At 44.2% G+C, this 70,640-nt stretch overlaps 2 protein-coding genes across 2 annotated transcripts; both read left to right on the top strand.

Annotated features, from left to right (window-relative positions):
- The first annotated feature begins 54,715 nt into the window (after positions 1–54,715).
- LOC139530801 (delta-like protein 4) lies at positions 54,716–63,959 on the top strand. The gene is made up of 11 exons (XM_071327504.1): positions 54,716–55,350; positions 55,521–55,784; positions 56,104–56,161; positions 58,394–58,657; positions 59,318–59,378; positions 59,509–59,639; positions 60,429–60,598; positions 60,929–61,145; positions 61,335–62,085; positions 62,316–62,424; positions 62,578–63,959. Exons 1-11 carry the CDS (start codon positions 55,297–55,299, stop codon positions 62,581–62,583), a joined length of 2,085 nt encoding a protein of 694 aa, XP_071183605.1. The 5' UTR covers positions 54,716–55,296; the 3' UTR covers positions 62,584–63,959.
- Positions 63,960–66,913: 2,954 nt separating this feature from the next.
- LOC139530800 (glutathione-specific gamma-glutamylcyclotransferase 1-like) lies at positions 66,914–68,667 on the top strand. Its single transcript, XM_071327503.1, has 3 exons — positions 66,914–67,499; positions 67,740–67,775; positions 67,962–68,667. Exons 1-3 carry the CDS (start codon positions 67,326–67,328, stop codon positions 68,325–68,327), a joined length of 576 nt encoding a protein of 191 aa, XP_071183604.1. The 5' UTR covers positions 66,914–67,325; the 3' UTR covers positions 68,328–68,667.
- Positions 68,668–70,640: the final 1,973 nt, after the last annotated feature.

Raw genomic sequence — 70,640 nt, 5'->3', positions numbered from 1 at the left:
GTTACTGTGTACAGTAGTAACACAAGTGTCTTCCTGTGTCCGCTGACTGGCCCCTAGAGGTGTCTGATTGAGTCTTTGACCCTCTGCGTGTAAAAGGTGTCAGCCGTGGGGTTTGAGTGGGCCTGGCAGACAGGCAGGCTGGCTTGCTGTACTGTTGGCCCAGATGCAGGAGCTCCTGTCCAGGGATGGCACTGAGATATCAGCAGGGCACAAACGCACCAGCTGCTATCTCCCTGTCACAGACAGCTGTGTCTGAATATTCATAAAAAGCGCAGATTAATGTGTGTTTGTTTGGCCCCACCTGGTGTGCCTTCAAACATGCCTGCGGACGCTGTGTGTTGCTGCCCAGTACCAGAGCAGACAGCCATAGTACACCACATATTGCACAGGCACCGCACCCGTGGATGTCTTCAGATCCACCCATAACACTAGTAAGACAGAGGGACAGCTACTGTGGTGGAGGAAGAACCAGGATGAAACCTCGAACAAACAAGTATCAGTGTCCAACTGTCCATAAGAAGCACTGGCACAGTTAGAGTGGTAGTTCATCAGCTGAAAGCTACAGTTGAAGTCGGAAGTTAACCTACACTTAGGTTGGAGTCATTAAAACTCGTTTTTCAACCACTCCACAAATTTCTTGTTAACAAACTATAGTTTTGGCAAGTCGGTTAGGACATCTACTTTGTGCATGATACAAGTCATTTTTCCAACAATTGTTTACAGACAGATTATTTCACTGTATCACAATTCCAGTGTGTCAGAAGTTTACATACACTAAGTTGACTGTGCCTTTAAACAGCTTGGAAAATTCCAGAAAATTATGTTGTGGCTTTAGAAGCTTCTGATAGGCTAATTGACATCATTTGAGTCAATTGGAGGTGTACCTGTGGATGTATTTCCAGGCCCACCTTCAAACTCAGTGCCTCTTTGCATGACATGAGAAAATCAAAAGAAATCAGCCAAGAACTCCACAAGTCTGGTTCATCCTTGGGAGCAATTTCCAAATGCCTGAAGGTACCACGTTCATATGTACAAGTAATAGTACGCAAGTATAAACACCATGGGACCACACAACCGTCATACCGCTCAGGAAGGAGACGCCTTCTGTCTCCTAGAGATGAATGTACTTTGGTGGAAATCAATCCCAGAACAGCAAAGGACCTTGTGTAGATGCTGGAGGAAACAGGTACAAAGTATCTATATCCACAGTAAAATGAGTCCTATATCGACATAACCTGAAAGGCCGCTCAGCAAGGAAGAAGCCACTGCTCCAAAACCGCATAAAAAAGCCAGACTATGGTTTGCAATTGCACTTGGGGACAAAGATCGTACTTTTTGGAGAAATGTCCTCTGGTCTGATGAAACAAAAATAGAACTGTTTGGCCATAATGACCATCGTTATGTTTGGAGGGAAAGGGGGGAGGCTTGCAAGCTGAAGAACACCATCCCAACCGTGAAGCACGGGGGTGGCAGCATCATGGTGTGGGGGTGCTTTGCTGCAGGAGGGACTGGTGCACTTCACAAAATAGATGGCATCATGAGGTAGGAAAATTATGTGGATATATTGAAGCAACATCTCAAGACATCAGTCAGGAAGTTAAAGCTTGGTCACAAATGGGTCTTCCAAATGGACAATGACCCCAAGCATAATCCCAAAGTTGTGGCAAAATGGCTTAAAGACAACAAAGTCAAGGTATTGGAGTGGCCATCACAAAGCCCTGACCTCAATCCCATCGAAAATTTGTGGGCAGAACTGAAAAAGTGTGTGCGAGCATGGAGGCCTACAAACCTGACTCAGTTACACCAGCTCTGTCAGGAGGAATGGGTCAAAATTCACCCAACTTATTGTGGGAAGCTTGTGGAAGGCTAACCGAAACTTTTGACCCAAGTAAAAAAATGTAAAGGCTTTGCTACCAAATACTAATTGAGTGTATGTAAACTTTTGACCCACTGGGAATGTGATGAAAGAAATAAAAGTTGAAATAAATCTTTCTCTCTACTATTATTCTGACATTTCACATTCTTAAAATATGGTGGTGATCCTAACTGACCCAAGACAGGGAATTTTTACTAGGATTAAATATCAGGAATTGTGGAAAACTGAATTTAAGTGTATTTGGCTAAGGTGTATGTAAACTTATTTTGCCTGTCATGGCTGGTCCAGTGACACTGATGGCTGTGACCATGTGCTGTCCAACTCTCTCTGCTGATGCCATTCAATCTGTGTGAGTAGTAGATGAGCCATTGAGAGACTCCCTGGCTCTCACAGTCACACATACAATCCCCCCTAGCAGTCGCTTTACCAACCTTGGCTCCCATTCGGATAAAGAGCTCCTGTGATGGAGGGAGAGAAGGGGTATTTGGTAAAGCAATCTACTTGCCAATGGTTATGAATGTGGTGAATGTGACTTGGGCTAGGGAGGATTTTGAGGTGGGGTTTTTGTCTGAAAAGAGCAGATGGTCTTTATTTTCCTGCCTCAACAAGTTGAATGAACCAGCGAGCACAACAAGGCAAATTTGTGGGTAAACTGTTTTACCTACACTCTGTTTTTCCATGGGGATGGCAAAATGGCTTTTAACTGCTTGGGGACACAATAGCTGAGGATAATGAGAGCAAAGTGTTTTGGTACTGCTGGTATAATGAGGATGAAGTGGCCAGGCTAATTATTGCAGCCATCTGATGTCGCTAGGGCCCAACTGCATCTGCAGTCGACAACATACAGTCCATGCTGCTTGTTAAAACCACTTCTGGATAGGACCCTTCATCTCAATTTTTGCCTAAAATGACATACCCAAATCTAACTGCCTGTAGCTCAGGACCTGAAGTAAGGATATACATATTCTTGAAAGTATTTGAAAGGAAACACTTTGAAATGTGTGGAGATGTGAAATGAATGTAGGAGAATATAACACAATAGATCTGGTCAAAGATAAAAAATAAAACTAACTATTTTTATTATCTTTGAAATGCAAAGAATGGCCATACATTGAGATAGGAAGCTGTCCACAACAGGGCAACAGTGTGTGTGTGGAAAGTTTCAGACTGATACATTCAAGAATGAAAGAGCTACATCATAGTTCATATGAAGTCTCCCAAGTGTCCCTCACTAGTTTGCCCAAATGTACCCAAGTGGCAACCAAGTGGCCGAATTGGTCAATTGATCAATTTTCAAGTATATAACTATAGAAAACATCAAAAATGCTATGGTAAAAAATATTAAAGTTTACACACAAAGATGAAGAGGGTTATACTTTCCAGTCATGTCCAGCTGAGGTCCTGGCTGCCTTTTAGGTCAAAATGTTGGTGGAAGTGGCTCCACATCATCTTCTCTAGCACAATGTGCCAACTGTCCTCTCCCTCGGTGGTAGTTGCCGCTAGTGCACTGGCCCTCCTCCGCTTCTGGGCTGGCCTCTTCACACTTCTAGATGGCCGGGCGGAGGTGGGTGTGGAGCCAGATACCGCAGCAGGGGTCAGACTGGAGGAACCAGTTCCTACGTTTCAATGAGTGGGGTATGGAGGACTTGAATATGGTCTCTTTTGAGTTGGCTCCCAGAGGTCATCTCTATCACTATTGAGATTTTTTTATTTTTTATTTTTTTTAATCAGTTAGAACTCAAGCTTACTTATTTTATTTAACGTTTATTTTAGCAGGGGGTGAGCCCTGCATCAATACTTTTACGGATGAGCCCTGCATCAATACATATCTATAAACATATATATTATATACAGTATGGGGAACACAATCACTATAATGAAATATGTGGACCAATAGGCAATAAGAAACTCAAAAACCACAGCATGTCATAGCCAACATAACATGCACATAGGCTATGCTAATACGTTGTATGCCTCAGGTATATACAGTGGGGAGAACAAGTATTTGATACACTGCCGATTTTGCAGATTTTCCTACTTAAAAAGCATGTAGAGGTCTGTAATTTTTATCATAGGTACACTTCAACTGTGAGAGACGGAATCTAAAACAAAAATCCTGAAAATCACATTGTATGATTTTTAAGTAATTAATTAGCATTTTATTGCATGACATAAGTATTTGATACATCAGAAAAGCAGAACTTAATATTTGGTACAGAATCCTTTGTTTGCAATTACAGAGATCATACGTTTCCTGTAGTTCTTGACCAGGTTTGCACACACTGCAGCAGGGATTTTGGCCCACTCCTCCATACAGACCTTCTCCAGATCCTTCAGGTTTCGGGGCTGTCGCTGGGCAATACGGACTTTCAGCTCCCTCCAAAGATTTTCTATTGGGTTTAGGTCTGGAGACTGGCTAGGCCACTCCAGGACCTTGAGATACTTCTTACGGAGCCACTCCTTAGTTGCCCTGGCTGTGTGTTTCGGGTCGTTGTCATGCTGGAAGACCCAGCCACGACCCATCATCAATGCTCTTACTGAGGGAAGGAGGTTGTTGGCTAAGATCTCGCAATACATGGCCCCATCCATCCTCCCCTCAATACGGTGCAGTCGTCCTGTCCCCTTTGCAGAAAAGCATCCGTAAAGAATGATGTTTCCACCTCCATGCTTCACGGTTGGGATGGTGTTCTTGGGGTTGTACTCATCCTTCTTCTTCCTCCAAACACGGCGAGTGGAGTTTAGACCAAAAAGCTCTATTTTTGAATCATCAGAGCACATGACCTTCTCCCATTCCTCCTCTGGATCATCCAGATGGTCATTGGCAAACTTCAGACGGGCCTGGACATGCGCCTGCTTGAGCAGGGGGACCTTGTGTGCGCTGCAGGATTTTAATCCATGACGGCGTAGTGTGTTACTAATGGTTTTCTTTGAGACTGTGGTCCCAGCTCTCTTCAGGTCATTGACCAGGTCCTGCCGTGTAGTTCTGGGCTGATCCCTCACCTTCCTCATGATCATTGATGCCCCACGAGGTGAGATCTTGCATGGAGCCCCAGACCGAGGGTGATTGACCATCATCTTGAACTTCTTCTATTTTCTTCTATCTTCTAATAATTGCGCCAACAGTTGTTGCCTTCTCACCAAGCTGCTTGCCTATTGTCCTGTAGCCCATCCCAGCCTTGTGCAGGTCTACAATTTTATCCCTGATGTCCTTACACAGCTCTCTGGTCTTGGCCATTGTGGAGAGGTTGGAGTCTGTTTGATTGAGTGTGTGGACAGGTGTCTTTTATACAGGTAACGAGTTCAAACAGGTGCAGTTAATACAGGTAATGAGTGGAGAACAGGAGGGCTTCTTAAAGAAAAACTAACAGGTCTGTGAGAGCTGGAATTCTTACTGGTTGGTAGGTGATCAAATACTTATGTCATGCAATAAAATGCAAATTAATTACTTAAAAATCATACAATGTGATTTTCTGGATTTTTGTTTTAGATTCCGTCTCTCACAGTTGAAGTGTACCTATGATAAAAATTACAGACCTCTACATGCTTTGTAAGTAGGAAAACCTGCAAAATCGGCAGTGTATCAAATACTTGTTCTCCCCACTGTATATATATATATATACAGTACCAGTCAACGGTTTCGACACACCTACTCATTCAAGGGATTTTCTTTATTTTTACTATTTTCTACATAGAATAATAGTGAAGACATCAAAACTATGAACTAACACATATCAAATCATGTAGTAACCAAAAAGTGTTAACAAATATATTTTAGATTCTTCAAAGTAGCCTCCCTTTGCCTTGATGACAGCTTTGCAATCTATTGGCATTCTCTCAACCAGCTTCACCGGGAACGGTTTTCCAACAGTCTTGAAGGAGTTCTCACATATGCTGAGCACTTATTTGTTGCTTTTCTTCACTCTGCGGTCCAACTCATCCCAAACCATCTCAATTGGGTTGAGGTCGGGTGATTGTGGAGGCCAGGTCAGCACTCCATCACTCTCCATCTTGGTCAAATATTTGCAAAGGGGGAGACACTCTAGACCCAAGCTGTTACAGACTTATATTCATCCTGCCTTGCCTTTCTAAAATCTTTGAAAGCCAAGTTAACAAACAGATCACAGACCATTTCGAATCCCACTGTACCTTCTCTACTATGCAATCTGGTTTCCGAGCTGGTCATGGGTGCACCTCAGCCACGCTCAAGGTCCTAAACAATATCATAACCGCCATTGATAAAAGACAGTATTGTGTAGCCGTCTTCATCGACCTGGCTAAGGCTTTCGACTCTGTCAATCGCCACATTCTTATCGGCAGACTCAATAGCCTTGGTTTCTCAAATTACGGCCTCGCCTGGTTCACCAACTACTTCTCAGACAGAGTTCAGTATGTCAAATTGGAGGGCATGTTGTCCGGACCTCTGGCAGTCTATGGAGGTGCCACGGGGTTCAAATCTCGGGCCGACTCTTTTCTCTGTATATATCAATGATGTCGCTCTTGCTGCTGGTGATTCTCTGATCCACCTCTATGCAGAGCTTCAATGCCATACAACACTCCTTCCATGGCCTCCAACTGCTCTTAAATGCTAGTAAAACTAAATGCATGCTCTTCAACTGATTGTTGCCCGCACCTGCCCGCCCGACTAGCATCAATACTCTGGACGGTTCTGACTACAAATACCTAGGTGTCTGGTTAGACTGTAAACTCTCCTTCCAGACTCACATTAAGCATCTCCAATCCAAAATGAAATCTAGAATCGGCTTCCTATTTCACAACAACACCTCCTTCACTCATGCTACCAAACACACCCTCGTAAAACTGACTATCCTACCGATCCTTGACTTCGCCGATTTTCGGCGAATTTACAAAATAGCCTCCAACACTCTACTCAGCAAACTGGATGTATTCTATCACAGTGCCATCCGTTTTGTCACCAAAGCCCCATATACTACCCACCATTGCGACCTGTATGCTCTCGTTGGCTGGCTCTCACTACATATTTGTTGCCAAACCCACTGCCTCCAGGTCATCTATAAGTCTTTGCTAGGTAAAGCCCCGCCTTATCTCAGCTCACTCATCACCATAGCAACACCCACCTGTAGCACGCGCTCCAGCAGGTATATTTCACTGGTCTTCCCCAAAGCCAACACTTTCTTTGGCCGCCTTTCCTTCCAGTTCTCTGCTGCCAATGACTGGAACAAATGGCATAAATCACTGAAGCTGGAGTCTTATATCTCCCTCACTAACTTTAAGCATCAGCTGTCAGAGCAGCTTACCGATCACTGTACCTGTACACAGCCAATCTGTAAATAGCACACCCAACTACCTCATCCACATATTCTTATTCATCCTCTTGCTCTTTTGCTCCCCAGTATCTCTACTTGCACATCATCATCTGCACATCTATCACTCCAGTGTTAATGCTAAATTGTAATTATTTCGCCTCTATGGCTTATTTATTGCCTTACCTCTCTACTCTTCTACATTTGCACACACTGTACATACGTAGAAAAATCTTTCTTTCTTTTGTGTTATTGACTGTACGTTTGTTTATGTGTAACTCTGTTGTTGTTTTTGTCGCACTGCTTTGCTTTATCTTGGCCATGTCGCAGTTGTAAATGAGAACTTGTTCTCAACTGGCCTACCTGGTTAAATAAAGGTGAATTTTGTTTTTGCCCTTACACAGCCTGGAGGTGTGTTGGGTCATCGTCCTGTTAAAAAACAAATGATAGTCCCACTAAGCGCAAACCAGATGGGATGGCGTATCGCTGCAGAATGCTGTGGTGGCCGTGCAGGTTAAGTGTGACTTGAGTTCTAAATAAATCACGGACAGTGTCACCAGCAAAGCACCCCCACACCATCACACCTCCTCCTCCATGCTTCACAGTGGGAACCACACATGCGGAGATCATTGTTTCACCTACTCTGCGTCTCCCAACGACACGGCGGTTTGAACCAAAAATCTCAAATTTTGACTCATCAGACCAAAGGACAGAGTTCCATCCATTTAATGTCCATTGCTCGTGTTTCTTGGCCCAAGCACGTCTCTTATTGGTGTCCTTTAGTAGTGTTTTTTTGCAGCAATTTGACCATGAAGGCCTGATTCACGCAATCTCCTCTAAACAGTTGATGTTGAGATGTGTTTGCTACTTGAACTCTGTGAAGCATTTATTTGGGCTGCAATCTGAGGTGCAGTTTACTCTCATGAACTTGGCCTCTGCAGCAGAGGTAACCCTGGGTCTTCCTTGCCTGTGGCGGTCCTCATGAGAGCCAGTTTCATCACTTTATGCACTTGATGGTTTTTGCGACTGCACTTGAAGAAACTTTCAAAGTTCTTTCAAATTGTCCGCATTGACTGACCTTAAAGTAAGGATGGACTGTCATTTCTCTTTGCTTATTTTAGCTGTTCTTGCCATAATATGTAATTGGTCTTTCACCAAATAGTAAATTAACAGGCACAGCTGTTAATTGAAATGCATTCCAGGTTGAAATGCACCTCATGAAGCTGGTTGAGAGAATGCCTAGAGTGTGCAAAGCTGTCATCAAGGCAAAGAGTGGCTACTTTGAAGAATCTAAAATATAATATATATTTTGATTTGTTTAACACTTTTTTGGTTACTATATATATATACATATGCATATAAAATACCCTGTTAAAACATGGATTTAGAACTGAAAGGTCTGGGGATCCAGTCAACCCTTATCACATAACTTAACCTCACCTCCAGATATCCGCCCACCCAGCCACAACAGGGGGAAAAAGCCATAGAAGGAGGGATCAGAAGAAGGCCCGGCCAACCCAGCGGTCCCTGGAAACTTCTCAGTTCTCCATCACGATCGCAAGCCTCTAAATTAGCAGAATGCTTCCCAGTCCCCTCCCACTCACAAGGCAGGCAATATGCTTGGTCTCATCTTTACTAGAGGCTGTTCACCTGCTAATCTCATGGCGAACCCCGTGGTCACTCATTTGTTTCCTTTTCTGCCTCCCTTTCCTCCAACCGTAGCCACTCAGCCACTACCCAGATGGCCATGCGCTGTCGCAATCTTCACTCTCTCTCTCCCATAACTCTCTCCTCTTTTATCCCATCATCTCTTCTGCTAAATCCTTCTCCCTCCTGTCTCCTGATTCTGCCTATTCAACCCTACTATCCTTCGTTTCCGCATCCTATGACTCGCACTATCTCCTTTCCTCCCGGCCGGCAAAGCCCTCCCCTCCTGCTCCGTGGCTGAGTGACTCATTGCGAGCTTACAGAATAGGGCTGCGGGCAGCTGAGCGAATATGGAGGAAATCTAAACTTCCAGACGGCCTTATCTTCCTTTCACTCCCCCCTCTCTTCCTCTGTATCCATCGCTAAAGCCACGTTCTATCGCTCTAAATGTCAAACTTCTACCTCTAACCCTAGGATACTATTTTCCACCTTCTCCTCCTCCCTCCTTAAACCTCCACCCCCCCCCCCCTCCTCCCTCTCTGCGGACGACTTTGTCAACCACTTTGAAAATTAGGTTGACGACATCTGTTCTTCATTCACCAAAGCTTATTGAATTCTCTGGTCCCACTCACACATAACTACCCTATGCCTTGATCTCTTTCTACCCTCTCTCTCCAGATGAAATCCTGCACTTAGTGAGGTCCGGCTGCCCGACAACCTGCCCGCTCAACTCCATCCCTTGCTCCCTTTTTACATTTAAAAAATATATATATTAATTCGTTTTTTAAATATTTTTTTTATTATTTCACCTTTATTTAACCAGGTAGGCTAGTTGAGAACAAGTTGTCATTTGCAACTGCTACCTGGCCAAGATAAAGCATAGCAGTTCGACACATACAACACAGAGTTACACATGGAATTAACAAAACATAGTCGGTAATACAGTAGAAAAAAGAAAACAGTGAGTGCAAATGACGTAAGATAAGGGAGTTAAGGCAATAAATAGGCCATGGTGGCAAAGTAATTACAATATAGCAGTTAAATACTGGAATGGTAGATGTGCAGAAGATTAATGTGCAAGTATAGATACTGGGGTGCAAAGGAGCAAGATAAATAAATAAATAAATAAATACAGTATGGGGATGAGGTAGTTGGATGGGCTGTTAACAGATGAGCTATGTACAGGTGCAGTGATCTGTGAGCTGCTCTGACAGCTGATGCTTAAAGTTAGAGAGGGAGATATGAGTCTCCAGCTTCAGTGATTTTTGCAGTTCGTTCCAGTCATTGGCAGCACAGAACTGGAAGGAAAGGCGGCCAAAGGAGGAATTGGCTTTGGGGGTGACCAGTGAGATATACCTGCTGGAGCATCTGCTACGAGTGGGTGCTGCTATGGTGAACAGTGAGCTGAGATACGGCGGGGCTTTACCTAGCAGAGACTTGTAGATGACCTGGAGCCAGTGGGTTTGAGTATGAAGCGAGGGCCAGCCAACGAGAGCATACAGGTCGCAGTAGTGGGTAGTATATGGAGCTTTGGTGACAAAACGGATGGCACTGTGATAGACTGCATCCAGTTTGCTGAGTAGAGTGTTGGAGGCTATTTTATAAATGACATCGCCGAAGTCGAGGATCGGTAGGATGGTCAGTTTTACGAGGGTATGTTTGGTAGCATGAGTGAAAGATGCTTTGTTGTGAAATAGGAAGCCGATTCTAGATTTAATTTTGGACTGGAGATGCTTAATGTGAGTCTGGAAGGAGAGTTTACAGTCTAACCAGACACCTAGGTATTTGTAGTTATCCACATATTAAATGTTGGAGCCGTCCAGAGTAGTGATGCTAGACGGGCTGGCAGGTGCGGGCAGTGATCGGTTGAAGAGCATGCATTTAGTTTTACTTGCATTTAAGAGCAGTTGGAGGCCACGAAAGGAGAGTTGTATGGCATTGAAGCTCGTCTGGAGGTTAGTTAACACAGTGTCCAAAGAAGGGCTAGAAGTATACAGAATGGTGTCGTCTGCATAGAGGTGGATCAGAGAATCACCAGCAGCAAGAGCGACATCATTGATGTATACAGAGAAGAGAGTCAGCCCGAGAATTGAACCCTGTGGAACCCTGTATAGACTGCCAGAGGTCCGGACAACAGGCCCTCCGATTTGACACACTGAACTCTATCAGAGAAGTAGTTGGTGAACCAGGCGAGGCAATCATTTGAGAAACCAAGGCTGTTGAGTCTGCCAATAAGAATGTGGTGTTTGACAGAGTCGAAAGCCTGGGCCAGGTCGATGAATACGGCTGCACAGTAATGTGTCTTATCGATGGCGGTTATGATATCATTTAGGACCTTGAGCGTGGCTGAGGTGTACCCATGACCAGCTCTGAAACCAGATTGCATAGCGGAGAAGGTACGGTGGGATTCGAAATAGTCTGTAATTTGTTTGTTAACTTGGCTTTCGAAGGCCTTAGAAAGGCAGGGTAGGATAGATATAGGTCTGTAGCAGTTTGGGTCTAGAGTGTCTCCCCCTTTGAAGAGGGGGATGATCGCGGCAGCTTTCCAATCTTTGGGGATCTCAGACAATACGAAAGAGGTTGAACAGGCTAGTAATAGGGGTTGCAACAATTTCGGCAGATTATTTTAGAAAGAGAGGGTCCCGATTGTCTAGCCCGGCTGATTTGTAGGGCTCCAGATTTTGCAGCTCTTTCAGAACATCAGCTATCTGGATTTTGGTGAAGGAGAAATGGGGAGGCTTGGGCGAGTTGCTGTGGGGAGTGCATGGCCAGCCGTAGAAAAATGCTTATTGAAATTCTCAATTATAGGTGGTGACAGTGTTTCCTAGCCTCAGTGCAGTGGGCAGCTGGGAGGAGGTGCTCTTATTCTCCATGGACTTTAGTGTCCCCAAACTTTTTTGGGAGTTTGTGCTACAGGATGCACATTTCTGCTTGAAAAAGCTAGCCTTAGCTTTCCTAACTGCCTGTGTATATTGGTTCCTAACTTCCCTGAAAAGTTGCATATCACGGGGCTATTCGATGCTAATGCAGAACGCCACAGGATGTTTTTGTGCTGGTCAAGGGCAGTCAGGTCTGGAGAGAACCAAGGGCTATATCTGTTCCTGGTTCAAATTTTTTTGACAGGGGCATGCTTATTTAAGTTGGTGAGGAAGTCATTTTTAAAGAATGACCAGGCATCCTCTACTGACGGGATGAGGTCAATATCCTTCCAGGATACCCGGGCCAGGTAAATTAGAAAGGCCTGCTCGCTGTTTTAGGGAGCGTTTGACAGTGATGAAGGGTGGTCGTTTGACCGCGGACCCATTACAGATGCAGGCAATGAGGTAGTGATCGCTGAGATCTTGTTTGAATACAGCAGAGGTGTATTTGGAGGGCAAGTTGGTTAGGATGATATCTATGAGAGTGCCCGTGTTTACGGATTTGGGGTTGTACCTGGTGGGTTCATTGATAATTTGTGTGAGATTGAGGGCATCAAGTATAGATTGTAGGATGGCTGGGGTGTTAAGCATGTCCCAGTTTAGGTCACCTAGCAGCACGAGCTCTGAAGATAGATGGGGGGCAATCAGTTCACATAGTGTCCAGGGCACAGCTGGGGGCAAAGGGTGGTCTATAGCAAGCGGCAACGGTGAGAGACTTGTTTCTGGAAAGGTGGATTTTTAAAAGTAGAAGCTCGAATTGTTTGGGTACAGACATGGATAGTAAGACAGAACTCTGCAGGCTATCTCCGCAGTAGATTGCAACACTTTTTACTTTAGTTTATTTAGTAAATATTTTCTTAACTCTATTTTCTGAAAACTGCATTGTTGGTTAAGGGCTTGTAAGAGGGCTCGTCCATTTATTTATATGTACATAGTCTTATTCCCTCCCTTTACATTGTGTGTATAAGGTAGTTGTTGTGGAATTGTAAGATTACTTGTCAGATATTACTGCACTGTCAGAACTAGAAGCACAAGCATTTCGCTACACTCGCTACACATCTGCTAACCATGTTTATGAGACCAATACAATTTGAAGTAGGCATTTCACGGTAAGGTCCTCACCTGTTGTATTCGGCGCATGTGACAAATACAATTTGATTTGATTCTCCAGACCATCTCTGAAGACCTTCTCCTATTCCTCACTTCCCTCATCAACTCATCCCTGACCACTGGTTTTGTCCCCTCCGACTTCAAAATGGCCCGAGTTTGTCCCCTCTGATGTCAAAAACTACAGACAGGTATCCCTTCTTTCTTTTTTTCCAAAACACTTGAGCGTGCTGTCTCTGACCAAATCTCTCGTTATCTATCTCAGAACGACCTTTTTGACCCTAACCAGTCAGGCTTCAAGACGGGTCACTTAACTGAGATTGCACTTCTCTGTGTCACGGAGGCTGACTCTCTCTCCTCTGTTCTCATCCTCCTAGAGCTATCCGCTGCCTTTGACACCGTGAACCATCAGATCCTCCTCTCCACCCTCTCAGGGCTGGGTGTCTCAGACTCTGCACACTCTTGGATTGCATCCTACCTGGCAGGACGCTCCTACCGGTTGACATGGAGAGGATCTGTGTCTGCACCACATACTCTCACTACTGGTGTCCCCCAGGGCTCGGTTCTAGGCCCTCTCCTCTTCCCACTATACACCAAGTCACTCGGCTCCATCATATCCTCACATGGTCTCTCCTATCATTGCTATGCGGATGACACTCAACTACTTTTCTCCTTCCCTGTTCTGACACCCAGGTGGCGGCACGCATCTTTGCGTGCCTGGCAGATATCTCAGCTTGGATGTCGGCTCACCATCTCAAGCTCAACCTCGACAAGACGGAGATACTCTTCCTCACGGGGAAAGCTTGCCCGCTCCAAGACCTCTCCATCACAGTTGACAACTCCACAGTGTCCCCCTCCCAGAGTGCAAAGAACCTTGGTGTGACCCCGGACAACACCCTGTCGTTTTCTGCAAACATCAAAGCAGGTTCATACTTTACAACATCCGTAGAGTACGACCCTACATCACACAGGAAGCAGCGCAGGTACTAATCCAGGCACTCATCATCTCCCGTCTGGACTACTGCAACTCGCCTGCAACTTATCCAGAACGCTGCCTGGTGTTCAACCTTCCCAAATTATCCTATGTCACCCTAGCTTTCCCCTGAGGCTATAACTGCCCATCTTCTGAAAACATCTGAAATCCTACTTCTTCAAAGAGTATCTTAAATAATCCCACAGCACCCCCCCCCCCCCCCCACCCTCCCTTTGGTGAATTAACACCTACACTTTACACTTTTTCCTTTTAATTGCTCTGACTTTGCTGATAGCTAATGTACTTACTATGACTGTGATATGTGGTTGTCCCTCCTAGCTATTTTAAGATGAATGCACTGAATGCAAGATGAATGTAGACTACAGACTACAGTGATGTCAGCAGAACAGATTGAGCACATATAGGAGATGCTTTGAGAGTGTGATCTGCTCGTTAAGAAAACATTCATTAACGCAGACGGATAGGGTATTCTTATCACTGCAATAAACGTCCAAGGATATTCCATCACCATTTGCAGAGGTGTGTAACCCTGAGGAAAATGGCTGACTATTTATTTGCTCAAGCTGGTGCTAGCCTTTATCTGACGCTTGCGGTCTGCCCCCACCACCAGCCCTGAGACTACGTCTGGCCGCAAACAATACTTCTACACCAGCTGTAAAATCACAGGTTGGTGAAGCTACAGTGCTTTGTTTTACACAATTCACTTTGATGAGGGACAGTGTGGCTGAAACATTAGCCTGATCACTGAGGAGGAAGAAGTGGGGTGTGGGAGTTCCTCTCTAATTATTCCCTGTGTCCTCCTCTCTCTCTACCACAGCTGAAGCCTTGTCTCTCAGGTGGGAGGATAACGTCCTCAGTATTGGGGCTCAGAGGAGTTTCCAAAGTCAACCACACAGGCAGCCTCACAGCAAATGCAAATCAGATTAACTGAGCTGTATGAGTTATTACAAGCCCAGAATAACATTGTTTTGTTCAAATCTGTGATGGATTGCATCTGGCCCCACTGTAATGACTCTAAAGTTCTCCATTAATGAGCTGGGTTTAAACAGGGTTCCATTCCTCCGCCCCTAACCACAGAACATGATCTCTGCTAGTTGATTATGGAGGAAATCCATGGAGCTGTAATCAGCAGGTAGTCTCCTGATCCACATTGATCTATGGGTGATCACTGTACTAATGCCCAGCCAAAACCAAATTCAGTAGTGCTGATTTGTAGGACTGATACACAAGGGTTTCCAGAGGAAGTTCCACATAAACATCTTTGAATAGGTTAATGTACTACTAACGAACAACACACTAAACACAATTTTCTTTTTTATAAATATGGGAAGTTGTAATTGCAAACCCCATAGAGTTTTGAATTGACTTCTCACCCTTAGTTCCCTTGGGCTCCAGGTGCCAACCATGTCTATTCACCTAATGCACCTGCCAGACTGAAGCCCTTATGCCCAAATGTGCCAACGTGTGCGTTAACATGTCAGCCTTCCCAGTGTGAAAACAGGTTTGAATAAGCCCTCTTTTGTTATGAACCTGGCAGCACCCAGCTAACAACCAACGTTACCACAACTTTAAAGAACGTTCCCTTAAGAGTCTCCTTAGGTCATTAACTAGTGATTTCATAGGAATGTTCCCAAGAACGTGGTTACAATGTTCTCAGAACTGAAGATATTAATGTTCTAGACACGTTTCATGGGAATGATGCAAGAACACTTATGCGTTCCCAAAAATGTCATTACACATCATGACTTGTTACTGTTGCCGAGCCAATCTAGGCCCTGATTGGTGAACCACTGATGCATTCATAGCTATTTTTCTGTTGGCTAGGATAGGGATACACACACACCAGTTGCGGTGTAAGATGAGGGAGGACATTTTTTTTTCATGAGCATGGCCTTATTTATATTACAGCATATTGGATGACTGTCATTCATATTCCATTCACCCAGTTAAATGTAACAGTGATAGGTTTAGGCTTCTACAGGATACTCAAATGTTCCTTATCCCCATCATGAGGATGCTACAACCTAGCCTATGAATGAAGGTTTACAACGTAGGTGCACACAGATCAAGAGACAAATTTGAGGTGACAGACAGTGACAGATGAACAGAGAGTGACATTCAATACCGCCTTGAACACTCTTGCCTGCATCTAGCTGATATAGGTTGTAATCATTAGTCCAACAGTTGCAAACAAGAGTTTCTATTGGACAAATTCAGGTATGTTTATCCCGTTTTTTTCCCATTAGTTTCTGTTTAAGAGTTTTTTTCCCCAACAGAATCAGCGGGATGAATACACAGTTCAGATTCAGCCACGTTGTTATCCTTCTCGCATCTATGTGCTCTCCTCCTTTCACCTCCTCCTCTCACCTCTTCCCTTCGCTTGTGGACTTCAATGCACAACACATCAGCTGTATGTGACCAGGCGGAAAAAAACTTTACAAACCAAACCGCTACACACAGCCTACATTGTTGTCACCATTTTAGCTAAAGTAACGTCATAGTCAGCATAGCTAATAGAACTAACACGTTAGTAAACCTGCTACAATCATGCAGTAACATTACAGTGGACAGCCAGTAAGCAGTTACACCAGCGGGCCCCGGTGGAAATAAATGAGTAATACCAAAAGCTTACCTTGACTTGGAAGAGTTCCAGTGTTGTGTTGGAAAGTCATAGCCAGCTAGCTAACATAGCATCCCTGTCACGCTGTTGTATATGATTCGGGAGACAGACGGAGGAATGCGTAATAGTTTTTTATTAAGCACAAATTACGTCGTGCCGTGTAAAGGCACGGGGACGAAGACCAAACAAACACGTAACAAAACACAGGCTAGAAACCCAAAACAAAAGAGCAAGGAGTACTTCGAATAAATAACACATGCACACAATGATTAACACACGGGACGAGACCTGTAATCATCTGCGCAATCCACAAAGGCACGAAAGCCAAAACACACAGCACAGGTACTCACACGCACCAACGGACATAGTAACAATAATCGACCGCCCAATGGAAACCAAATGGCACATATACAAACACAATCAGTGGGAATAGGGGCCAGGTGTGCGTAATGAAAGTTCCGGAGGGATCCGTGACAATCCCTCTGTTTGAGCAGGGTGTTTCAGTAGGCTAAACTAGCTAGCTGCATTTGCTAGCTATGTAAGTGGAACTGAAATTGAAAAAAAATGAAGAAATCTCTCTCTCTCTCTGTCTTGCTTCTCCTTAATTTTGGAAGAAATGTATTTGTTCAAAACTGTTCAGCTATTGTCTTTCGCTCTCTTTGAGTCAACCAATCAACACATTTTATACACTGCAGTACTAGATTAATTCCCTGATCCTTTGTTTGGGTGGACAACAAGTCAGTTCATGCTGCAAGAGCTCTGATGGGCTGGAGGAGATCCTCAGGAAGTTGTCATAATTACTGTGTAAGTCTATGGAAGGGGGTGAGAACCATGAGCCTCCTAGGTTTTGTATTGAAGTCAATGTACCCAGAAGAGGACGGAAGCTAGCTGTCCTCCGGCTACACCATGGTCCTACTCTACAGAGTGCTGTTGAGGCTACTGTAGAGTTTCTTTGCAAGATAGTGTGTTTTGATCAATTATTTGGTTACGTGATTATATTTAGTATAGTTTTTATGTTTTACCATTTCAATTTGAATTAAATTCACTGAGGAGGATGGTCCTCCCCTTCCACATCTGAGGAGCCTCCACTGTCACACACATAGTGCTTTTAACATAGTGTTTTCAACTTACATATTTGACACACCTTGGGACTAAAAGGTTCTATCTGCAAAAAGATTATTCTGAGATAATTGGGTTTAATAAAGTTAAGAAAGTTCCGGTTTGAAAGGTGTCAGCAATTTGTATCTTATATTATTTTGAACTTAACAACATGAATTGGGGTAATTAGAGTACTATATATACAGTTCAAGTCGGAAGTTTACATACACTTAGGTATGAGTCATTAAAACTCGTTTTTCAACCACTCCACAAATTTCTTGTTAACAAACTATAGTTTTGGCAAGTCGGTTAGGACATCTACTTTGTGCATGATACAAGTCATTTTTCCAACAATTGTTTACAGGCAGATTATTTCACTTATCACAATTCCAGTGGGTCAGAAGTTTACATACATTAAGTTGACTGTGCCTTTAAACAGCTTGGAAAATTCCAGAAAATGATGTCATGGCTTTAGAAGCTTCTGATAGGCTAATTGACATAATTTGAGTCAATTTAATGTGTACCTGTGGATATATTTCAAACCTTCAAACTCAGTGCCTCTTTGCTTGACATCATGGGAAAATCCAAATAAATCAGCCAAGACCTCAGAAAAAAACTTGTAGATCTCCACAAGTCTGGTTCATCCTTGGGAGCAATTTCCAAATGCCTGAAGGTACCACGTTCATCTGTACAAACAACAGTATGCAAGTACAAACACCATGGGACCACGCAGCCGTCATACCGCTCAGGAAGGAGACGCGTTCTGTCTCCTAGAGGTGAACATACTTTGGTGCGAAAAGTGCAAATCAATCCCAGAACAACAGCAAAGGACCTTGTGAAGATGCATGAGGAAACAGGTACAAGGTATCTATATCCACAGTAAAATGAGTCCTATATCGACTTAACCTGAAAGGCCGTTCAGCAAGGAATAAGCAACTGCTCCAAAACCGCCATAAAAAAAGCCAGACTATGGTTCGCAACTGCACATGGGGACAAAGATCGTACTTTTTGGAGAAATGTGGTCTGGTCTGATGAAACAAAAATAGAACTGTTTGGCCATAATGACCATCGTTATGTTTGGATGAAAAAGGGGGACGCTTGCAACCCGAAGAATACCATCCGGGGGTGGCAGCATCATGTTGTGTGGGTGCTTTGCTGCAGGAGGGACTGGTGCACTTCACAAAATAGATTGCATCATGAGGATGGAAAATTATGTGGATATATTGAAGCAACATCTCAAGACATCTATCAGGAAGTTAAAGCTTGGTTAAAGCTTGGTCACAAATGAGTCTTCCAAATGGACAATGACCCCAAGCATAATTCCAAAGTTGTGGCAAAATGGCTTAAGGACAACAAAGTCAAGGTATTGGAGTGGCCATCACAAAGCCCTGACCTCAACCTTATAGATAATTTGTGGGCAGAACTGAAAAGCATGTGCGAGCAATGAGCCCTACAAACCTGACTCAGTTACACCAGCTCTGTCAGGAGGACTGGGCCAAAATTCACCCAACTTATTGTGGGAAGCTTGTGAAAGGCTACCCGAAACGTTTGACCCAAGTTAAACAATTTAAAGGCAATCCTACCAAATACTAATTGAGTGTATGTAAACTTTTGACCCACTGGGGTGATGAAAGAAATAAAAGCTGAAATAAATAATTCTCTCTACTATTATTCTGACATTTCACATTCTTAAAATAAAGTGGTGATCCTAAACTGACCTAAAACAGGGAATTTTTACTAGGATTAAATGTCAGGAATTGTGGAAAACTGAGTTTAAATGTATTTGGCTAAAGTGAAATTTTGACAAAAATACAGAACTTTATAGTCCCAAGCTCTTGATTCTGAAAGTAATGTACAGGTTTCTTGAAAAGTAACTAATGATTTTACAATATCTGAAGACAGTAACTCTTTATATTACTCTGTTACTCATACAAGTAATATATTATTGTAATATATCACTGGTCCCGAATGATTCTGTTGCAATTCGTCTATTTTTCCACATTACAACTTGGAGATGGAACTATGTGTTGTGCATTGTTTTGGTATACCTGGTATCCTCATTGCTTAAATGGCAAATGTGAGAAAGTACAGGCATAAATATACTATATATATTTCTGATATTCTGAGAATATAGCAACCATGTTCTGGGTATGTTTCTATCAGAAGCAACACTACCACTTGGACCGTGTTTGGGCAACAAATTATGAATGATACAGACAGAAATGCAATGACGAGAGGTGATGTGATTCCTTATCAGAGACATGTTTTTTCTACATGGTATATGTGATGTGGATTTCAAATAGGCGATGCTCAGCTATCTAGAATTCTACTGATTGCCGTCTTTCAATGAGAAACTAATTTAAATTGTATAAAATAGGTATATTGTAAGTGTTGCCAAATAATGACATTGGCATAGACTGAGTGTACAAAACATTAGGAACACCTCCCTAATATTGAGTTTCACCCCCTTTTGCCCTCAGAACAACCTACATTTGTCGGGCCATGGACTCCACAAGCTGCCGAAAGTATTCCACAGGGATGCTGGCCCATTTTGACTCCAATGCTTCCCACAGTTGTGTCAAGTTGGCTGGATGTCCTTTGTGTGGTGGACCATTCTTGATACACACGGGAAACTGTTGAGCGTGAAAAAGCCAGCAGCGTTGCAGTTCTTGACACACTCAAACCGGTGCATCTGGCACCTACTACCATACCTCATTCAAAGGCACTTAAATCATTTGTCTTGCCCATTCACCCTCTGAACAGCACAGATGGTGCTGTTAAGAACAAATTCTTATTTACCATGACGGCCTACTTGTAAAGCCCCCCCAGCCAACCCAGACAATGCTGGGCCAATTCGGGACTATAGTGATGCCTCTAGCACTGTGATGCAATGCCTTAGACCGCTGCGACACTTAGGAGGCCACAAACCATGTCTCAATTGTCTCAAGGCTTAAAACTACTTCTTTAACCTGTCTTCTCCACGTCATCTACACTGATTGAAGTGGATTTTACCAGTGACATCAATAAGGGATCATAGCTTTCACCTGGATTCACCTGGTCAGTCTATGTCATGGAAAGAGCAGAGTGTAATGTTTTGTACACTCAGTGTATTTGATCCCTGTGCACGAAACCTTTTATGTGTTTTTAGAGTCTTTTGGTTTACTTGATGTTCTGACAGTTCCCAAGCTCCAAGGTTTTCTTTTATTAATATCTTTACCTCTTACTGTACACACTCTACGTACAATAAATGCATCTTTGTTAGAGCTCTGTTGTAGTCCTCCACAGGAAGGTTCACTGGAAATCCTACTCTGCCTGCATATGAAAGGGGACATGCCCCATGTCCACAGCTGTTTAGTTAGATGTGTGTAAAGAGTTTTCTGTCATCAAGTACCTATGCCTTACGCATCAGAATTAATATTGACTTAGTTGTTTGTTCTCAATCAAATGCTATCTGCTCTAGGATTGACCTCATAAGAGCTAGTTGGTGTGCATACACACGTATACAGTGCAGGATGCAATAGGTCGTGGGCCTTTGTTAAGTATAATATGCTTCAACTCGAACCCCATCATGCATTAAGCCTAGCAAATACACTGCTGACGAAATGTAACACGGCAGATTTTCACAGTCAATTAGAGTCCCTGTCCAATAGGCAGACTTCATGCTGAGTTTGCTATCATTCAGGCTGTATGTTGGTGCTTACTCAGCCGCACATTAAGACAACAGGAGCTGTCTGACTCTCACCTGATAAATGCTCTCTATGGGACATCTCTGTGGGACGTCTCAGTGGGACGTCAGTGGAGAGGCAGAGATGGGTTAGCTGCGACCCAGAGTGTTTGTGTAACGAGGCCTATATGAAACTGAGCAGTCTCTGATGAGGGGTGGGTGGAGGGAGCTAGACTTCATGATGATAAATGGCTCCTCGCAGGGCCTCTGTGACTGGAGGACTGATGCATTTGCACCACTTTGGAGACCCTGGCCCAGAGTTCACTCAATGACAAGGTTGAAGGCTACGGTGTGTTATTCTTAGATTATCCACCTTTCCCCTAGGGCACTTTACCATGTCTCTACCCGCCAAGCTACACCGTTGAGAACCACATATCCAAATAATGAGCTGTGAAGGCAGGGTGCCTACTCTGGTACTCGGCTACACTTCAATCCAAAAATGTGCATTGATGATGTTTTCTCACTAAATGTAACTATTTCTTATGGCTGGAGTTACAATGTAAACCACACAGTGCTAATTCATCTTCCTGCAGGCCCAACTTTCTCACACACCCCGGGTGATTTATTGTCCCTAGTGATGAATGACATACAAAGATACTGTCATTGTAGAGCTAGCACATTGAACCCCTATCCCCTCCACCAGTCAGCCATGTAGTTCCCTTACCTAGGAGAAGCAGCTCTATGCAGTTCCACTTCCTCTTTCCTGACCTCTCTAGAGGAGGTGGACTGTGTTATGTAAGGCAGGCCTGGGAGGGTTTTACCCAGGAAGCCATCTCTGCACTGGTAGACTCTGTCTGCACTAAACTTACAGGGTTTTGCAACTGCAGGGGATCCTTGACTTTGGCGATGTCATTTACAAAATAGCCTCCAACACTCTACTCAGCAAACTGGATGTAGTCTATCACAGTGCCATCCGTTTTGTCACCAAAGCCCTATATATTACCCACTAGTGCGACCTGTATGCTCTCGTTGGCTGGCCCTCGCTACATATCCGTCGCCAAACCCACTGGCTCCAGGTCATCTATAAGTCTTTGCTAGGTAAAGCCCCGCCTTATCTCAGCTCACTGGTCACCATAGCAACACCCACCCGCAGCAGCGTGCGTTGCACTGGTCATCCCCAAAGCCAACACTTCATTTGGCCGCCTTTCCTTCCAGTTCTCTGCTGCCAATGACTGGAACGAATTGCAAAAATCTCTGAAGCTGGAGTCTTATATCTCCCTCTCTAACTTTAAGCTTCAGCTGTCTGTACCTGTACACAGCCAATCTGTAAATAGCACACCCGACTCCCTCATCCCCCATATTATTACTTACCCTCTTGCTCTTTTGCTCCCCAGTATCTCTACTTGCACATCATCATCTGCACATCTGTCACTCCAGTATTAATGCGAAATTGTAATTATTTTCACCTCTAGGGCCTATTTTTTGCCTGCCTCCCTACTCTTCTACATTTGCACACACTGTACATATGTAGAAAAATCTTTCTTTCTTTAGTGTTATTGACTGTACGTTTGTTTATGTGTAACTCTGTGTTGTTGTTTTTGTCGCACTGCTTTGATTTATCTTGGCCAGGTCGCAGTTGTAAATGAGAACTCGTTCTCAACTGGCCGACCTGGTGAAATAAAGGTGAAATAAAGGTGAAATAAAAATAAATCAAATAAAAAGGGGCTGCAAAGGGGGTGTTCTGGAAGTCTCCTAGGAAGTCATAGAATTGCCTGTGCAGTGCAGTGTGTTTAGTGCAGTGTTTTTATTTTACAATAGGTACGTCAATATTAGTTCCCTAACCAAGGGCCCTTATGACTTTTATTTACTGTTTTTCTTCTCATCTTTTCTCTTCAGGTCACTTTAACACCAGGACTTCACTCTGCCCTAACATACACCCACCATCAACAGAATGCGTAATTAGCATAATGTCACCTTTGTGGTGGAAGAATGCATTTTGCTCTATCCAAATGTAGCAGTGTAATTTGGGTGCTGCACTGTGATGTCCTGGGAGTGTCTGTTAGAACAAACAAGCGTGAGCTGTGGGCAGAGCTGTGTGCTGCAGTTCAAACTTTGTATGATATGTTGGTGCTGATAAGGCTCTGAGAGAACAGCAGTGCCTAACCTCTCACGGTAATTACAAACACAGAGCAATGCGCCGATTATGTAATCCCAGCTGTTGCACACAAACTGCTCCACTCAAACACTCTTTCATCTGGTCAGGCTGGCTGGCCAGACCATGGCTAGTTCCACAGTGGTACATGCAGAACTGTACAACTGACATGGCATGGAACTAGTGTTTCTAGTCACTGTACTTCTTTAGTTCCCTCAATCATTACTATGTCATGGTGAGTCGCTTCTATGAGTTCCCCATATACAGTACACAGCAGTGAGAACATGAATGCCCTACAGGTGTGTCAGCTCCTCAACATTAAACTCAAATAAAAAAAACTATAAAGGCTTTACTAGGGATTCATAACTTTAATGTCTCCAGTGCATTAAGATGTCCACGAAAAGTTATCATTTGCCCTCTAAAAATGTTGTTTAGGGTAAATGTGTTTCTGTAGACACAACACAGTACTTGTGGTAACAAGTGTTCATTGGTCAGCTCGTGTCACTCTCTCCCCTACCAACCAACCACCCCCCCCCTCGCCCTCACCCCATCCTCAGCCTTACCCCGAGCCTGGGAGCGGAATTCTGGGAACATTTTTCCATGTGAAATGCCGAGGTCCAGTGGAGGGGTGTGACGCCGCTGCATTGTTCGAGCAGCAAAAAGGAACCGCTTGTGATGAGGCCAATTCCTGTTGGTCCCAAAAAAAACAGCCACTTTCTCACACCGGCTTCCTTCCTCATTGGACAGCACAAAACAATCCCAGACTGTCCAAATGAGCAGAGAGAGAGAGAAAGAGAGGTGGAGGGATAGAGAGAGAGGTGGAGAGATGGAGATGTTTGCTATCAGTTTGGGCAGAGAGTTATCAGTAGCACCTCTGTAATCTATTGGATCCACCTGATACTGACACCACAACGGTAGAGGGGAATTAGCCCTTTATCAGTCAGCACAGACCCCAACAAACACAGTGTTCCATTTTAGTGCTGCAAGCAACCCTCGTGACCAGCAGGCAGCGGCAAGCGGTTCTTATCTCCACTGGTGGTAGGAAAACACACCACATGATGTCAATGCTCAGAGGATTGTATAGCTATCACAATTTGCCTTCCAGAAATCTCACCCCTTCACCTCCAACCATCTGCCTGATGCACTTTGCTTTTCATAGTAACCCAATGTTTTCAACATCATCCTGCTGTTTAGAAAAATTTACATCAATGATAGAAAGTTGGAAAAACAATAAGTGGATGCAGGTTATTGTTTGCCTGAGAACACGAGGAATTTGATGGTAACGTGCCCTTACACAGAGGAGGGTAGGCCTTCTCCTGGAAATTCTGGTGAGAGAGTGATAGAGGAGCTACAGATACGAGAGAGACAGAGAGCGAGAGAGAGGTTGAACTGATAGAGAGTGCAGGACTCAGGAAGCACCTGTCTGTGTGGCGGCCTGTGCGTTTATCTGACCCCGCTCACATCAGGGGGTTTCCTTGTTTACGTTAGCCCCCCCCCCCCCCCCCCCGCTCCCAGCGGCCCAGCCCTCATTGGCTGCCCTGGGCCACTCCTTTTCCCACCACATTCATTGATCTTAAGAGAGTTCTGCACTTCCCTGCTTCTCCTTTCCCACTGTACTGACTGTAGGGAGAAAGGTTTAGAGAGAGAGAGTAGAAGAGGTCTTATTTGAACCCCATGCCCCTACACCTCCTCTCCACATCCCTTGGCTCTCTTTCCACTGGCTAATGGATCTCTGCTCATCTCCCAAAGCCCCACGCGACCTCTCGCCTCTGTCCTCAGAAAGTAAACACAATGGCCTTAAGGACGGCTTCCCTTTTCCGCCTCTTCCCTATACTTGGTCTCAGTGAAAACAATCAATCAGACTGACTGATAGCCCTGATCTCTTTGTGCCTCCACTTGTCAGCTGTATTGCTCAACCCTTACCCAGTTGCAGTGATTTAAACAGCAATGAGGCTTTGTGTCCCAAAATCTGAATGGTTTCGTGGCAGTAGTAATACCATTGATGTCTGATGTCTATTTTCTCTCAATGAACAGTAGCACCATTTATGGGAAAGGTAATTGAATAGTATTTATACCGTGCTTCTACACCTGCATTGCTTGCTGTTTGGGGTTTTAGGCTGGGTTTCTGTACAGTATTTTGAGATATCAGCTGATGTACGAAGGGCTATATAAATACATTTGATTTGATTTGATTTATAGAGCTGTTAGTCAGTGTTGTAGTCCCTTTAGTGTACTTGATGATGGCAAATTGCTGATTGTTGTCTCTCATGTAGATTACAGGTGCCGCTGGTAATTGGAAAAAGGATCAAGGAAATCAGGAGCCAAAAATCATTAACTATGTAAAGCAACCTCTGCAGATGTGATACTGTGTGTATTTGTATAGTGCAGCTGACTATGTGCATATAAATGTGCATTGGGATTTGCATGTGTCTCTTTTTGTGTGTGCATGCATTTTCTCTGTGTGTGTGTGTGTGTGTGTGTGTGTGTGTGTGTGTGTGTGTGTGTGTGTGTGTGTGTGTGTGTGTGTGTGTGTGTGTGTGTGTGTGTGTGTGTGTGTGTGTGTGTGTGTGTGTGTGTGTGTGTGTGTGTGTGTGTGTGTGTGTGTGTGTGTTTGTGTGTGCGCGTGCGTGTGTGTGTGTGCGTGTGAGAGAGCGAGAATACAGTATCTGTGAGTGTGCTTGCTTGCGAGGGTCCTTCTCTGCCCTACATGTCAGAGGAGATCTATTTATCCTGGCAGGGCCAGAGAGCCAGTGATGTCACGGGACCCGAGATGACGCTTGCTCGCAGCGCATGTCCAACGCGGAGGGCCTGCATCCTCTGTACTGTACCTACTGTACCTTTCCTTATCCTGACCCCATTTAGGCTGCACTAGCTTTGTCAAATCTAATGTCAGGCTGATAGACAGATAAACTGTCCTTATGATTGGTCTACATTACAGCTGCTCATATAGCCCCTCTGTAGCCAGTATGGAACACAGCTGAGCATACTGTCACAAACAGACCCCCCCTCTCGGTCCCCTCAGCATGCACACTTCCCCTCCCCCTAGCCCACCACTCTCTCCCTCTTCCTCTATGTGGGGCGTTCCATGGCCTTTCAGAGGCCCTGCTTTCCTTACTATCTTGTTATCTCAGCAAGTGTTTCCTGAGAGCACCACTCTCCTCTGTGGGACATGGCATGGAGCTTGCGCTGTGTTACGTCCGAGGGGTGTTGTTCTCCCGCACTCCAAGCATTGTAAATGAGCTGGAAAGGATTTGTCAGACATAAGAATGGGGTTGAGGAGAGAGATAGAAAACAACATAGGGACAGAGCCCTGATGTACCCTGCCGTTGAACCATACCGCTCAGATATGGTAATGGTACTCTCTAATTGCTGCAATTCAGGCCATTAAGAAAAACATTATCCAGAGCCCCCAAATATAGGCCAATTTGATATAATTTTCTAATTTTATGCCTCCATGAGAACGTTTGAAACTGTTACTTGTTGTGATTGCCGTATGGTTGGCATTTTCTATATTTGTCATCCCCTGAGACACTGCCTGAAATGATGCCATGTTTCAACTGCTGTTCAGTCCACTAGCCCAGTCCAGGCAGCTGAAATACTGCATAGTAATCCAATTTTTACAACGGCACTTTGAATTAATGCATAGTACTACTGAATGATAAGCATTTTTGACAGATTACTATTTCCCTCAAACATCTCACAAAACATTCCTTTCATGTATTTTGAATTTACACTTCTGATTGGTGACTGTTTATTTCTCACCTTTTCTACCATTGTCATGGCTTCATCCATGTCACATGATGAATGAGTCCAATATTTATTTAGCTTCAGTGAGGACCTCTCCTCTGTTAATTCCGTCACTGATTCCTATTGACCATCAACATGACCTTCTTTAATGAGAGAATTCCTGAAACAGAGGATGTCCACGCACATCCTGGCCCTTAATCAGTGCACGCAGGGAGTCTCACCTTCGCTGTGAAGGTCACATTTATAGTGGGGGTCGCACATCCTTCTGAGACACGACTCCCCATTCCTCCTAAAAGAAACAGCAACACATGGCCTTGACATATAGGGGCCCAGGTTTAGTGTCTGCACCCCACATGTCCTCTCTGGACTGCTGCAGAACATTCTTCATTTGAAAAGTAGCTTGTGCCTTTCTCTGCTTTTCTGTCAGCCTCTTCTCTTCCCTAGGCTGTGTACATTCACTGGGTTCCCAATGTGATCTCAACCAGTGTTCCCATGGATGGGGCTGACCCCTTGGAGTCAGGGTGTGACGAGAAAATAAAGGTCTCCAAACATCTATGGGACCTGACAGAGGAGCAAAAAGGAGAACATGCTGTAAAGCATGCCAACAACATTAGCATGGCTCTGACATGGGACCCCCCCCCCCCTCCCTCTATGCCAGGCCCAACTGGCCCTGGCCTGTACTCCCTGGACAGAGCTCACAGGTCACACGTGGGCCCCAGCTCATGCCCACTATAGAGCTGAGCCAGCTGGATCTCTCTCTGCTGCTAGCTACCTCATGCCATGTTAAACAGGGCTGGGAATGGCCTAAGTTGATCCCTAAACCTTGTGATTGGCTCTGATATATATATGGACGTCCATCAATACTCTGCCTCACTTTTGATTTGAGGCCAAATAAAAAACAGTTGGAGCAGCCATTTTCTATAATTGCTTTGATAAGGAAATGTTGCAGTGCCAGGGAAAAGGACTTTGGCCAATGTCAGGAACATGAAATATGGCTCTGATTCACTAAGAAAACAACTTCCCCCATCATAAAAATGTCTGTATCCCCGCAACTGTAGAGGAAATCAAAAGTAAGTTCCTCTCCAATAAGAGACGGGATTGTTTCCTAGCATGGATTGTTTATAGAAAGCCAAGCGTGTGTTTGCTTTAAATTATGTCACAATGTCTGTTTGGTTTATTGCAGCAATAGTATATGTCATTAAGAATGAGTGCGTATTTGTTTAGTCAAGCATCTCTTGGTTGATTTCCTGAGGAGCACAGCCAAACACAAGCAGACTCGGGGCAGTTATAAACTGAGACACGTTGAAACACAATACATCTATACATCTGACTGAATAAATTACAATGGCTCATTTTGACCTCAACCATTGTTGTTTTTCACAAAGATTTTGTCAAGCACACAAGGTTTGTTCTTCCTGCCTTTGTACAGCAGTATACATTCCCATTTGCCATAATAAATACCTGTGAGGGGTCAATGAGTCTCTCAGTTCCTGCACCTGTACCTCTTACCTATCTAATATCCTTAGCTCAGGTCTCCTACTTTGTGGTAAACAGGGACTGTACAGATAGACTCAGTGTTGACCATGATGAAGAGTGGAGCAGTGTCCTACATTGGGGAGCCAAGGCAGAGTAGAGCAGAATATGGCCACTACCCAAGAGCAGGCCTGGCTCTTACTGGCCAGTATTGTTCCCGACCGTCTACTTATTGGAACCATGAGTGCACAGTTACCATGGCACCATATATTTTGGGAGGCGGAATGATGGCAGGAGGAAAATATTAAAGGGGAGTTGTTTTGTGTGTGATGTTGGAAGCTCTAGATGTTTTCTGGCTTTTCTCCTTGTTCTGCAGGTGTGTCTAGGGGATGACAAACAGATTGAAATGAATTGGGACCGTGAGCTTGGGTTGGTGCATGCTGAACAGCCTGAGCATGTGATGTGGACTGTTGTCGGTCTGCCTCAGATCTGGCCAAATAACAGAAACGCTGCACATGCAAATGTGGATGGACATTAAAAGACAAGGCAATTAAGGATGAGGAAAGAATCACATCAACAAAAGCTTTGATCGTTTTTTTCTTGGTTCTTTTTCAAAATAACAATTTAAAATCCAGGTTTGACCATTTAGATTGAGAACATCCACCCATCTTACATTATTTCCAGTTGAAGATATTGGCAATTTTAACTAAGTCAAACGAACTAACTTTCATTTGACCAGTGTCCAAAATATACGTATTTTTTTGTTGCAATTCCTCTGGTGGTATTTTTCTTCTTAAATGCACCCATCTATCACTCTCAGGCAATGATTTCCCTTTGCTCTATAATGGAGCTTGACTGTAGTCCAATCAGCTCTAACTCATTTCTCCTATCACTGCCTATACATCTAAATTATGAGCTGTGGAACTGCATTATGTCTGCTCTCATTTCATTCCCCACCACAGCTCTCTCTCTCCCTCCATGGGGTGGCTTGTGAGGGGGAGATAAGCATCGCCTTCATGTTCTGGTCGGTTTCTGTTTGTCCTGTGAAAGAAGAGAGGAGAGGTGGCTCTGTGCTGCTGTTAAACCTATTAGGATACATATTGTGTACTACAGGAGATTGGGACCTTCACTAGACAACATGGCTCCTCATCAGACAGTAAGGCTGTCCTCTGACAGTGCATGGGGCCTGCTTAGACAATGTGGGTTTGCTGCTAGAAGGAGCATACAGGGTGGGAGCATACACTCTATGGACTGGTGAGTAAAGCAGCTTACTTTAAAATCAAAAGTTCAGTTCACATTGTCAGCTTGGTTGATTGTTTAAAGCTATTTGGTATTTCAAATGTCATCATTAATTGAATGACAAAGGTTTTCACATCATTGTTTCCCCATGGTGCCAGTTATGATGTGTAACACAACTCTGTCAGATGACAAATCCCCTACCTTGACCAACAGGACCACATGGCATGAAACACACTGACCAATCTCTGAGCGCCTGTGGTCCTGTGTTCACCATGACACAATCAATTCATCTGGACAATGTCCTTTGTTCTCATTGGTGACCCTGGCTGACAACCAGATCCAAATGGACTACAATTTAAGATCACTATTACATTTTAATGGGAACAATTCTTTATTTCCATTTTATGGCTATTACAAAATTACATCGGCATTGTAAATAGTTACACATATACTTTATTTGAGACTTACTTCAACCTGTGCTTGTGGGAGTGTGTGTGTGTGCATGTGTGCATGCATGAGTCCATGTGTCCCTTCGTGTGTGTTCGTGCAGGAAAAAGCAAGGAAGAGCTCATTCTCTGATGTTATTTTGTCACGGCCCACCCCTGCTGGGTCCCAGTTCCCTCTCCCCCTGTGTTTCCACTGTGTTCCCCGTTTTCCCACAGTCCCATGTCACTCCAATTCAGATGGGCCTGCCTCTCACTGTGCCTTCAATGTGATTGAAGTAATACCTGGAAACCCTTTGCCTTCCTATTTCCCTCTCTCCTCCTCATAATAATGGGAAAGTGATCTGGCCCTGCTGTGACAGGGAATAGAGGCCGAGAGCTTGTGGGAAACTATGTGTCACGAACAACAAATGTCTCCATTTAGGGCTCTATGTACGTGAACCAAGTTCACCCACACACTCCAACGCAACACAAGTTACAGTAAACTGATGAAATATGATGTGGGTGTTATCTGTATTTAAGAACGTTGATGGATTCCTATAAAGAGAGATTGAGAATGAGCTTGTTGATACAAGTCCACTCTTACAGATTGTCAGAATCCTTGTACATCCTCTAGACTTGCCCGAAAAACACAACAGTTTAGAAAAGGGATAAAAACATACACACCGCCCAACTAGCAATTTTAGGGAGAGAGGAGATTTTTGTAATGATAACTAAATATTTCTGTAATGTTTGGGTGTCCAGTTTTCCATTAGTTAGGGGAACATTCTATATATGTTAGAAAACCCTTCTGAGAACCTTTTTAGCATGTTTTGATGTTAAAGTTCGGAGAACAATCGCTTAATGTCAAGCAAAACTTATGTGGTTACAATTTTCTCAGAACATACAACATTAATGTTCTGGACGTGTTTTATGGGACGCTGCGAGAACATTCATGTGTCCAGTTTTTTGAGGGTTAGGAGAATATTCCATCTACTTCACATCAAACATACACAGAACATGGTTGCCATGCAGAATACAAGATATTAATGTTCTAGATGCGTTTCATGAGAACGTTGCAAGAACATTTCTGGGTATCAGTTATCAGGAAGTTGCCTGATGATCCCAAAGAAACATTCTCCAAAAACTTACTTGGTGAACGACTGATCCATTCACAGCTCTTTTTATCTGTTGGCAAGGTTAGGGATGCTCACACACACAGTGCTCTTAACTTACATATTTGACACACAGTACATGATTGCATTATGCATGTTCATTTATACAGTCATTATTATTGGACATGTCTTCACCTGGGATTGGAACTAACAACCTCTCACAGCATTCAGATCTTCCTGCTACGCTACCATGTCTGTGTCAGTTATTAGTTCATGTGACTTTTCTCTCATCATTGATTTGATTTACTTATTTCAACCATTTCAGGGCTTTCTGTATAGTTGTCTAATGTTAGTGGGACATATTAACCTGTTTTAATGATACTCCTGAATCACTATGATCCATAAAAGTTTTTCTTGAGTGTATTTATTTTTTATTTTTTAACTGCATTGTTCGGAAGGGCTTGTAAGCAAGCTTTTTACAGTAAAGTCTACACCCATTGTATTTGGCGCATGAGACAAATAACATTTGATTGGATTTGATTTAACAGAGCTGAGATTTACTTCAAAGTGCATGCACCCTATTGCTTACACCTATCAAGTTGTTTCAGATCAACATAAGTGCTGATGGCGGAGGATTAGGGTTTCTGCTGGACAGGGTCTAACTATCCTGGGCCAATAAGCACATGCCCTAGAGATATCCCTTATTGGCACAGTGGTTAGGGTGTTCGTCATTGGTGTTGGTGGACTGGGTTAGAGACCTGCTAGAGGAATCACCCTACTCACATTCTTAGCTATATACACTGAGTGTACAAAACATTAGGAACAGGATATGGTGCCATGCACACTGGTTTGAGTGTGTCAAGAACTGCAACACTGCTGGGTTTTTCATGCTCAAGAGTTTCCCGTGTGTATCAAGAATGGTCCAACACCCAAAGGACATCCAGCCAACTTAACACAACTGTGGGAACCATTGGAGTTAACATGGCCCAGCATTCAACACTTTGTAGCCCCGACGAATTGAGGCTGTTCTGAGAACAAAAGGGGATGCAACTCAATATTAGTGTTCCTAATGTTTTGTACACTCATTATGTATCTGCACAGCCTTACTGTCAATGGAACATGGCAACTTGGGGACAGAGAGACCTCTACCCTGCAGCACATGAAGGGAACACACCTGTTTCAGTATCACATAAACTGGTCAGTTTGAGTGTAACCTGCAGTCCAGCAAGCCTGAGGGGCCTGTGTTCTGTCAGGATGTAAATCTGAGAAGCTGCCTGGGCTCATCTTAAAGTGGCACTCCAGTCTCCTTTTCACCTAATTTTCTTTTACACCGTGGTTAAGGTAAGTTATGACATAGGTGGTCAAGGTAAGTCATGACATAGTACAATCAATCAAATTAAATCAAATTTATTTACAAAGCCCTTCTTACATCAGCTGATGTCACAAAGTGCTGTACAGAAGCCTAAAACCCCAAACAGCAAATGCAGGTGTAGAAGCACGGTGGCTAGGAAAAACTCCCTAGAAAGGCCAAAACCTAGGAAGAAACCTAGAGAGGAACCAGGCTATGAGGGGTGGCCAGTCCACTTCTGGCTGTACTGGGTGGAGATTATAACAGAACATGGCCAAGATGTTCAAATGTTCATAGATGACCAGCAGGGTCAAATAATAATAATCACAGTGATTGTCGAGAGTGCAACAAGTCAGAACCTCAGGAGTAAATGTCAGTTGGCTTTTCATGGCCGATCATTCAGAGTATCTCTACCGCTCCTGCTGTCTCTAGAGAGTTGAAAACAGCAGGTCTCGGACAGGTAGCACGTCCGGTGAAAAGGTCTGGGTTTCATAGGCTGAACACAGGCTGAACAGTTGAAACTGGAGCAGCAGCACGGCCAGGTGGACTGGGGACAGCAAGGAGTCATCAGGCCAGGTAGTCCTGAGGCATGATCCTACGGCTCAGGTCCTCCGAGAGAGAGAAAGAAAGAAAGAAAGAGAGAAAGAAAAAGAGAGAAAAATAAAGAGAGAATTAGAGAGAGCATACGTAAATTCACACAGGACACCGGATAAGACAGGAGAAATACTCCAGATATAACAGACTGACCCTAGCCCCCCGACACATAAACTACTGCAGCATAAATACTGGAGGCTGAGACAGGAGGGGTCAAGTAGGGGGGTTTCCTCTTTTATTCTCTATTGTACCTCTATTGTTCCTAAAGCAAGGGGGAGGCCGACGACATCAGATTCACTTTAGACCAACCATACACTCATAGAAAAAAAGTAGAACCATATATTTTTTTCTTCGGTTTGTCCACATAGGGGAAATCTTTTTGGTGCTAGGTAGAACCTTATGCAGAGGGTTCTCCCTAGAACTCTTTAGGAAGGGTTCTACCAATGAATATTTGATCACATAAAGGTTCTTCCTAGAACCATCTATGAATGGTTCTACAGAGAACCCTTTTATCTTTGGAGGGTTCTTCCTAGAGCCTCCTGTGAACGGTTCCATCAGCCTTATTAGCCTTTAAAATTAATTATGACAATACAATACATACAGTTAAAGTCGGAAGTTTACATACACCTTAGCCAAATACATTTCAACTCAGTTTTTCACAATTCCTGACATTTAATCCTAGTAAAAATTCCCTGTCTTAGGTCAGTTAGGAGCACCACTTTATTTTAAGAATGTGAAATGTCAGAATAATAGTAGAGAGAATGATTAATTTCAGATTTTATTTCTTTCATCACATTCCCAGTGGGTCAGAAGTTTACATACACTCAATTAGTATTTGGTAGCATTGCCTTTAAATTGTTTAACTTGGGTCAAACGTTTCGGTTAGCCTTCCACAAGCTCCCCACAATAAGTTGGGTGAATTATGGCCCATTCCTCCTGACAGAGCTGGTGTAACTGAGTCAGGTTTGTAGGCCTCCTTGCTCGCACACGCTTTTTCAGTTCTGCCCACCTTTTATCTACAGGATTGAGGTCAGGGTTTGTGATGGCCACTCCAATACCTTGACTTTGTTATCCTTAAGCCATTTTGTCACGACTTTGAAAGTATGCTTGGGGTCATTGTCCATTTGGAAGACCCATTTGTGACCAAGCTTTAACTTCCTGACTGATGTCTTGAGATGTTGCTTCAATATATCCACATAATTTTCCATCCTCATGATGCCATCTATTTTGTGAAGTGCACCAGTCCTTCCTGCAGCAAAGCACCCCCACAACCACAACATGATGTTGCCCCCCGTGCTTCACGGTTGGGATGATATTCTTCGGCTTGCAAGCCTCCCCCTTTTCCTCCAAACATAACAATGGTCATTATGGCCAAACAGTTATATTTTTGTTTCATTTGGAAATTGCTCCCAAGGATGAACCAGACTTGTGGAGGTCTCCAAAGTTTTTTCTGAGGTCTTGGCTGATTTCTTTTGATTTTCCCATGACGTCAAGCAAAGTTGCACTGAGTTTGAAGGTAGGCCTTTAAATACATCCACAGGTACACCTCCAATTGACTCCAATTATGTCAATTAGCCTATCAGAAGCTTCTAAAGCCATGACATAATTTTCTGGAATTTTCCAAGCTGTTTAAAGGCACAGTCAACTTAGTGTATGTAAACTTCTGACTTCAACTGTATATCATAAGGCCTTTCTTTGAGGGCCTAATTATACCCCAGTCCTGGTTTACAGGCCACATCAGGCCTGCAAGTCACATTATCTTGGCTTGCAAAGGGATGTTTAATTCCTATTGGAATCCAGCCAGAGTTAGGATATCCAACAATAGGACTTATTTATCACCCACAACCTGCATTCAGAATGACTGCCAGGGTAGGGAACAACCATCTCAGTAACGGGTGCAATAAGTCCAACTGCTAACAGATTGGATTAGTTTAGTTAATGTATGCTATCTATCTTTGTGTAGCATAAAATGTATCAATCAAAACATATTAAAATAAACAATTCTGAAAATCACCTTGCAATAGAGCATGCTGGGAAATATGATATATGGTTCTATGTAGAACCCTTCTTGCCTTCCTAGGAGTCATCAAAGAACCCTTTCTTCCAAAGGTTTAACCCTTTGCCTTAAAAATAACTATTGTCTTCCAAAAGGGGTTCTTCAGATCAAAACGGTTCTTGTTAAAACTCTATCCCTCCGCAAAGAACTCTGCAAAGTTTTCACTTGTGTCTACAAAATACTATTTTGCCAAACAATATATACTTGGGATATCGCTTTTCAAAAGTAAAAGTCCAAAATCACTGGAGGACATCTTTAATGGCCCTCTTCACACAGTCAGACTTCTTCCCTGTCCTCCGTTTTTCTATTTCCTTTTCCTGTCGGAGGGTTTTGTCTTCTGTTAGGCGATGCCTTGACCTCTGTGGGGAAGGATTTCCTCAAGGTCCACAACTTCCACACAATTAGCTCTGCAGTCAGACGTCACACCAAAAAACATTATCGTGACTCAAAAATAACACATGCAGCTTTCATAGTAGTCCTTCAAGTGTCACTTCGACACAAACAGCGGCAGAAATAAATACACATGTAGTAACACCTGCAGTTGGATGACAGTGACTAATACACATACTATATTTGACTTTTTTCAACTTGACGCAGAAATATACTTCCTCTAAGTGAGTAGGAGGAGACATGGTCCTACAGTGACAGATGCCCTGGTGGTTGTATGTCCGTCCCTGCTGCCCCACCATGTGTAAAACCTGGAGCAGAGCTGAACAGAGCAGAGTTGGGGTGATCAATAGTGTTCATTGAAGGGCCCTGCCCTGGAACTGCTGGCTGGGGTAATGGTCCCTGGGTGGGAGGTAGGAGTGATGTGTGTTGTCCCTGTCCTGTTGTCCTTGTGAATGGATCACTTTTCCCAGGCTGGCCCTGGGCCGTGGGGCTCTGTGGGCTGGCACACATGCAGCTGTCACACACCCACTGGTCTCAGACACCACAAACTGATTTACCTTCTCCATCCCAGACCCGGTCACTTAGGCCAGCCCTGGGCATAAGTGGTAACTTATTTGGTGGTGGTGGTGGTGGGGGGGGGGGGGGGGGGGGCTCAGTCAGGTTCTCAACTTACTGTTGAGAGTTAGAATAGTAGAATACACAAAGTGCAATTTCAAAATTTGGTTGTGCGTCAGCAGTTTTCCTCTTGTTATGTCAGTCACTGACAGTCATTCAATTAGGCCATTTAAGGTAACATTTTTTAGATTGGTACATTAGTCTAACCAGCTATCTAAACTTAATCATGGCTGAATTACCGACCGGGCACGAAGGGCACGTGCCCAGAGGCCCTGACCTCCAAGGGGCCCACATTGATTTTGTTAGTCACTCTCACTTAGATATCATATTACCACACCATAAGTTATGACGTGTAGAATTTCAGGAAATTAACTGTAAAACACCACATTTTTCTCTCTGCCCCATGGCAAAATTAGTAGAGTTGCAGGACATTTGTTTTAAAACTGCAACATTTTCTCTACGCCCCATTGCAAAATGTGTAGAAATGCAGGAAATTAACTTTAAAATGTACTTTTTTTCTCTCTCTGCCATCAAGGGAGCCACTACAATGTTTTGCCTGCGAGGTGGGGTGCCCCCCAACCAAATCTTGCTGAGGGCCCCAAAAGGCTAGGGCCGACCCTGCTCCGACCTTATAAACATTGCTTTAAGAAAATGACACTTTCTAGTTTTAATCCCAGTACTGTTTATGCATCAACCTTTCATACGTCACTGTACACATTTTGAGTTATTATTATTACTAACAGCCCAGTCAGGGTCTCAACTTACTGTTGAGAGTTAGAATAGTAGAATACACAAAGTGCAATTTCGAAATTTGGTTGTGCGTCAGCAGTTTTCCTCTTGTTATGTCAGTCACTGACAGTCATTCAATTAGGCCATTTAAGGTAACATTTTTTAGATTGGTAAATTAGTCTAACCAGCTATCTAACTTGCTTTAAAACGGCAACGTTTTCTCTACGGCCCATGGCAAAATGTGTAGAATTGCAGGAAATTAACTTTAAAATTGATTGTTTTTCTCTCTGCCATTAAGAAGGGGGCCACTAAAATGTTTTGTTCACAAGGTGGGTTGCCCCCTAGTCTAATCTTGCTTAAGGCCCCCAAAACGCTAGGGGCGGCCCTACTAAACCTTACAAACATTGCTTTACAGTACATACACTACTGTTTATGCATCAACCTTTCATACGTCACTGTACACATTTTGTGTTATTGTTATTTCTAACAGCTCCGAGTGGCTCAATCCTCATGTATCACATTGTAAACATGACTCAACATGCTAACCAACTGGCATTTAAAGTGTGTGTCCAGACAACATTTAGTTACTTAATAAGCCATATCCTCTTTGTTCCAGTGTCATCTAAATCCCAGGCAGCCCAGGCAGAACTAAACAGCACTAGTGATTAAAGAGTGTTGTCAGTGCTGTCGTAGGGGTAGCAGAGTGCTGGCAGGACACTGTTTAGTCAACACTACACCAAGAGGGTGGTTGGAGAGTTCCAAAACAGCCTTGGGCTCTAATTTGTAATATGTCTGACCGAGCCAGCAGCCATTTGAAGGTGCTCTGAACTCACCTACGGGATAGTCTAATTTTATGGATTACTATGAAGTTGATAAAGATCAAGATTACAAATCTCATGACGGGAGAGTGACAAAGAAAATGGTAATTACTGAATATAGAAACTGTACATTTGTGTATTTCTATAACTGCAGCTTCAGTGCATCTCCACATGCTCCCTTGAAACCAAGTGGGGAACATTCCATCATCTGATTCCATTACGCTGTAGCACATCCATGTGTTAGTTCATCTCACCCACCACTCCCTGATATACTGTAGGTATAAACCCTGCTGCCTGTCCAGTTTAAGGGTTTATCAGGAAACTGTGCTTGGTGCTGTAAACCTGTCAATCAATGGAGTCTACACTGCATTCATATTCACTGGCAAATACGCTCTTAAAAATACTGCCATTACTACTTTGAAAATTCCAACTAGTTGAGGTTAACTTCTGGATTTAAATATTTTATACAAACAACACCAACATTAAAACTTTACTCTGCAGAGGATTTGCATTTGCAGCATTGAATAGCTACACGTGTAGCTCCCGTTTCAGATGAAACAAGGCAGTAGAGTGCAGTGGACAAACAGCACTGGGTTCTCTAGTCGTGACAGCAGGGGATTTCTCTTTGTATAGGGCGAAATGGTTAGATACCTCAGAACCATTGGCAGAGCACATCAAAAGCTCAATTGATTCGTTGGATTGGAGCATAGAGATCAAATGTGCTGTTAAGAAGTGTTAAACTGATGTGACTCAAACAAGGGCAGGTTTTTGGACAAAAGGGGCCACCTGTTAACACAGTAGCTAATTTCCCATTGCACATGCCCAGTGTGTGGATACTGTTGGAACAGTGAACCTAATAGGCACACATCAGACATGACACAGTACTGACACTGGCAATGAGTCAATTGAAGAAGGAGATACAATCAAGGGCTATATCATTTCCAAAAATCTATTTCAAAGACACCACAATAATGTAACGCCCTGTTTATTAATTAATTTATATTGGATTGTCTATGTAAACCAACTATGTACTCAAACTACAAGCCTACATAAAACACTGAAATATTGAGTAGCAAGATATATTGGTTATTTGTCCTTTACCTGTGGCCTCCGTTATTTGCTTTGAGCAGCTGCCTGTCATAATCTGACATTTAAAAAGTAATTTGAGTAGCCTAGTCATTTGAGCCATGTCCCATGTCATTGTATTTGTCATTGACCTGATGCCAAATACAGATTTACAGTCAAAAAAAAAAAGTGGACACAGATGAAAGAAATTCAGTTATGAAAATACGTTGATCCCCCTTGACTTGACAGGTGTTGAAGGGTACCTTCATCTTCTAATATGTTTTGTAAATATATTAGCATTGATAGAGGCTTATAGAGACGTGTAATGTCAGTGTTGTGCTGGTACACTCACACATGACAGTTAAGAATCATATAAAACTTCAATGTAAAAAAAAACAACATCAATGCAATAACCCACTGGGCACAGACTGGTTGAGTCAACATTGTTTCCACGTCATCTCAATGAAAATAAGTTGAACCAACGTGGAATAGACATTGAACTGTTGTCTGTGCCCAGTGGGAAGATGATGATTTAGGTTAGATATTTGTAATGAAATGTCAAGGGAGTTATATTAATTAATGATGAATTCTGCTCATGTAGATGTGGCCGATGTGAAATGGCTAGCTAGTTAGCGGTGGTACGCGCTAATAGTGTTTCAATCGGTGACGTCACTCGCTCTGAGACCTAGAAGTAGTTGTTCCCCTTGCTCTGCAAGGGCCACGGCTTTTGTGGCGCGATGGGTAATGATGCTTCGTGAGTGACTGTGGTTGATGTGTGCAGAGGGTCCCTGGTTCGAGCCCAGGTTGGGGCGAGGAGAGGGACGGAAGCTATACTGTTACATAGACATGATACACTGCCCATTCTGACCTAAAGGCTATATAAAATAGTCTGGCCAAAGAAAAGATTACATCAGGCAATTTATCATTAGTAGAAGCTATTAGTAGCAGCAGCGCTTAAAGCTAAATCCAAATGCACTTTCATACCTTCTGTTTCCCAATGAAAATGTTATTTCTAAGGGTTTCAGATCCAAGAGGGGGGCAGCTATACAAAACACTGCCACAAAGAAAAATGTCGTGCAATAAAGGGTTACTGCAGATGGAATTATGGACGGCCTATGTCTCGTTTCCAAAGCTGTGTTTACACAAGGCCTGCAATGAGGGAAGAGAATAGAGCCAGTTAGGTTATTGTTTGCATTGGCCGAGTGTAAATAAAACTAGGGGTGGAGGCTGAAATGTCATATTATTTCAGGCTAGGTTTTGAATCTTAAAATGCAAAAATAAATAAGGGCACAAAAAGAGTGATAAAATGGGATTGGGGTAGGAAGTGATGGGTAAATATTGAGAAAGTGTAAATACTGGAGATTCAGCTCCATATCTGATGCTGTCTGTTTTTGTTTGTGATATTTGGAGGATGTAGGTTACAAATCCAGGCAGCTTAACTTGTACTGCTATGCCTTTACAATGGATCGCAAAGGGATGGCAGCTAAATCCAGAGGTATTCACTTACCACCTCTTCAATTATTCATGTGTATAGATGTTTGGAAATGTGTATGGGGCCTTGGGTAAGACTTGTTAGCACAATACTGAAGCTCACCAGTTTCCTTCATTCAGTCAGAATCAACATGCTTTTTACTGATTGCATCCAAATGCTATTACAGTAGTTAGAAATCAGGAACATAACACTGCTGTCACAACTTCTACCGAAGCCGGTTCCTCTCCTTGTTCGGGCAGTGTTCGGCGGTCGACGTCACCGGCCTTCTAGCCATCACCAATCCATTTTTCACGTTCCATTTGTTTTGTCTTGTTTTCACACTCACCTGGTTTCAATTCCCTAATTACATGTTGTATATTTTCTCTCTGTTTTCCCCCATGTCCTTGTCGGGAATTGTTTGTTGTATGTATTGGTGCCAAGTATGTTATGGTGTGTGACGGGTTTTTACCCACTTTCTTTATTTTGTATGTTGGTTTTCGGAGTTTGTAAGCATTTATTTAATAACTCCGTTTATACCAATTTCGTTCTCCTGCGCCTGACTTCCCTGCCACCAGCACGCACCCCATTACGGCTACAGTAGTCTGGCTGAGCTCAGGGACTATGACTCAGATCTCATTACATTCTGAGCATCACTACTACTGTACGTACGTGTTGAGTTAACCTGTCCTCCACACCAACCAGTTTGAGGGACTCCAGCGATTCTCCACAGGACCAGTCCAGTGTGCCACGGTGAATGGTGGGAAAAGGGCTCCAGTGCCGTGGAGATGTGAGATGTGCAGGATTATACACATGGCGTTTCAGACTCAATAGTACATTGTCCCTATGCTCAACAGAAACGCCATCCATTAATAAGTCAAAGGTGGGGGGTGTAGATGAGGTCATCTCTGCAGGAGTGTTCTGCCGTGAGACGCCATCTGGCAGGAATATCAAATTCCTGCAGGTTTTGGTCCTGCAGAATTCGACCTGGAATTTACTTGGTCCTGCAGGAATTGCATTATCTTGCAGAAATGTCAAAATCCTGCAGGTTTCGGTCCTGCAGGATTCCTGCAGTAATTGTCATGTTTGTGCAGGATTTTCAACATTTCTGCAGGACTCCTGCAGGAATCCTGCAGGAACATCGGGGACATCTCCTGCAGGATTGTGTCAATGCTACAGGATTACTACAGGACACAAAAAGTTGAATTCCTGCAGGATACCTGCAGGACTTATTTGTAAGGGAAATCCTGCTGGACAAGGCAATCTGCTCAATAAGTGATAAAGCCAGCAATGCTGTTACCCAGCATTAGTCTATGTGTGATAAAACTGTATAAGGGGTTTCAATTATTTGTTTAAGTCCTACATTTACTTCATTGGGTTCATTTTAGTTTCCGTCTCTGAACAATCATTTGATCTTAAAAACGAAAGAGAAAAAGTTATTTAATAGCTTGTGTGGATACTATAAGATCAATAAACATAGCTGTTTAGGTTAAACTAATATACAATGAGTAGGGCTACAGTTAACCTCCACTTCAATTTCCAGAATTGGCTGTCTTCCAGTGAAGGTCATGTAATGGGGCTATTGGATGGTTGAGCAGGTGGCTGTGGTATTTTACAGGGCATTTATTTCATAGAAATAAACAAAACATGAACAGGGTAATTAACACTTAGTTTACATGAAACACACAACCATAATCAAATGCAAAAACAAAAATATGCGTAAAGTAAAAAAATATATGTACAGGACCAGTCAAAAGTTTGGACACACCTACTCATTCTAGGGTTTTTCTTGATCTTTTTGCTATTTTCTACATTGTAGAATAATAGTGAATACATCAAAACGATTAAATAACACATATGGAATCATGCAGTAGCCAAGTGTTGAGATTCTTCAAAGTATCCACACTTTGCCTTGATGACAGCTTTGCACACTCTTGGCATTCTCTCAACCAGCTTCACCTGGAATGCTTTTCCCAACAGTCTTGAAGGAGTTCCCACATATGCTGAGCACTTGTTGGATGCTTTTCCTTCACTCTGCGGTCCAACTCATCCCAAACCATTACAATTGGTTTGAGGTTGGGTGGTTGTGGAGGCCAGGTCATCTGATGCAGCACTCCATCACTCTCCATGTCACGGCCGTTGTAAGGAGGAGACCAAGGCACAGCGTGGTAAGCGTACATTCTTCTTTATTATAAGAACGAACACTGAACAAAACGAACTGTGAAATTAATATGAGTAGTGCAGACAGGCAACTAAACATAGAACAAGAACCCACAAACACCAAAGGGTAAATGGCTACCTAAATATGATCCCCAATCAGAGACAACGATAAACAGCTGCCTCTGATTGGGAACCATAACAGGCCACCATAGACATACAAATCACCTAGACCTACAAAAACCTTAGACATACAAAAAACCCTAGACAATACAAAAACTAACGTACCCACCCTAGTCACACCCTGACCTAACCAAAATATAAAGAAAACAGAGATATCTCAGGTCTGGGCGTGACAGTAACCCACCCCAAAGGTGCGGACTCCCGGCCGCAAACCTGAACCTATAGGGGAGGGTCCGGGTGGGCATCTACCCTCGGTGGCAGCTCCGGTTCTGGACGCGGCCCCCCCTCTTTACGCTGATCCCTCCGACTTTGTAGAACCGGACCACGGATCATCGCTGGAGGCTCCGGACTGCGGATCATCGCCGGAGGCCCCAGACTGGGGACCGTCACTGGAGACCCCGGACTGGGGACCGTCGCTGGAGGCCCCGGACTGGGGACCGTCGCTGGAGGCTCCGGACTGGGGACCGTCGCTGGAGGTTCCGGACTGGGGATCGCCGCTGGAGGCTCCGGCCTGGGGATCGCCTCTGGAGGCTCCGGCGAGGGGATCATCGCTGGAGGCTCCGGACTGGGGATCGCCGCTGGAGGCTCCGGACTGGGGATCGCCGCTGGAGGCTCCGGACTGGGGATCGCCGCTGGAGGCTCCGGACTGGGGATTGTTGCTGGAGGCTCCGGACTGTGGACCGTCGTTGGAGGTTCCGGACTGTGGCCCGTCATTGGAGGTTCCGGACTGTGGCAGCGCACTGGAAGCCTGATGCGTGGTGCCGGAACTGGTGGTACCGGGCTGAGGACACGCACCTCAGGGCGAGTGCGGGGAAGAGGCACAGGCCGTACTGGACTGTGGAAGCGCACTGGAGGCCTGATGCGTGGTTCAGGTGCGGACTCCCGGCCGCAAACCTGAACCTATAGGGGAGGGTCCGGGTGGGCATCTACCCTCGGTGGCAGCTCCGGTTCTGGACGCGGCCCCCCCTCTTTACGCTGATCCCTCCGACTTTGTAGAACCGGACCACGGATCATCGCTGGAGGCTCCGGACTGCGGATCATCGCCGGAGGCCCCAGACTGGGGACCGTCACTGGAGACCCCGGACTGGTTCGCTCCTTGGCTCCGTCGACTGCTCTATGTGCCCCCCCAAAAAAAATCCTTGGGGCTGCCTCTCGTGCTTGCCTCGTTTGTATTTCTCCTCGTAATATTGCCGTTCCGCTTTTGCTGCCTCTATTTCTTCCTTCGGAAGGCGATACTCCCCCGCCTGCGTCCAGGGTCCTGCTCCATCCAGAATCTCTTCCCATGTCCATTCCTCCTGAACACGCTGCTTGGTCCTTTTGTGGTGGGTTCTTCTGTCACGGCCGTTGTAAGGAGGAGACCAAGACGCAGCGTGGTAAGCGTACATTCTTCTTTATTATAAGAACGAACACTGAACAAAACGAACAAAGTAACAAAACGAACTGTGAAGCTAATATGAGTAGTGCAGACAGGCAACTAAACATAGAACAAGAACCCACAAACACCAAAGGGAAATGGCTACCTAAATATGATCCCCAATCAGAGACAACGATAAACAGCTGCCTCTGATTGGGAACCATATCAGGTCACCATAGACATACAAATCACCTAGACCTACAAAAACCCTAAACATACAAAAAAAACTAGACAATACAAAAACTAACGTACCCACCCTAGTCACACCCTAACCTAACCAAAATATAAATAAAACAGAGATATCTCAGGTCAGGGCGTGACACTCCATCTTGGTCAAATAGCCCATACACAGCCTGGAGGTGTGTGGGGTCATTGTCCTGTTGAAAAACAAATGATAGTCCCACTAAGCGTAAACCAGATGGGATGGCGTATCGCTGCAGAATGCTGTGGTAGCGATGCTGGTTAAGTGTGCCTTAAATTTAAAATAAATCACAGACAGTGTCACCAGCAAAGCACCCCCACACCATCACACCTCCTCCTCCATGCTTCACGGTGGGAACTACATATGCGGAGATCATCCGTTCACCTTGTCTGCATCTCACAAAGACACGCCGGTTGGAACCAAAAATCTCACATTTGGACTCATCAGACCAAAGGACAAATTTCCACCGGTCTAATGTCCATTGCTCGTGTTTTTTTGCTAATTTATTAAAAATAAAGAATAGAAATAACTAATGTAAATAAGTATTCAGACCCTTTGATATGAGACTTGAAATTGAGCTCAGGTAAATCCTGTTCCAATTGATCATCCTTGAGATGTTTCTACAACTTGTGCGGTTACCATGTGTGGTAAATTCAATTGATTGGACATGATTTGGAAAGGCACACACCTGTCTATATAAGGTCCCACAGTTGAAAGTGCATATCAGAGCAAAAACCAAGCCATGAGGTCGAAGGAATTGTCTGTAGAGCTCCAAGACAGGATTGTGTCGAAGCACAGATCTGGAGAAGGGTACCAAAACATTTCTGCAGCATTGAAGGTCCCTAAGAACACAGTGGCCTCCGTCATTCTTAAATGGAAGAAGTTTGGAACCACCAAGACTCTTCCTAAAGATGGCCGCCTGGCCAAACTGAGCAATTGGGGGAGAAGGGCCTTGGTCGGGGAGGTGACCAAGAACCCAACGGTCACTCTGACAGAGCTCCAGAGTTCCTCTGTTGAGATGGCAGAACCTTCCAGAAGGACAACCATCTCTGCAGCACGCCACCAATCAGGCCTTCATGGTAGAGTGGCCAGATGGAAGCTAGTCCTCAGTAAAAGGCACATGAATGCCAAGTGTCATGTCTGGAGGAAACCTGGCACCCTCCCTATGGTGAAGCATAGTGGTGGCAGCATAATGCTGTGGCAGGGACTTGGAGACTAGTCAGGATCGAGGGAAAGATGAACGGCGCAAAGTAAAGAGAGTTCCTTGATAAAAACCTGCTCCAGAGCACTCAGGACCTCAGACTTGGGCGAAGGTTCACCTTCCTACAGGACAACAACACTGAGTACACAGCCAAGAAAACACAGGAGTGGCTTCGGGACAAGTCTCTGAATGTCCTTGCGTGACCCAGCCAGAGCTTGGACTTGAACCCAATCGAATATATCTGGAGAGACCTAAAACTAGCTGTGCAGCAACGCTCCCCATCCAACCTGACAGCGCTTGTGAGGATCTGCAGAAAAGAATAGGATCAACTACCAAAATACATGTGTGCCAAGCTTGTAGCGTCATACCCAAGAAGACTCGAGTCTTGTAATCGCTGCCAAAGGTGCTTCAACAAAGTACTGATTAAAGGGTCTGAATACTTATGTAAATAGGATATTTCTGTTTAGTTTTTTGTTTTCTTTGCAAAAATGTCTAAAAACTTATTTTGCCTTTTGTCATTATGGGGTATTGTGTGTAGATTGATGAGGGGAAAAATTATATAATCCATTTTAGAATAAGGCTGTAACGTAACCAAATGTGTAAAAAATTAAGGGATCTGAATACTTTCCCGAATGCATTGTATATATATAGCCATTGTGTATTTATTCCTTGTGTTATCTTTCTATTACTTTCTATTTTTCTCTCTGCATTGTTGGGAGGGACCCGTAAGTAAGCATTTCACTGTTAGTCTACACCTGTTGTTTAAGCAGGATATTTATTTTATTTTATTTGATCCATGCAAGTAAATCATTAATTGTTGCCTAGGGTTGAGGCCCTGACCCTAGCTTCATGTCCACTCCCAGCTCAACCCTAACCCTGGCCCTAACCAAACTCTGGATTCCCTTCCACATCCCGGCTCAACCCTAAACCTAGCCTCCACCCTAACCCTGAGCCCAACCCTAACCCTGACCCCAACCGTAACTCTAACCCTAGCTTCATATCCATTCCCGGCTCATCCCTAACCCTAACCCTAACCATAGATTCATGTCCACATCCCAAAACAACTACAAACCTAGCCTCAACCCTAACTCAACCCCAATTTTAACCCTAACCCTGGCTTTATTTCCACTCCTGGCTCAAACCTAACCCGAACCCAACTTAATGGCCACATCCTGGCTCAAACTTTACTCTAACCTCAACACTAGCCATAACCATAACTTCGTTTCCACATCTTGGCTCAACCCTAACCTTCAACATCTTGGCTCAGCTCAACCCTAACTCTAACCCTAGCCTAAAGGTTAGGGTGGAGGTTGGAGTTAAGGTTGAGCTGGGATGTGGACAATAAGTTAGGGCTAGGGTTATGGCTAGAGTTGAGCCAAGATGTGCAAATGAAGCAAGGTTTAGACACATTTTAGGGTTGAGCCGGAAGTGGACATGAAGCTAGGGTTAGCGATAGAGATAAGCAGAGGTAGCACGAAGGCTGTAGGTGCAACTGCCCTAGGGCCCAAGCACCTATGGGGCCCGTAAGGAGCCCCATGTTCCTGGAGATTTTTAACCCAACATTGTAAAAATGCAACACTTCCTAAATTGCATCCTGTACAGGTCCTAAACTCAAAAGTAATGTCCAACACTACACAATGCATCTCTTTAGCTCCAGATGCACTGTATCTCTCAGTAGTATTTGTAGTGTGTTGGTATGATTATTGTGGCATCAGTAGCTTCTGAAACCTAAACTTGTCCACAGAGACCATAGTAACCTACACAAGCATTTGTTGTAGGCCATCCATACAAGTAAATATTTTTTCCTGTCTTCTTTAAAATGTAGAAAAAATTAAATTAAGGAACAAATATTCTGTGTCAGGGCTAGAGGTAGTTTTGTAAGTGTAACATTGGGCTTAAAGGGTTGACAAATTAACATTGGGCTTAAAGGGTTGACAAACTGAGACCTTGAGTGTAACGGCGTTTGAACCAAAATGCAGCGTCTTGATATGACATTATTTATTAAAGAAAACACGAACTTCACTTGAAACTAACAAAACAACAAACGGAGTAGACAGACCTGGACGACGAACTTACATGAAACACGAAGAACTCACGAACAGGAAAATGACTACACAAAATGACGAACGAACGAAACAGTCCCGTATGGTGCAACATAGACACAGACACAGGAGACAACCACCCACAACAAACAATGTGACAACACCTACCTTAATATGATTCTCAATCAGAGGAGATGAAAACCACCTGCCTCTAATTGAGAACCATATTAGGTACCCATTAACCAACATAGAAACAGAAAACATAGACTGCCCACCCAAACTCACGTCCTGACCAACTAACACATACAAAAACTAACAGAAAACAGGTCAGGAACGTGACATAACCCCCCCCTTAAGGTGCGAACTCCGGGCGCACCAGCACAAAGTCTAGGGGAGGGTCAGGGTGGGCATCTGACCACGGTGGTGGCTCAGGCTCTGGGCGAGGTCCCCACCCCACCATAGTCAATCCCAGCTTACTTCTCCCCCTCAGAATGACCACCCTCTTATTCCACCCACCTAATATAAGAGGCAACACAAAAATAAGGGACAGCTCCGGGACAAGATAGCTCAGGACAGAGAGGTAGCTCAGGATAGAGAGGTAGCTCAGGATAGAGGGGCAACTCCGGACTGAAGGGCAGCTCCGGACAGAGAGACAGCTCTGGACTGAGAGGCAGTTCTGGATACATGGCAGCTCTGGACGCTCATGACTAGCTGACGGCTCTGGACGCTCATGGCTGGCTGACGGCTCTGGACGCTCATGGCTGGCTGACGGCTCTGGACGCTCATGGCTGGCTGACGGCTCTGGACGCTCATGGCTCGCTGACGGCTCTGGACGCTCATGGCTCGCTGACGGCTCTGGACGCTCATGGCTCGCTGACGGCTCTGGACGCTCATGGCTCTCTGACGGCTCTGGCCGCTCATGGCTGGCTGACGGCTCTAGACGCTCATGGCTGGCTGACGGCTCTGGACGCTCATGGCTCGCTGGCGGCTCTAGCAGATCCTGTCTGGTTGGCGGCTCTGGCAGATCCTGTCTGGTTGGCGGCTCTGGCAGATCCTGTCTGGTTGGCGGCTCTGGCAGATCCTGTCTGGTTGGCGGCTCTGGCAGATCCTGTCTGACGAATGGCTCTAGCGGCTCCTGACTGACTATCGGCTCTGACGGCTCGGGACAGACGGGCGGCTCTAATGGCTCGGGACAGACGGACGGCTCAGACGGCACTGGGCAGACGGATGGCTCAGATGGCGCTGGGGAGACGGATGGCTCAGATGGCGCTGGGGAGACGGATGGCTCAGATGGCGCTGGGGAGACGGATGGCTCAGATGGCGCTGGGGAGACGGATGGCTCAGATGGCGCTGGGGAGACGGATGGCTCAGATGGCGCTGGGGAGACGGATGGCTCAGATGGCGCTGGGGAGACGGATGGCTCAGATGGCGCTGGGGAGACGGATGGCTCAGATGGCGCTGGGGAGACGGATGGCTCTGGCCGGATAAGGCGCACTGTAGACCTGGTGCGTGGTGCCGGAACTGGAGGCACCGGGCTAAGGACACGCACCTTCATGCTAGTGCGGGGAGCAGGGACAGGGCACACTGGACTCTCAAAGCGTACTATTTGCCTGGTGCGTGGTACCGGCACTGGTGGCACCGGGCTGAGGGCACGCACATCAGGACGAGTACGGGGAGAAGGAACAGTGTGTACAGGGCTCTGGAGACGCACAGGTGGCTTAGTGCGTGGTGCCGGAACTGGAGGCACTGGGCTGGAGACACGCACCATAGGAAGAGTGCGTGGAGGAGGAACAGGGCTCTGAAGACGCACTGGAAGCCTGGTGCGTGGTGTAGGCACTGGTGGTACTGGGCTGGGGCGGGGAGGTAGCGCCGGAAATACCGGACCTGCAGGCGTACTGGCTCCCTTGAGCATTGAGCCTGCCCAACCTTACCTGGCTGAATACTCCCCGTCGCCCGACCAGTGCGGGGAGGTGGAATAACCCGCACCGGGCTATGTAGGCGAACCGGGGACACCATGCGTAAGGCTGGTGCCATGAATGCCGGCCCGAGAAGACGCACTGGAGACCAGACGCGTTGAGCCGGCCTCATGACACCTGGCTCAATGCCCAATCTAGCCCTACCAGTGCGGGGAGGTGGAATAACCCGCACCGGGCTATGCACACGTACAGGAGACACTGTGCGCTCTACTGCGTAACACGGTGTCTGCCCGTACTCCCGCTCTCCACGGTAAGCCTGGGAAGTGGGCGCAGGTCTCCTACCTGCCCTCGGCCCACTACCTCTTAGCCCCCCCCAATAAATTTTGGGGGTTTCTTCTCGGGCTTCCTTGCTAGCCTCATACCTTCATATCTGCGGTTCCTCTCTCCGGTTGCCTCTGTTCTCCACCGCTCCTGAGCTCGCGCTGCCTCCATCTCCTCACGAGCGCGGCGATATTCCCCAATATGTGCCCAGTGTCCTTTACCCTCTAATACTTCCTCCCAAGTCCACGAGTCCTGATTACTTGTCCGCTGTTCAAACTCACGCTGCTTGGTTCTGGTATGGTGGGTGGTTCTGTAACGGCGTTCCTTCTTCGGATGAAGAGGAGGAGCAGGGATTGAACAAAAATGCAGCGTCTTGATATGACATTATTTATTAAAGAAAACACGAAAACACGAACTTCACTTGAAACTAACAAAACAACAAACGGAGTAGACAGACCTGGACGACGAACTTACATGAAACACGAAGAACTCACGAACAGGAAAATGACTACACAAAATGACGAACGAACGAAACAGTCCCGTATGGTGCAACATAGACACAGACACAGGAGACAACCACCCACAACAAACAATGTGACAACACCTACCTTAATATGATTCTCAATCAGAGGAGATGAAAACCACCTGCCTCTAATTGAGAACCATATTAGGTACCCATTAACCAACATAGAAACAGAAAACATAGACTGCCCACCCAAACTCACGTCCTGACCAACTAACACATACAAAAACTAACAGAAAACAGGTCAGGAACGTGACATAACCCCCCCCTTAAGGTGCGAACTCCGGGCGCACCAGCACAAAGTCTAGGGGAGGGTCAGGGTGGGCATCTGACCACGGTGGTGGCTCAGGCTCTGGGCGAGGTCCCCACCCCACCATAGTCAATCCCAGCTTACTTCTCCCCCTCAGAATGACCACCCTCTTATTCCACCCACCTAATATAAGAGGCAACACAAAAATAAGGGACAGCTCCGGGACAAGATAGCTCAGGACAGAGAGGTAGCTCAGGATAGAGAGGTAGCTCAGGATAGAGGGGCAACTCCGGACTGAAGGGCAGCTCCGGACAGAGAGACAGCTCTGGACTGAGAGGCAGTTCTGGATACATGGCAGCTCTGGACGCTCATGACTAGCTGACGGCTCTGGACGCTCATGGCTGGCTGACGGCTCTGGACGCTCATGGCTGGCTGACGGCTCTGGACGCTCATGGCTGGCTGACGGCTCTGGACGCTCATGGCTCGCTGACGGCTCTGGACGCTCATGGCTCGCTGACGGCTCTGGACGCTCATGGCTCGCTGACGGCTCTGGACGCTCATGGCTCTCTGACGGCTCTGGCCGCTCATGGCTGGCTGACGGCTCTAGACGCTCATGGCTGGCTGACGGCTCTGGACGCTCATGGCTCGCTGGCGGCTCTAGCAGATCCTGTCTGGTTGGCGGCTCTGGCAGATCCTGTCTGGTTGGCGGCTCTGGCAGATCCTGTCTGGTTGGCGGCTCTGGCAGATCCTGTCTGGTTGGCGGCTCTGGCAGATCCTGTCTGACGAATGGCTCTAGCGGCTCCTGACTGACTATCGGCTCTGACGGCTCGGGACAGACGGGCGGCTCTAATGGCTCGGGACAGACGGACGGCTCAGACGGCACTGGGCAGACGGATGGCTCAGATGGCGCTGGGGAGACGGATGGCTCAGATGGCGCTGGGGAGACGGATGGCTCAGATGGCGCTGGGGAGACGGATGGCTCAGATGGCGCTGGGGAGACGGATGGCTCAGATGGCGCTGGGGAGACGGATGGCTCAGATGGCGCTGGGGAGACGGATGGCTCAGATGGCGCTGGGGAGACGGATGGCTCAGATGGCGCTGGGGAGACGGATGGCTCAGATGGCGCTGGGGAGACGGATGGCTCTGGCCGGATAAGGCGCACTGTAGACCTGGTGCGTGGTGCCGGAACTGGAGGCACCGGGCTAAGGACACGCACCTTCATGCTAGTGCGGGGAGCAGGGACAGGGCACACTGGACTCTCAAAGCGTACTATTTGCCTGGTGCGTGGTACCGGCACTGGTGGCACCGGGCTGAGGGCACGCACATCAGGACGAGTACGGGGAGAAGGAACAGTGTGTACAGGGCTCTGGAGACGCACAGGTGGCTTAGTGCGTGGTGCCGGAACTGGAGGCACTGGGCTGGAGACACGCACCATAGGAAGAGTGCGTGGAGGAGGAACAGGGCTCTGAAGACGCACTGGAAGCCTGGTGCGTGGTGTAGGCACTGGTGGTACTGGGCTGGGGCGGGGAGGTAGCGCCGGAAATACCGGACCTGCAGGCGTACTGGCTCCCTTGAGCATTGAGCCTGCCCAACCTTACCTGGCTGAATACTCCCCGTCGCCCGACCAGTGCGGGGAGGTGGAATAACCCGCACCGGGCTATGTAGGCGAACCGGGGACACCATGCGTAAGGCTGGTGCCATGAATGCCGGCCCGAGAAGACGCACTGGAGACCAGACGCGTTGAGCCGGCCTCATGACACCTGGCTCAATGCCCAATCTAGCCCTACCAGTGCGGGGAGGTGGAATAACCCGCACCGGGCTATGCACACGTACAGGAGACACTGTGCGCTCTACTGCGTAACACGGTGTCTGCCCGTACTCCCGCTCTCCACGGTAAGCCTGGGAAGTGGGCGCAGGTCTCCTACCTGCCCTCGGCCCACTACCTCTTAGCCCCCCCCAATAAATTTTGGGGGTTTCTTCTCGGGCTTCCTTGCTAGCCTCATACCTTCATATCTGCGGTTCCTCTCTCCGGTTGCCTCTGTTCTCCACCGCTCCTGAGCTCGCGCTGCCTCCATCTCCTCACGAGCGCGGCGATATTCCCCAATATGTGCCCAGTGTCCTTTACCCTCTAATACTTCCTCCCAAGTCCACGAGTCCTGATTACTTGTCCGCTGTTCAAACTCACGCTGCTTGGTTCTGGTATGGTGGGTGGTTCTGTAACGGCGTTCCTTCTTCGGATGAAGAGGAGGAGCAGGGATTGAACAAAAATGCAGCGTCTTGATATGACATTATTTATTAAAGAAAACACGAAAACACGAACTTCACTTGAAACTAACAAAACAACAAACGGAGTAGACAGACCTGGACGACGAACTTACATGAAACACGAAGAACTCACGAACAGGAAAATGACTACACAAAATGACGAATGAACGAAACAGTCCCGTATGGTGCAACATAGACACAGACACAGGAGACAACCACCCACAACAAACAATGTGACAACACCTACCTTAATATGGTTCTCAATCAGAGGAGATGAAAACCACCTGCCTCTAATTGAGAACCATATCAGGTCACCCATTAACCAACATAGAAACAGAAAACATAGACTGCCCACCCAAACTCACGTCCTGACCAACTAACACATACAAAAACTAACAGAAAACAGGTCAGGAACGTGACATTGAGCCACATTCATATATTGATAGACAAGTTAGAGAGACTGTTTTCCTTCCAAATTCTGCAAATATGGACAACCAAATACTTTAAGAGTAACTGATGTTCCCTCTACACACCAAAATAACAATATATATATATATATACTGTATATATACAGTATTTATACAGTATATATACACTACCATTCAAAAGTTTGGGGTCACTTAGAAATGTCCTTGTTTTTTAAAGAAAAGCACACTTTGTGTCCATTAAAATATTTCTCACATGGAATAGCCTTCATTTCTCAGAACAAGAATACACTGACGAGTTTCAGAAGAAAGATCTTTGTTTCTGGCCATTTTGAGTCTGTAATCGAACCCACAAATGCTGATACTCCAGATACTCAGCTAGTCTAAAGAAGGACAGTTGTATTGCTTCTTTAATCGGCACAACAGTTTTCAGCTGTGCTAACATAATTGCAAAAGGGTTTTCTAATGATCAATTAGCCTTTTAAAATGATAAACTTAGATTAGCTAACACAATGTGCCATTGGAACACAGGAGTGATGGTTGGTGATAATGTGCCTCTGTACACCTATGTAGATATTCCATTAAAAATCATCCGTCTTCAGCTACAATAGTCATTTACAACATTAACAACGTCTACACTTTATTTCTGACTAATTTGATGTTATTTTAATGCACAAAAAATGTGCTTTTCTTTCAAAAACAAGTACATTTCTAAGTGGCCAAAAACTTTTGAACGGTAGTCCACATGTAAATTCTTAAAGACATTGGTGTGGCTGAGGCATAAGAGGTTGTGAACAATAATGAATAGGGGTGTAAACAAAGAAGAGTGCTCGAGAAAGTGTGAAAATCATTCAAGGGCATTATTCTCCTACTTTTCTCCAAAGGGGGATAACAAGTTTATCAAATTTCAAAGAAACATAATCCCCCCTTGTTTCCCCCAACTGCAGTGTATGATATACCATTTTGAAGCTCTGAGTCTGTACCTTTATAAATGTAAAAACGGTTGACACTCATCTTTTCCCATTGACTACAATGTATTGACACAAGCATCAACCATGTGACACTTGTATTTTCACATTGAATGCAATGTATTGACATAAGCATCCATTTGTTAATGCTCATCTTTTCCAATTGACTTGAAATGTATTGACATAAACGTTCATTGGTTGACACTCATATTTTACCATTGACATAAGTCAACTCTGTGACACTCATCTTTTCCCATTGCCTGCAATGTATTGACAAAAGCATCAACCATGTGACACAGCTTTTCCCATTGAATGCCATGTATTGAAATATGTGTCAATTGGTAGATGCTCATCTTTTCCCATTGGCACCGCAAAGCCTGCTGGGAGCATGACCAATTGAAATATATTTTGGAAAAACGTGTCATGATGACGTTTTCCTATGATATGATGTTGCAAAATGTGACATGAGGTTTGGTTGCAATAGGCTCGGATGGAAAGGGGCGGCGTTTATTGATTAACAGTATTCATAATAAGTACACAAGTATATAATGTAAGCGAGACATCAAACACCCTTCATTAAGAAACAGTCTGCTTTGTGACTGATGTACTGCCACATTTTCACAACAATATTGGCGCCACCAGAATCGTGTTTCTGTATAAGCAAAGCGCAAGAGTTGCATCAACACGCCAAGAGAAAGCACTTTCTCAGCAGGATCATGATGGAAGGTCATGGTAAAGACAGAAGGATGACTAAACTGTGGATATTGACGTTACTGTTATGCGTTTAACCTGCATCTCACTGTCTGGATAAAAAGGTTTCTCAACTTCTGCGAGTATTGGATTGCGGAGCAGGGTTTAGTCCAAAAGGGTTTTGAAGAAGGATTTATTTCCCTTTTCCTAATTTCATATTTCCTCATCATCCCATCACTGCTTGGAATAGCATATGAGAACAGGTTATTTTGCAAAGGATACGAACCGATCTGTGGAAAAGAATGGCAACTTGGTTTACCTTTATCATCGCAATTGTTATAACGATTTTTACGCAGGTAATTTTACAGTTAAACTATTTTTGGAATCGTTCATGCCTGAATGTTGACACAGCAATAGTGTTGTAATGCTCAATAAAATATCATATAATACGCCTAGAATAATTCATAATGTAAATGTTTGCAAAGCAATATTGTTTTATATGCATTAATTGATTATCCTCCTTTAGGTTCTGGGATCTGGTGTATTCGAGCTTGATCTTCATCAGTTTCAGAATAATAGAAGTTTGCTGGCAAACGGCATAGCTTGCAGTCCAGCCTGTAGAACTTTTTTCCGAGTTTGCTTGAAGAACTACCAGACGATAGTGTCACCAGGTGACTGCTACTTCGGCAGTGTCGTTACACCTGTACTAGGCAACAACTCGTTCAGCGTCATGGAGGACGGCACGTTCACTAAACCTATTCGCCTGCCACTCACCCACTTTGCATGGCCGGTAAGACGTTATGCACTGCCTATAATTGAAGTGGTTATATATACTGTATCTGCCTATTGATGCATGGAACAACGGTGTTTGCAATGAGATAGGTGGTGAAGAGCGTCCATAAGCATAAATCCAAGGACTGCACTATCCGATATGGATGTAAATAATAAGAAACAAGAGTATATTAGATTTCATAACATGTTATTAGCCTAGTCTACACATATCGTTCAATTTATATATATATATATCTTAAGTAACAAAAAGATGTGCATCTGTACAAATTAAATAGATTAAATGTTAGACCCTTATTTTTTTCCACATGTCCTTCTAGGGTTCGTTTTCTCTAATCATTGAAGCATGGTATTCTCCTTCAGCGGATCTACCTGAAGGTGAGTAGTGCGCGCCATACATGACCACCGCTAGGTGGCACTGTTACAGATGTTTGAAAAATGCTCCCTATGCCACGGGTCGACAACAGGCGACCTACGTGCCAAAACCAGCCCGCTAATCAATTTGTTTTGCTCCCCAAAGTTTTTTGTAACAATTTTTTTTATTTAAATAGGACTAGTATTTTAGTTTTTGGTCAAAAAATTATGTAAAATCACCAGGAATTCAGCTAGAATTAGTTTAATTTAGGAAATATGTTCCCAAGTATTCCCACAAATAAAAAAAAGTAAAACAAGAGACATATGTGACAGTGTCTCAATGTTATCAAGGTATAAAATTATTGTTATTTTCAAATACAATCTCTTTTTGGGCTGAGACCGACAAAAATCGCCCCACGGCTGGATCTAGTTGCCTACCCCTGCCCTACGCACTATACTTATATAATTAAGTAGTATAAATACATGCAATTTATACAGACATTTTGCAGTTACATAAAACTTGGAAATGTGAACGTGTTGATGTCCATGTGTCAGGATGAGTTACGTGCAACAGAGCACTTCTTTTATGCTCTGTCTTCAACACAATCGCACTTCCTTTGGTTTATTTTAAGCGTGGGAAAGTGTGCAAGTCTTAAGTGAGGATATCTAAACCTTGCCAAAAGCCTCTGACGGCCTTTCCTGTATTTTACACCTTTTTGCTCCCTTTGGAAGGGGAATAATGGGTTGAAAATATTTTGCTGACAAAAAGGAATAGGACATTTCAATCACAGTACACTACAACCATTTGAAAGAATAGCGCACATGCCTTGATGAACCATATATACAAAAGTATGTGGACACCCCTTCAAATTAGTGGATTTGGCTATTTCAGCCACACCCGTTGCTGACAGGTGTATACAATCAAGCACACAGCCATGCAGCCTCCATAGACAAACATTGGCAGAAGAATGGCCTTACTGAAGAGCTCAGTGACTTTCAACATGGCACCGTCATGGGATGCCACCTTTCCAACAAGTCAGTTCGTCAAATTTCTGCCCTGCTAGAGTTTCCCCAGTCAACTGCAACTGCTCTTATTGTGAAGTGGAAACATCGAGAAGCAACAATGGCTCAGCTGCGAAATGGTAGGTTACGCAAGCTCACAGAACGGGACCGCCTGTCCTCGGTTGCAACACTCACTACCGAGTCCCAAACTGCCTCTGGAAGAATGTCAGCACAAGAACTGTTCGTCAGGAGCTTCATGGAATGGGTTTCCATGGCCGAGCAGCCGCACACAAGCCTAAGAGCACCATGCGCAATGCCAAGCGTCGGCTGTAGTGGTGTAAAGTTCGCCGCCATTGGACTCTGGAGCAGTGGAAACCTGTTCTCCGGAGTGATGAATCACGCTTCACCACTTGGCAGTCCGACGGACGAATCTGGGTTTGGTGCATGCCATTAGAACGCTACCTGCACCAATGCATAATGCCAACTGTAAAGTTTGATGGAGGAGGAATAATGGTCTGGGGCTGTTTTTCATCGTTCGGGCTAGGACCCTTAGTTCCAGTGAAGGGAAATCCTAACGCTACAGCATACAACGACATTCTAGGCGATTCTGTGCTTCCAGCTCTGTGGCAACAGTTTGGGGAAGGCCCTTTCCTGTTCCAGCATGACAATGCCCCCGTGCACAAAGCGAGGTCCATACAGAAATGCTTTGTTGAGATCGGTGTGGAAGAACTTGACTGGCCTGCCCAGAGCCCTGACCTCAACCCCATCTAGCACCTTTAGGATGAATTGGAACGCTGTCTGCGAGCCAGGCCTAATCGCCCGACATCAGTGCTCGACCTCAGTAATGCTCGTGGCTTAATGGAAGCTAGTCCCCACAGCAATGTTCCAACATCTAGTGGAAAGCCTTCCCAGAAGACTGGAGGTTGTTATAGCAGCAAAGAGGGGACATTTAAGGGGACCAACTCCATATCAAGGCCAACTCCATATCAAGGCCCATGATTTTGGAATGAGATGTTTGAGGAGCAGGTGTCCACATACTTTTGGTCATGTAGTGTATATCATAAACTGAAAACTTTACTTTCTGTATATCCTATAGAGATAAATAATTCAAGACAACAATGTGCATTGTTTGTTTTGACCTTTTTAACAAGCATAGACTGTATGCATGCAATGATACCTATTTGATAAGGCAATGAAAAAAGAACGTTAGGCCATACTATCTTGACGGATTTGTTTTGTTCTCTATCCCCGCAGATACAAACAACCCTGCCTTATTGATTAGTTATTTTTCCATCCAAAGAAAGTTGGAAGTAGGGGATGAGTGGTCCCAGGATGTGCAGAGTGGGGGGCAGACAGAGTTAAGGTACTCATACCGGTTCATCTGCATTGAAAATTACTACGGGGACAGTTGTTCCAAAATATGTGCTCCAAGAGACGACCGTTTTGGCCACTACACCTGCAACCCTGAAGGGCAAATATCATGTCTACCGGGCTGGAAGGGAGAATACTGCGAAGAACGTAAGCAATCAAGAGTGAAATGTTCTGGGTTTCTGAAGATTTTTCACATTATGTAGTAAAATTATATTTCTCAAATTAGGCCTATTTGCAAAATGGGTTCTATCGTGTCAAGATGCTGCTGCTGTAGAAAGGCTTGGATCATAGTTGTATTTTGGAGTGACAAGGATGAGCGAATAAAAACTGTAGCTCCCTCCCAACCCAACCCCTTCATCCCTAGATATCTTACCATTTTGGCCACGTGGGTAGAATAATCCTGGGTAGCGTTCTGGAAAAGCAGCACGCGCCGAGTTAATCGCAGCATTATTATCTGCCACGTGCCACTAAATTGAGGTCTATTTCGTTGAGCGGGAGGGCAGCAGCTGCAAACAGGTTTCTAACAGCCTACGGACAACAATGGGGCAGCTGTCCTCTTTTGAGAGCAAGCATCTGCTCAGGCTTAACCAGCCGTTAAACACTAGTCTTGTAACCATGCAAAATCAATGTCACATACAACACAGAAGCAGCAAATGAAGGTTTCTTTATAAATAGACAGGTAACAGGTTTGATGCTACAACAGTTGAAATGTAATTCCTAATCCAAACCAGAAGTTTATGATGTATTGTTGAATGGAATGAGTTGACAAAAAATGAAGTTCATGTTTTGTCTCAATTTTATATGCAGCAATTTGCCTCAAAGGGTGCAGCAAAAATAATGGAAATTGCTCAAGGCCAGGAGACTGTGTGTAAGTATACAATAGTCATTTTAGTGTGTGTGTGTGTGTGTGTGTTTATATGCATGCTTGCCTGCATGTGAATATGCCTGCATGTGTGTATGCACACAGTGCTAAAAGTGTTGTGTTTTTTCTGTGACAGATGCAGAGAGGGCTGGCAGGGAACCTTCTGTGATGAGTGTAAGAGACATCCATCCTGTAAACATGGCACCTGTCAGCAGCCCTGGCAGTGCACCTGCAAAGAGGGCTGGGGAGGCCTCCTCTGTGACCAAGGTCAGTGTCTCAGGCTCCTCTGGGTCCTGCTGTGAAACAATACAGAAGTACAGCAGAAAACACAGGACATCCTATATGACAGTAGAAATATGACATGTTCCTATGATATTGCAAGAACAAGAGTCATCAGGCGTTCTGATTATGAAAGGAGAAAAGTGGCGGGGAGTAACTGTTTTTGATATAAACATTTATCCAGTGGTGTAAAGTACTTAAGTAAAAATACTTTAAAATACTACTTAAGTAGTTATTTGGGGTATCTGTACTTTACTTTACTATTTATATTTTTGACTACTTTTACTTTTACTTCACTACATTCCTAAAGAAAATAATGTACTTTTTACTCCATACATTTTTCCTGACACTCAAAAGTACATGTTACATTTTGACAGGAAAGTTGTCAATTTCATACACTTATCAAGAGAACATCCCTGGTCATCCCTACTGCCCCTGATCTGACGGAATTACTAAACACAAATGCATCGTTTGTAAATTATGTCTGAGTGTTGGAGTGTACCCCTGGCTATCCGACAATTCATATTTTTTTTAAATGTGCTGTCTGGTTTGCTTAATATAAGGAATTTGAAATCGTTTATACATTTACGTTTACTTTTGATACGTAAGCACATTTTAGCAATTCCATTTACTTGTGATACTTAAGTATATTTAAAACCAAGTAGTATTTTGCTGGGTGACTTTCACTTTTACTTCAGTAATCTTTTATTAAGGGATCTTTACTTTTACTCAAGTAGGACAATTGGGTACTTTTTCCATCACTGCATTTGTCCACAGATCTGAACTATTGTACCCATCACAAGCCGTGTCGTAACGGGGCCACCTGTATGAACACGGGCCAGGGGAGCTACACCTGTACCTGCCAGCCGGGCTTCACAGGGGACACGTGTGACAGCGAGGTCAGGGAGTGCGACAGCCAGCCCTGTCGGAATGGAGGCCTGTGCTTGGTAAGCCCGGAAAGCCTATCCGTTTCCCACAACACACAGCACACGCAGGCTTTCCTGTTTTTGTTTTTCCTCTATCCATGTCTCTGGGCCAGTATAGAAAAATGCAACAGACAGAGCAATAGCCAGATCGTTGATCCAGTTCAGACTCTCTCTCCTGTTAATGCATGTCATTCAAACTGGGGCAAAGGAGGCATGATGAGATTATAATGTGGAGTCGCAAAGGCATCGAAATGAGAAGCACAGCAACAAACCTACAGTACAGTGATCTTTGCTGGAATTGTTTCCCATGACAGTGGGCTGTGATAACCTCTGACTCTTTGTGGCCCACAGGACCTTGAGAACGGCTATAGGTGTGCATGCACGCAGGGGTACGAGGGGACGCACTGCGAGCACAGAATGCTGACTTGTGCCGATTCACCCTGCTTCCATGGGAAGTGCAGAGAAAGGGACAACGGGCGGAGCTACATGTGCGAGTGCCCAGGGGGCTTCACTGGACTCAATTGTGAGAAGAAAGTGGACAAATGCACCTCCCTGCCCTGTACAAATGGTATGTGATAGTTTCCACTCTCTCTACATCTCAATAACAAGAACTGTCTTTGATTTATTTTGTACACTGTCAGTTAAGAGCACTTACTCAAACAGATCCATTTGGAATGTTCTTTCTAGAGACATCTGCATTAGAGCTAACTTAAAGTGATTGTGATATGCGCTGATAACACTGGTCTGCTCTATTCAGGTGGACGTTGTGTTATCCACGGCACCACACGCTGGTGCAGCTGCCGCTCAGGCTTCTCTGGCCCACGCTGTGAGATCAACATCAACGAGTGTTCCATGAACCCTTGCGCCAACGGAGCCAACTGCATGGACCGCATCAACGACTACACCTGTATCTGCCCCCTGGGCTACAACGGCCGCAACTGTGACAAGCCCACTGACAGCTGTGCCTCCAAACCCTGCCTGAACGGTGGGACCTGCACCAATGGGGCCAAAGGCCAGCCTGCTGCCTGCACCTGCCCAGCCCACATCAGCGGCCCCCAGTGCCAGTACTACGATGTGCCTTTACTCATCCCCCCCAGCCCCAGCCCCAGCCGCGTTAGAGAGCCCCTGGACAGGCTCCACTGGGCAGCCATCTGTCTGGGTGTGGGCATGGTGGTGCTCCTGGTGCTGATCTGCATGGTGGCCATGGTCCTGCGCCACATCCAGCAGCAGAGGAAGAGGAAGAAGGACTCAGAGTCCATGAACAACCTATCAGACGTCCAGAAGGAGAACCTCATATCTGACCTGCAGCTGAAGAACACCAACAAAAAGGTGGACCTGGAGGTGGAGGTGGATTGTCTCAGGGAAAAGTCCCAAAACCATAAAGACATCAACTACCACTTGGACTACAAAACCTTCAAGGAGTACAAGGATGAACCATCAGAAGAGGATAAAGATGAGAACTGTAAAAAGATGATAGAGGAGAAAATGCCATTGACTAGAAAGTACAGGTAAGTTCCCATTGGGGACAGACGACAATTCAACGTCTATTCCACGTTGGTACTGAAATGACATGGAAACAACGTTGATTCAAACCAGTGTGTGCCCAGTGGGGAGAAATGCTGCTTGCAGATGACAACCTGGATAGATTTGGACCTACTTCCTATTCTCCAGTGTTTGATAAATGACAGTGGTTTGGATTTGTGCTTGAGTGTTGACATGTTTTACTTTTCATTTACAGCGAAAGGCCGGAGTGTAGGATATCAACGATATGTTCTCCAAGAGATTCAATGTACCAGTCTGTGTTTGTGATAGCAGAGGAGAAGAATGAATGCGTCATAGCAACTGAGGTAAGCTTTTATTTTCACATTTCCTCTGAACATGTTCCTGCAACTCTTGACACCATGTCATTAACAGTTATCAATCAGCAATGCAAAAGTTGATCAAGGTTTCCATTACATTGCTCCAATGATTAAACTGGTTTCCTTTTTTTCTTCTCCTAGGTATAATACATGAATGGTATCAGACATTCTGAAGAATGGATATCTTCTGGACTGTTTACAGGTTTAGAAATAGATGGGATTTATTTAACTGCAAATTGCTGCTCTTGAAAACTTGATAACTGGACCAATCCTGTGTGCTCTATGAATGCAATAAAATGTAAGGACTGAACCCACTGTAATAGAGAAATAATGTGGGCTTTTGGACGTTTCACCCTCAGTGTGTACTGACAGATTCAGCCCGTTGACAGAACGTCCCACTATATCCATGGGAAACAGGCCTGTGTTAATGCCAGCATGCCCATCAGCAGGATGAGAGGGCTCTGTCTGGAGATACTCCACCTTATTGTGATAATCAGTAACCAACCAATCAACTTACTGCCAACAAGCCTATGGAAGGAGCCAGCTACTTCCATTTCTATACCCTGGTGAAGTGCTATATAATAAGGCAGACTTTGTTTAATAAACTTTCAAGGAGAGAATAAAAACATCTGGAAACGGTTCATTTTATGAGAATATTTGAGACCCAAGGCCTATGTCAATTTTGTAAATTATTTTTTTATTTTTTTTATTAAACTTTGATAAATAATGTATGCATCCCGAATCATAGAGCCTTAAGTATGGGTTAATGAGCTAAATTGGTGCCCAGCTTCTTCATGGATCCAGTGCACAACAAAAATTGAAGGGAAAATACTTAATAGAAAACAACTGATGCAATACACGATGCAGTGCCAGGGGTATTCAAGAAGAAGCAATATTTACTTGTTATTATGCAACATTGCCCAGAAATGAAGACAAAGAAAAACAAAAGTGACTATCATACCAAGGACGCCTTTAATTAGAATTGACTTCACTGAACCAATAATGTTATTTTTAAGATTAGTATTTCACTAGTTATTTAAATATTTCGAAGCACTGGTCTTTCTATGTTTTATAAGATTATTTTGTATATAATGTATATTTATAAATGTAGAAGTCTCTGTACAACTGTTTTTTTATTTGATGCCCAAAAAGTAGAATTTATTTTTGAATGTTGTTGTGATTGTTGTTTTTTAAAACAATGAAAAAATATCTGGTACACTGTTGTTTGTTGGTTTCATGTTGAGTATAATTGGTCAACTATAAAGCTATAAATTTGCCTAGATATTGGAATGATCAAGAACCTTCAGTTGAAATCCACCACCTGTTGTGGAAATGGCTTCATTGTCTAGATGATGTATGACCTTGTAGCAGTTATAATAATCACAGTGGTGAGAGGCATGTGTGTCAATGTGATGTTAAATCAATGTGCTCGCAACCATTCAGTGGACAGTTTTGTATGTGACAGCAATGTGAGAAATATGGACAAAGTTATATATTAAAACATGTCATGTTAAAGTACGGTACACAGATTGGTCAGTATTTGTATGCAATTGTTGTTTTTTTCCTCAAAAAGAACACCAATCTCGCTATGCTGCTTGTCGTTGAGCATCCATATCGCTTTCAACTGGCTTCAAATTTCAAACTGTTTCCTTGGATGTCTGCCCCATAAGCTAAAATACTGAGACAAGGCACAATCTAGAAAAGAGGCTACTTAACAAACCAGGCAGATGCTTTAGGGTGTGACCCTACACCACTGGGAAAATCAGCATATGCCTCCTCTTTAACTACTGTAAGCATGAATGCAGAAAATAAGACCACAAGAGTCCAGTGGCAAGTTACCAGCAGCCTTGAAGGGGTGTTAAAGCCAACACATCACCTTGGCCAGTCCTGATCTCCCCAACAATGACATGTAGGCTATCACATGCTTGCCTTTACACACACACACACACACACACACACACACACACACACACACACACACACACACACACACACACACACACACACACACACACACACACACACACACACACACACACACACACACACACACACACATACACACACACACACATCTAGTATTATATTTATTAGTTTGATGAATTATTTTGTCACAACAACTAACACCCACACGTTTGTCTTTTCCACACGTTCTGTCCCATTTTACAACCTTTTCAGACATCTACCACATAGTCATGCATTTTCATTGTGTTATAATAAAAGCATCCTGTTCGTGGCCAAGTGACATCATTTCCTGCTTCCCGTCGGATTATAATGCACAGGACAACGGCAAACGACTTTTCTCACGCATCTGTTATGAAACGTTTTCACGGTTACAAACATCATGATCAATTGCTCTATGTATTTCACAAGTATCCAATGCTTGACTATAAAATGTATTTACTCATCAAAAAATCTTAGAAGGCCTATAAAGAACAAACATAGTGAATGACTGCTTTACAAAGCTCAAACAATGAAAATGAAATCTAAATTAAACCTTGAAGTGTGTAAAAAAAAATACATGCCAGTTTTCTTTCTTTTTGTAATGTTCTTAATTAACACCTGGGGGCAGTACACCATACATGGAAGGACATTCAAAATGAGACAGACTGAATTGGACATTTTTACACACTTAAAACATTTAAAGTTACTTCCAAAATGTCTTTAAATACTTACAATGACAATTGGATAACTAGAGACTTTAAGAATCACAATGTCATAACAAACAATTTTGTAAAATAATAATGGCATCTGCAAAGCATGGGAAGGGAGTATTCGATATTTTATGATTTTGTGATGATATCAAATATAGTACATGGAATACCATTATCAGACTGTGTTGTCATTGGACCAAAACATAATTGTCCTAGCCAGAGGCCAATGAGGCTGAAGGTAAATCGCCTGCTTAAGAGTCATTCATTGACCATGTATGATACAAATGTATAGGGCGCTAGAGGCACCTACGAAGAGAACAGACATTTAGTGGGCTTTGCGAAGCTTGGATCTTTATGGCAACCCTATAAAGTCCACCTGGGGGCACTATAAAGCCCGTAATTTGTGGGCGGAGCAATACAATTGGCTGTCAGAAGTATAACAATGTAAATTTACTTTTAATCCGTCTGTCTGCATATTTCAAGGCATATGGTGGTGTAGTGAGATACCCGATGGACTGGACGATTCTCTTCTCATCTTGAAAAAACGTATACTAAAAACGTGGAAATCAATCATTAACACAATGGAAAAATCTAATGATTTATTATTGAAATATTGAAATAGCATGGGTGGCCTAGTTAAATAAAGGTTAAATAATCAAATGTAATAAAGGTTACATAAAAAAATAAAGACCGAGAGAAACAAATTGATACAATTTAAGGCCAAGTGGAAAACAATAATGCAGGCACTAAGGATGGGGGTGTGAGCATGCGGGTCTGGGCAGATGAGATGTAGTCATTGTGTGTGCGTCTGTAAATTGTTGCTCGTATGTATACGTTTGCATATGGAGTAAGAAAAAAAATGAATAAAAATATTACTTAAAAAAATACAATGCTTGGATCTTATTCTGAAAACTAATGCTTCTATTTATATCTAATTTCGTTAGCTGCTGCTGCTGCATTATCAGACTATATGACTCTAAATTATATAAAGGGAGATCCATTTTCACACAGGATTAAAATAGACAGGATTGCTGCTTTCCTTACTTTCCTGACCGTGCAGAGCAACAAGGCAAAACAGGATATACCAACAGTACTTCAAAGTGAGTAAACACAGATTTTTCACACACACTACTATCACCAACAACGTCCATGGAGGAATTGCAAGATCTCAAGCAAAGCATTTTTAAAGGATATACTTATTTCAACTCACAAGTTTGGACATTGGACAGCCAGTGAAACTGTCAATCTACGTCTAAACCAGCGAGCATAATGTTCAAACATAAGGTTTCAACATCCTGTGAATGGGGCAAAAATAACTTGTCGTTTCTGATAATGTGGTACATACAATATCTTCTGACATACAATGAATGGATGGAAGAAGGAATGAATGAAGGAATGAATGAATTAATCAATTTTTCTGTCTCTTTTATGTGACTCATGATTATTAGACACCATTTTCAGTAAATCAAATACCTTCAAGATTGCATTTACAGTACATTGTACATTACTTCAAGTGGCACCTCAAGTGAAGACTAAATTACACACTTAATACATCCCCTTTCTTATCTGAACAGTTGATGCTCAAAATCAAAGTTGGCATATGTCCAGACAGTACAGATATCTCATATTGTATATTACTTCAAGTGGTGGTTGTAGTTGTCAGAGTCTGTTCAATCGTGAGATACAATGTCGCAACATTGTAGCATTCATTCGAAAGTTGGATTCCTGAAAATGTTTTGCTCCCGAAAAGGATTCTGATTGGTCGGCTTGTACTCATAGTACGATCTATTATATGATATCATTGGTCAGAAACGTCTTGGTCTGACGTCCGGACACAACAAATACACGTGTCAGTAAACCAAGATAATGTAGCAGTAGGCTAGTACTTTAACGTTACATTGTCTGACACACCAAAACGTATTGTAGGCCTACTAATAGAAGTTGCACAGTGAGAGATACTAGGCCTATGCATCACTTCTTTCACATGTTATCGACACCTAGGGGTAGGCAATAATAGCTTATTATGCATCAGCAAGACTAGTCAACACTCCTAAGAAAAAAAGTCAAACGCGATGATAGGCTTTTATAGCGAATAGATTTGAAAAGTCTCATGCTTCGGGATGCATCTACAAAAAATGTGAGCTGCATCGGTAACATCTTAGAACAGTTATTTATTGACAGAAGAATATAGGCAACACTTTACATCTACTCTTACCTCAACCCTAACTAAACACAATGAAGCTTCTGGCTATTACCACATCAGAAAAATCCAGCCTGTGGATATTCGGATATGGCTCCTTAGTCTGGAAACCAGACTTCAAATACAAGAGGAGCAAAGTCGGTTATATCGAAGGATATAGTCGACGTTTCTGGCATGGGGACAATTTTCATCGAGGAGACAAAGACATGGTAAGTCTTTTCCTTCAGAAATGCAATTCATGTATTTGCTGCTGCTGTAGATTGACAAAATATTATCTTATCTCAGATCAAACTGTGGAGCTTCAGAAAGTGGGAAGTCCAATTAAAAGTCAAATAAAAAAGTTTGATTTGTAAGTCAAACATTTTGGATATGGAAATGTCAGTGTAGTCTAACTGGAAATGAAATGGTTAAAAATGCTGACTGTGCATTTATCCTCATCCTGTCCACAGCCAGGTAGAGTGGTAACTTTGGTGGAAGATCATGATGTGAGTGGCCTTATTTCAAAACAACCCAGAACACACCTACAGCTCACATTTCTGTCTACCACGAATAAGTTCTGTACTGTATGTTGCAAAATACATTGACACTGGTATAGTCCATCATGTTGATAAACAGAACTTGAAGTTGAAATCCTGTCCCAGTCTAATATCCACCTCTTCTTCTCGCTGCAGGCTTGCACTTGGGGGGTAGCCTACGAGGTCACTGACTCCCAGATGGAGGAGTCTCTGCAGTACCTGAATGTGAGAGAGGCTGTGCTGGGGGGCTATGTCACCAAGATGGTGGAGTTCACTCCCAGAGAGAAGTGCCAAGGGTCTCTGCTCGCCCTGGTCTACATCGCCACCTCTGACAACCCCATATACCTCGGGCCTGCCACTCCCACAGAGATAGCTGCTCAGATTGCCATCTGCAGAGGCAACACGGGACACAACATAGAGTACCTCCTCCGTCTGGCTGAGTTCATGAGGCTGTACTGTCCCGAGGTAGAGGACGACCATCTCTTCTCCATAGAGGCAGCCGCCCTGGCTCTGGTCATCTGAACTACTAGGGCCAGGGATACTCACATCTGACCACCGATACGACACTCAATCCTTACGACACTCGCTACGTTACTTGCTAATGTGAACAACGTGAAGACAATGACAATGTGAAGACACTGACAATGTGAAGACAGTGAGAGTCACTCCACCTCACAAAAAGGGTCAACATGTCATGATCACTGTTTGTTGTCCATTGTCAGTGAACGGCCATGACATTGACATTTTTTAAGCTGAAAGGGCAATGAGATTAGAATCAAGGTGCAGTATGCTTCTCTACAAGGTGTGTAAACATTCTAACTGTCTAATAAATATATTTCATTTATGGTAGCAGAAGAATAAATTATATTTTGGTTGTGTTTATGAAGGTCCTGGGTAACATTAGAATATGAAAAAGTCATTATATAAAATAACAAAATAGCATTTTAATTAGTTTGTGTTACTGTAGGCTATCTGTTGCCTCATGCTCAAGTGTGGAGCTCATGAAACAGTGGTTATTTAAGCAATAAGGCCCGAGTGGTTGTGGTATATGGCCAATATACCATGCCTAAGGGCTGTTCTTAAGGCCTGGATACAGCCCTTAGCCGTGTTATATTGGACATATACCACAAACCACCGAGGTGCCTTATTGCTATTATAAACTGGTTACCAATGTAATTAGAACAGTAAAAATACATGTTTTGTCAGACCCGTGTTATACGGTCTGATATACCACGGCTGTCACACAATCAGCATTCAGGGCTCAAACCACCCAGTTTATAATTTGAAATAGAGCACATCTATTAAATTTTAAGTGTTATTTGGCAATGGAAACCTCAAAATGTGCTATTACCTGCATGTGAAGCTGTAGGAGGATTTGACGTTTTGTGGCCTTGTTTATAATTTACTGTGTGTTGAGCTTGTGAGCTAGCTCGCGCTCCCGCTAGCGTTAGCACTACCGTTAGCATTTTGCATTGGAATGCATGACATTATAAATCAAATCACATTTTATTTGTCACATACACGTGTTTAGCGGATGTTACTGTGGGTGTAGCGAAATGCTTGTGTTTCTAGCTCCAATAGTGCAGTAATATCTAACAAGTAATATCTAACAATTCACAATACACACAAATCTAAAGTAAAGGAATTAAGAATATATAAATATTTGGACGAGCAATGTCAGAGTGCCATAGACTAAGATACAGTAGAATAGCATAGAATACAGTATATACATCTGAGATGAGTAATGCAAAACATTATTAAAGTGACTAGAGTTCCATTATTAAAGTGGCCAGTGATTTCAAGTCTATGTATATAGGGCAGCAGCCTCTAATGTGCTAGTGATGGCTATTTAGCAGTCTGATGGCCTTGAGATAGAGGCTGTTTTTCAGTCTCTCGGTCCCAGCTTTGATGTACCTGTACTGACCTCGCTTTCTGGATGATAGTGGGGTGAACAGGCAGTGGCTCGGGTGGTTGTTGTCCTTGATGATCTTTTTGGCCTTTCTGTGACATCGGGTGCTGTAGGTGTCCTGGAGGGCAGGTAGTTTGCCCATGGTGATGTGTTGGGAAGACCGCACCATCCTCTGCAGAGCCCTGCGGTTGCGGGTGGTGCAGTTTCCGTACCAGGCAGTGATACATCCCGACAGGATGCTCTCAATTGTGCATCTGTAAAATGTGTGAGGGTTTTAGGTGACAAGCCAAATTTCTTCAGCCTCCTGAGGTTGAAGAGGCGCTGTTGCGCCTTCTTCACCACACTGTCTGTGTAGGTGGACCATTTCAATTTGTCAGTGATGTGTACGCCGAGGAACTTGAAGCTTTCCACCTTCTCCACTGCGGTCCCATCGATGTGGCTAGGGGGGTGCTCCCTCTGCGGTTTCCTGAAGCATGACTGTTAGCGATTAGCCATTTATTACCATTGCTCATTTATGGTGCTAGGCTATTTTCTATTCAATACACAGTACCAGTCAAAAGTTTGGACACACCTACTCATTCTAGGGTTTTTCTGTATTTATACTATTTTCTACATTGTAAAATAATAGTGAAGACATCAAAACTATGAAATAACACATATAGAATCATGTAGTAACCGAAAAAGTGTTAAACAAATCAAAATATATTTTATATTTGAGATTCTTCAAAGTAGCCACCCTTTGCCTTGATGACAGCTTGGCACACACTGGCATTCTATCAACCAGCTTCATGAGGTAGTCACCTGGAATGCATTTCAATTAACAGGTGTTCCTTGTTAAAAGTAAATTTGTGGAATTTCTTGCCTTCTTAATGCATTTGAGCCAGTCAGTTGTGTTATGACAAGGTAGTGGTGGTATACAGAAGATA

The sequence above is a fragment of the Salvelinus alpinus genome, chromosome 9, assembly GCF_045679555.1.
Source record: "Salvelinus alpinus chromosome 9, SLU_Salpinus.1, whole genome shotgun sequence".
NCBI classification, from domain to species: domain Eukaryota; kingdom Metazoa; phylum Chordata; class Actinopteri; order Salmoniformes; family Salmonidae; genus Salvelinus; species Salvelinus alpinus.
This window is presented reverse-complemented; position numbering and strand designations above follow the sequence as displayed.

Excerpts from the sequence above, each read along its gene's own strand:
- LOC139530801 (XM_071327504.1), top strand. The coding sequence starts at position 55,297 with ATGGCAACTTGGTTTACCTTTATCATCGCAATTGTTATAACGATTTTT. Across the intron at positions 59,640-60,428 it reads AGGCCTCCTCTGTGACCAAG|ATCTGAACTATTGTACCCAT; the intron begins GTCAGTGTCTCA and ends ATTTGTCCACAG. Across the intron at positions 61,146-61,334 it reads CTCCCTGCCCTGTACAAATG|GTGGACGTTGTGTTATCCAC; the intron begins GTATGTGATAGT and ends TGCTCTATTCAG.
- LOC139530800 (XM_071327503.1), top strand. The coding sequence starts at position 67,326 with ATGAAGCTTCTGGCTATTACCACATCAGAAAAATCCAGCCTGTGGATA. Across the intron at positions 67,500-67,739 it reads ATCGAGGAGACAAAGACATG|CCAGGTAGAGTGGTAACTTT; the intron begins GTAAGTCTTTTC and ends TCCTGTCCACAG. Across the intron at positions 67,776-67,961 it reads CTTTGGTGGAAGATCATGAT|GCTTGCACTTGGGGGGTAGC; the intron begins GTGAGTGGCCTT and ends TTCTCGCTGCAG.